We start from the raw sequence: 72,089 nt of genomic DNA, 5'->3' as shown, positions 1-72,089 counted from the left end.
CAGCTGGATTTGAAAAGCTAAATGAATATTTGTGAGTGGGTGTCACTGATTTTTGCAAATGTTCACAATCATTCATTCATTTATTCATCAAAGACCAGGAAATAAGGAATAAAAACAAAGTATTTTTTATGAAATAAATAGTAGTAGAAGAGACAGTAAGTAGACAGATGACTCAAATGCAATGTGATAAGTGATACATTTGAAGCAGTGGTAGCCCTAAGTAAGAATGATCTATTCTGCATGAGTCTGAGGATTTATATGATTGCTCTTGAAGAATGAGATTCAGATGAAGCAGGGAGAGAAGGATATTTAAGTATAAGGGAGCAGTATGTGTAAATGGACAAAGATACAATATACTAAAATCTAAGTGTTATCAGAGTTCTGTATGTAATTCAATATAACAACACCATCACCCAACAGTTATTTCCTGTTTATTTATGATGTCCAAGGAACTTGTCTAAGCATGTTATATATATTAACTAATCTAATCTTCACAGAAATCTGGAGCAGTCTGGCTCCAAAGTCTTTATCTTTACATACTTTCTTGAAGAGATGGCTCCATTAACATGCTAATTGACCTGATCTGATCACTGTACAATGCATGTATTGAAATATCCCTTTGGACCCCATAAATTTGTACAATTATTATGTATCAATTAAAAAATAAGTTTTTTAAAAAAAGATGCTTGTAAGAATTAAAAAAAAAGAAATGACTTCAGAGTTTTGGTAGAATGGGAGATTAAATACCTTTAAACCAAGTGAAAGTGGGACCCTGGGGCGTACCTCAATATTTACATGCTGCTGCTGGAAGGCAAAGTTGTTACAAATACTTTAGAAAGCAGTTTGCTATTACCTTGTAAAACTGAAGAGCTTAAACCTTGGTTTAGACACAGCTGTATTCCTGGATCTAATCCCCAGAGAAGGTCTTGGACATGTGCTCCAGGAGACAAGTAGAGGGGCAGTATGTTTGTAATAGCACACACAAAAAGCAAACATCCAAATGTTCATCATGGCACATCAACAGTAACAGTGAAACAGGTAAAAACATTATACTATATGTGCATAATGGAACACTAAAACAGCACAAATGAATGAGCTACAGTGACAATATAGATCTCAGGAAGGTTATACTGAGTAAAAAAAGTAAATTGCAGAATACCTAAAGAACATATGTAAATAATATGCTAAAATTAGACAACATATTGCTTAGAGATACAAACGTGGCAAATGATAACAATAATGGAATATACTTTTTAAAAATTTCTAATTGTGTTTCTTCCGAAGGGAGGACAGGGGAATGAAATATAGTAGGAATGTATAGGTAGATGTCATAGTAATGTTTGATTCACTGTGCTATTTGTATGTTTTTTTGTATCTACTCATAAATTACCACATTTCATGAATTTTTAAGACCGTATTTTATTTTTAATATTTCTGAAATTGAGATGCATCTTACTAAATTGATAATTATACTATAAAGCATAATAGTGTTTTTCTTCCTTGTTTACAGAAAGTAATGCAGTGCCTCATAATCAAGGGCTTCGTAGATCAGTGAAATACAGTAAGGAAAACTAGTTTAATAAAAGAATATTCTTGGCCGGGCGCGGTGGCCCACGCTTGTAATCCCAGCACTTTGGGAGGCCAAGGCAGGCGGATCACGAGGTCAGGAGATCGAGACCACGGTGAAACCCCGTCTCTACTAAAAATACAAAAAAATTAGCCGGGCGTGGTGGCGGGCGCCTGTAGTCCCAGCTACTCGGAGAGGCTGAGGCAGGAGAATGGCGTGAACCTGGGAGGCGGAGCTTGCAGTGAGCCGAGACTGCGCCACTGCACTCCAGCCTGGGTGACAGAGCGAGACTCCGTCTCAAAAAAAAAAAAAAAAAAAAAAAAAGAATATTCTTGGAGTAATTCTGATAACGCCCTTGAAACTATGTAGAAAATATATACAGAAATGATGGGTTATGAGACCAGTGTGGTGGATGGGGCTAGATCACTGAAGAGGTTGTATGCCACTGTTGAGGTTATGCATCCTATAAGAAATAGGAAGCTATTAAAGAGTTTTATGTAAGAAAATAACATGATAGGTTTATATGACTTTATGAAGAAAAATGATATATTTCTATAACTTTTTAGAACTTACTTATGATATTGTCCTGAATTATTTTCATTCCATGCTTTCATTTTTATTTCTAAGCAATAAATATTATTTTTTAAAAAACAACAGTCAACTTGAGTGACAATGAATGCAACATTGGTTTTTAAAATAATATGCATCCCACATTGGACTCTTATGTCATCTGACAGAAAACAGGCACTCCCAGGACTTTGGGATGCTGAGGCAGGTGGATCACATGAGGTCAGGAGTTTGGACCAGCCTGACCAACATGATGAAACCCCATCTCTACTAAGAATACAAAAGCTAGTTGGGTGTGGTTGTGGGTACCTGTAATCCCAGCTACTCGGGAGGCTGAGGCAGGAGAATTGCTTGAACCTGGGAGGTGAAGGTTGCAGTGAGCCACAATCACACTACTACACTGTAGCCTGGGTGACAGAGTGAAACTCCATCTCAAAAAAAAAAAAGAAAAAGAAAAAAGGTACCCTCTCCCTATGCTCTGAGATGGTATTAGAGGAGGCCTTGTGAAGGGGCTTTACCATCACCCATTAGTAATGAGGCCACCTCCACCACAGTGTCAGGATAGACCATGTGGTCTATACAAAAAGATATACTCACAAACACTATGGATAAGTGAAAATAGAATTCTAAAATAATGTTCAAATCACCAACAGGACACTAGGAAAAAGATAACAGAGAAATGGAAAGCAGAACAGTCAACAAAAAATAACATAGTAGACTTAATGCCTAAGATACCAATAATCATTTTAAATGTAAATGATCTAAATATACAATTAAAGAGTAGAGATTAGTAGAATAAATTAAAAACATGACTAAGCTATATGCTTTCAACAAAAACTCACTTTAAATATAATGATATAGAGAGATTGAAGGTAAAATGATGGAAAAAGATATATCATAAAAACATCAATCAAAGGAAAGCAAGAGTGTCTACATTAAGGTTAGTTAAAGAAAACTTCAGGGCAAAAAACATTACCAAAACCAGTGAGTGACACCATGTTATGATAAAAGGGTTAATCCACCAAAAGACATAGCAATCCTAAATGTAAATGTACCAAAACAACAGAATGGAACAAAACAAAACTAAGTGGAGGAAAAACTGACAGAACTGAAAGGAGAAATAGAAAATTTCATTATTTTAGTTGGCAACTTCAAGATCCCTCTCTCAGTAATTGATAGAGATATCTATACAGAAAGTTATAATTCAACACCATTAACTAATTCAACACTATTAACTAATAGGATCTAATCGATATTCATAAAGCACTGAATTCTACTATAGCAGAATATATATATTTTTTTCAAGTGCCCACAGAACATATACCAAGATAGACCATATTCTGGGTCATAAAACAAACTTTAACAAATTTAAAATAATTGAAGCCATGTAGAATGTGTTACCTAACCTCAATGAAACAAACTATAAATCAGTCACAGAAAGATAATAGAAAAATCTCCAAACACTTGGAAACTTAACAACACACTTCTTGATAATCTATGGGTCAAAGAGGAATCTCAAGGGAATTTAAAAATACATTAAACTAAATGGAAAGGTAAATATATCAAAATTTGTGGGACACAGCTAAAGCAGTGCTGAAAGGGAAATGAATATAAAAGGGGGAAAAGTCTCAAATAAATAGTTTAAGGTTTTATCTCAAGAAAAGATAAAGAAGAGAGAAATAGGCCCAAAGCAAGCAGCAGGAAAAAAAATGAAATAGAAATCCTTAAAATTAAAACCAGAAAACTAGTAGGAAAATCAATGAAAATAAGAGCTAATTCAATAAAATGGATAAATATCCGGGAAGACTGACAAAAAGAGAAAGGCAACACATGTTAGCAATGTCAGGAATCAACAGGAGAGGGAAATCCAGGTTTTGATTATACCTTATAATGAAGTCAAGGACATAAGAGAATATCAAGGCACTGTAGTCCACAGTGTGGGCAGTCAGATATATGAAGACACAGACAGATTGGCCAAAGCTAAGGAAGTGTGACAAGGATAACTTGAATTCCAGGGCAAACTCTAAAGTCCTTAGGTGAACAGGAATGCTATTGAGTGATTTAATATTTGTAAGAATATAGCTCATTTCCATGAATTTGATTTCCATTGCACACAGAGAAGACTTCTAACTTAGTTAGAAGTCTTCTCTGTGTGCAATGGAAATTTAAGATCATTTACTTTGTCTTGATTGTCAAAATATTTTAGTATCTATATAACTACTTTCACATTATCTGTTTTTAGATCTCTACTGTGAAAACTCTGGGCATATGTAGTAATTATGCCATTTTATTTTTTGTATTTCTGATGCTTTGACATCTGAGACCTTGCTGACCCTAATGAGACTGCCTCTCCCAGGACTAGCAAATTCCTAGAAATGATAAACAGCTTGCCTAGGAGTGTGTTTTTCATATGCTGACCAACCAATCCACAGCCCGTACCTCAACCACCACCTTTACTAAGCTCTCATATTCTGGAACACTATCCATGTGCATGGCCTAATTACCCCAAGGCCAGGTACCCAGACAACTAGAGACAGCACTCATGCCCCATAGCCTGCTGAAATTATTCGAACTAGGAAATAGTAAGCCAACGTAAACTGTCTTGTCTGTTTCTTGTTGTGGAAACCACAATAGAGGCTCCTTCCCTGTTTTCCTCTTGCTCCTCTCTGCCTCTTCACTGACCCTGGCGGTTCCCCATATGGCTCCTTCCCCATGATGTGCGCCCTTCGTCTGGGAACTGTGAGTAACAAACTATCTTTTCAATGGCAATTATTTCCTGGTCTACTGGCCTCATCATACCTAAATAATAACAGAACCCTGTATTGTAAAATAATATCCCTACAGGATATTGTAGAGTGGGATATAGGTGTGCTATGGGTCTTGGGACTTGCTTTTATGATGAATGTTGTATTTGGTTTTCTGCATATATAATTTTGTTCAATCAAAGATAGGCAGAATGTTTGCAAGCATTAGCTGTGCTGATCTTCTCAGAGCTGAATTAGAAAGCCTTGATGTGTGGCTTTTATGACATTTAATGGTGACTGCATAAAAATCACTCACATTATGAAGTTTAACAGTAACATTTTTCAATGCCTTATCTTATTTGAACCACACAATGCTATTGTAATTCTTATTTTATAGCTGAGGAAATTGAAGCCCAGGGAGCTTGTGAATTGCTCAAGTTCACGGCTTCCAAGTTTCAGAAATGTGACTATTCCTAAATCAGTGCTTTGTATATTCTAAATTATATCATTGTATTCATAATAGGAGTAATGATTCTCAATAAGAAATAGTGCAAAAAAAGCCTATGGAGGCCCAAAATTCAGAATAAATTTCAGAAACATAATACTATGGCCTCAGTTGTAAGATTCATTTATCTAATTTTCCTTTACCTAAGGTTCTTTCTAACTACTTTGCCGTCTTACTTTTGCCATTTACCCAAAAGATCCATATTATTTTTAATTCAGATTTTTATTTTGATATAATTGTAGAGTCACCTGAATTCTTAAGAAATAATACAGAGAGTCCATGTACCCTTTGTGCAGTTTCCCCCAATGGTAACATCTTGCAAAACTATACTACATTATTGCAAATGTGATATTGACATTCATGCAGTCAAGATACAGAACATTTTCTTTTTTTAAAATTTTATTGCACATTTATTCATTATTGCAAGAAATGGGAAGAAACATAGGTAACTAATAATGAGTGAACAAACAAGCTGTGAAACATCCACATATTAGAATATTGTTCAGGAATAGAAATAAATGAGCTGTCAAGCAATGAAAAGACACTGAGAAACTTTAAATGCATATTGCTACGTGTAAAAAGCCAGTGAAAAGATTAATGGTTGTCTGGGTCTGGAGGAGAGGGGAGGGATAAATAGGTGGATCACAGGGGGAGATACAGAACGTTTTCACTACCACAGGATCCCTCATGTTGCCTTTTTATATCCATACCCACATCCTTCTAGCCCCTACCGTCTCCTTAACCACTAGCAACTACTAATCTGTTCTCCATTATTTCTATAACATATTTTTTTTGCCATTTCAAGAATGTTATATAAATGAAAACCTGTAGCATATAACTTTTTGGAATTTTTTCCCACTCAGCATAATTCTCCGGAGATTCATGCAGGTTCATGGGCTCATTGGTAGTTTGTTTCTTTTTATTGCTGAGTAGTATCCCATAGTACGAATATACCACAGTTTGTTTAACCATTCACTCACGGAAGGACGTAAGAGTTGTCTGGTGTTTGGTTATCACAAATAAAGCTGCTACAAACATTCATATACATGTTTTGTTTAAATATAAATTTTAATTTTTTCTAGAATAAATGCCCAGGAGTGCAATTGCTGTGTTGTATTTTTGTTGCTTGTTTAGTTTATGTAACAGGCTGCCAAACTTGTTTCTAGAGTGGCTGTATCATTTTACATCTCCACCAGCAACACACAAGTGATTCAATTTCTCCATAATCCACCAGTGCTTGGTGTTGTTACTGGTTTTTATCTTAATCCTTTTGAGAGACATATAGTGACATTTACTGTAATTTTAATCTGCATTTTCTTAATGGCTAGTGATGTTGGATGTCTTTTCACATTCTTGCTGGCCATTTGTATATCCTCTAAATTGAAATGTCTTGTCAGGTCTTTTGTGCATTTTCTAGATTTTTGTTTCTGTTGAGTTTTGTGAGTTTTTTAAAGCATATTTTAGATACTAGTCTTTTATCAAATACGTGGCTTGCAATTTTTTCCCTAGTCTATAACTTGTCTCTTCATCTTCACATAGGCTGTCATAGAACAAAAGTTTTTAATTTTGATGAAGACTAATTTATCAATTTTCCCTTTTATGGATCGTGCTTTTGGTGTTTAAAACTCTGCCTGGATGAGATCCAAAGAGTTTGTCCTATGCTTTTTCTAGAAGTTTTATATTTTACATTTACGTTCATGATGCATCTTGAGAGAATTTTTGTATGAGGTGTGAGACTTGGGTAGAGTTTTATTTATTTTCTTTTGTCTAGAGACATCCAAATGCTGTAGAACCATTTGTTAAAATGGCAATCTGTCCTCCATTGAATTGTCTTTGTACCATTATCATAAATCAACTGGGCATCTACTTCTGGGTCTCTGTTTGTTGACCCTCGGACCTCTTCCAATTCTTTCTTATGTTCACAACTCTGTAATTAAATTAACATCTTACAGATAGTCATGGCTATAAAGATAAATACAAACTATTGTTAATGAAAATATCTACATTTGGAAAAATAGGTAATTTATTTCCTATGCATTGTTTAATGCTCCCCTTGCCAAGTCCCAGGTAAAATGCCTTTCAGGGTCAGGGAGATCCTGCAAATCCTTGTATAATACAGAACACCACTTCTGTAATAAGCTCTGAATGTTAATCATGTGGCTGTTAGACTCTTTCTAGAGAGGCCTCTGATGGGTTGGAACAGTTAATTCTCATGAGCTGTATATCAGGTGACCTCTAAGGAAAAGGAGAGGAGATAGTAGAGATATTTCACCTCCCATCTAAAATTAGGAGGCCTGAAATTTCCCTGGCAAACTCAACACACATCTTCAGTGGGAATGATATCTGAAGTATGTTCAGTGGAGGTGAAAAAATAATATTCTATGTGTGAGGGCATTCTGGAGCCCCACCTTCAACTTGGAGCTTCTTCCTCTCATTCCCAAAGAATGACTCTCTTGTCTTCCTAGAATTAAAAAAGAGTTAATATTTTTTGAGCAAGTTTTGTTGAAAAAAGCTCTTTTCAAATGTTTTTCTTTGGAGGGGCTAAGCCATTTTGTAAACAGGCAAGACAGAAAACATGTTTGGACTGGATTGACAAATGACAGTATAAAAATTCCCATGGGAGTAATTTTTATCTTTGAGATCTACCAATTAAATTACCTAAACCTTTTATCCAAAGATTTCATGCCCTGAATTTTAATGTTTGCTAGTGCATTATAGAACACAAGCAGAGATTTCTTTGCTGTTTTCTCTTGTGGTAAATGCTGCACAGAATGACAGGATCATGTGGATTAACTGTCTCTTTCTCTCTCTGTCTCTCTCTTTCCCTCTCTTTTGCTCTCTCTTGATAGACACACAGATGGTGCTGTAATTTGTGCCTAAGTTCCTTTCACTTGTCAACCTTACAAGAAGAAAGGTATGACTGCTGCCTTATTTCAGGAGAAAGAAATCTAACAATATGACCTGTTTTATGTCTTTTAATAAAAAGCAATATATTTGGGTTGCAAAGGAGACCTTCAAAAATAATGTAACATTACCCTTCATATTTTATCAATAACTCATTATCTCATTCTTTCTTTGTAAGTTTAGAAGTCTTAACTTCTTGGTCTTGTTCATCTCAGATATTAGTGTTCTTGCTTTAGCTATTGCAGTTTGAGAGGGTCACTCAAATAGCCACAGGTTCTCTTAGTGCTAAAAGATACTAATAAATAAATCAAATGGTATTGTATTGATTTTATGTCCCCAGTGTGCATAATTAAGATCACTCCTCTTACTTGCTGGTGTTGTAAATACAGAGCGTTGGCTAAAGGTGAGTCCAACTGAGAATGCATGAGTAAGTGCACAGCTTTGTCAGCACTGCCAGAAAAAAAGAAACAACTGAAGGTACATATTTTTGTTGTTGTTGTTATAGTTTTTCGGCTTTTATTTTAGATACAGGGGTACTTGTGTAGATTTGTTATATGGGCGTATTACATCCAGGTAGTGAGCATAATACCCAATAGGTGGTTTTCAACTCATGCCCCCCTCTCTCTTTCCCTTCACAGTGTCTATTGTTTCCATCTTTATGTCTATATATACTCAATGTTTAACTGCCACTTACAAGTGAGAACATGTAGTATGGTAATTGGTTTCCTGTTCCTTCATAAATTCATTTAGGATTATGGCCTCTAGCTGCATTCATGTTGCTGCACAGGATATGAATTCATTCTTTTTTTGTGGCTGTGTAATATTGCATAGGATATATGTACCACACTTTGTCCAATCCACCATTGCTGGGCATCTAGATTGATTCCGTGTCTTTGCTATTGTGAATAGCATGGCAACGACCATATGAATGCATGTATCTTTTTGGTATTATAATCTATTTTCCTTTGGATGTATACCCAGTAATGGGGATTGCTGGGTCTGCTGGGTCAAATGGTAGCGCCATTTTCAATTATTTGAGAAATCCCCAAACTGCTTTCCACAGTGGCCGAACTAGTTTACATTCCCACCAACAGTGTATAAGCATTTGAAGGTGCATATTTAATAGCCATATGGGTTGGTAGTGTCACTTATCTCATTAAACAAATAATTTTCTTCTGTGTTCTCCAAATCAATGTTTAGTTTTTTTCTGTTACCTAGTACAGAAAGAGAAATGTGTCATTGGATAGTGTGAGTATGTATACTCTAACATTTGAGGGTATAAGGATATTTCTAATAAAAGCAAGTGAAAAACCATGAATTCTTACTGATGGAGTTATTTCAGTATTAAGTTTCTTACATTAACCTGGCTGTTTTTTTTTGTTCAGTTTGGATTTGACTGAAGGGTGTTTGAGTTTTTAAGAATTTAACATGAGTAAGTCAATATAATGATTTATTTGACCCTTACACAGCAGTCTTTAATAAAAAAAAAAAAAAACTTTTTTTGAGTGCCTGCCTGGAGTTAAAAACAGAACAGTGCTTATTGGTGTTGGGGGGACAAGGTTGTGTGTTACAGCAGCCCTCTCCTGATAGCTAAATGCAGGAGACGCAAAATTATGGGGGTTTTTGGTTTTGTCTATGACTTCTCTCTTCCAGTGTTACTGCCCAGTTACCTGGATGCTAGGTCACTTGGCATGCCTACACTCTGGGTTGCATCAATCCCTGAACCTGGTGTTATCAAAAGTTATCTGTTGCATGGTCTCTCACCAGGGTGTTTTTCCCATTATCCAAAATGGTAGCCAGCTATTCTGGTCAAAAGAAATGTGTACAAAAGTCTCCCTATCCTTCTCCTGTGTGTGTGTGTGTGTGTGTGTGTGTGTGTGTGTGTATATATATCTTTTTTTTTTCAAGTCACCTTTGGAAAGCAGAACATAAACCCAAGGGGGTGACAGCAGTAAGTATAGATTAGTGATTCTATATGGCTTTCCTGATATCATACTGTGTGCATATCTACCTGCATTTTCATAAGACTCAATCTACATATGGCAAATGAACATATTGGTCCCACTTGACGGTCATTGCAAAAATTAAGATCGCAAACCTGAAATTAAAAAAAAAGTGTTAAATCTATTACATATTTATTTCATTCTTCTTTTTGGCAGTTCTAATACAAGTGAGATAAATCATAGTACAAGTAGAAATGCATGTATGATAGATTATGCTTTATAATTAGACCCTCGTTTTGTGTAATATTCATTAGTACACTGGCAATTTTTATTTTAATTATTTAAAAATGTAGACTAATTCAGTGATTATTGCTACATGTTCCTGACTTTTGAACACTTATTCATTTATTAACTCAGATTTCTTGAGTCCTTTTTGTGTTGCAGGCTCTAAGTTAATATAAGGGGCATGGAGATTTTTATGAAGAGAAAAACAAATGGATCATTTGGGACTTACAAGTGGTTAACTAGTCATTATACAAATCTTACTTTATGTATTAGTGAAATGAAAGAAGAGAAAAATAAAGCACACACACAAGCAATAACAAAACGAACATTAGCAAAAATGTAACCTAGAGTATATCAGCTTTACAAACTCCAAATCACAATGGATCCTTGGGCAGATGCCCACCTTTGCTGTGCTGCTTCCTCATTTACACTATCACCTTATGCATCTTTAATAAAAAGGTTTCCTCAGAGAGCTCACCCCATTGATCACCAGCCCTGCAAGGCAGATGGCAAATTTGCGTTTAACCACACTCTGGAAGGTGCCCCACCCCGCCATTTTTTGGTATCAAGTCAGTGGTTTCATGTTATTAGTGAGACAGCATGGCTTGCCTCTTAACTACAACAAGGCGTTAGCCCAGTTTTAATTATGTTCCTTATTTAGAAAGCAGATTTTGTTGTTTTATCCTGCAACATTGCAAAGGATTTCAACTTAATTAATGCTTGCAACTGCAATATATAACTTCCTTGTTTTCTGTGTAATGTTGTATATAATGTGTCTCCAAGGAGTCCAAGTGTTTATATGAGTCATATTTGCTTTCTTTTCTGATTAACATTAAAATTAAAGGCTATGAAAATATAAATGGCCAGACAAATATATTATCCAAATTAGAATAAAATTAGGCTAAGAAATATAAAAACTATTACTCATCTACCACCTTTTCACCATTATCCTGTAGTTGCCAATAGCTCTTTTTTTTTTCTAAAACTTGTTTTCTTTGTTCTAATAATGCTATTCCAGTGATTCTTTACTTATGGTCAGTTTGGAACTTTCATAGACATAAACAAAGCTATGTTCCAGAGCAAATTGTTTCAGTTCATCTCACCATCAATAAACTGTATTAAGTTATCTAGTCATTTTAATGTTGGCCTGTGTGTTATTGGTTACTGCATAGCATTAGTCATAAATAAGTGCCCCTTGGACTATGAGATGTTTTATTTTGTCAACTCATTGTTTTTGTGTTTATTTTTTACTCAATTTGTGTCCTTTCAAGTGAACATGCACTTTTCAGTTTTGCTATAAACCCCAGCAATCACTTTTACATGTAGCTATTCATTTTTATTTTTATTTATTATTTCAATAGTTTTTGGGGAACAGGCAGTGTTTGGTTACATGGATCAGGTCTTTAGTGGTAACTTCTGAGATTTTGGTGCACCCATCACCTGAGCAGTATACACTGTACCCAATGTGTAATCTTTTATCTTTCACCCCCCTCCCATCCCCTGAGTCCCCAAAGTCCATTATATCATTCTAATGCCTTTGTGTCCTCATAGCTTAGCTCCCACTTATAAGTGAGACAATAACAATGTTTGGTTTTCCATTCTTCAGTTACTTCACTTAGATAATGATTTCTTACTCTATCCAGGCTGCTGTGAATGCCATTATCTTATTCCTTTTTATGTGTAGCCTGTTCATTTTAAATGCCTATACCTGGCTGGCATTCGTCACATTGGCTGGCTAAGTGCTTATAAGAAAAAGGATAAACAGTAAAAATCAAAGGGTCAGAAAAGGTAAACATATGTTAATATAGCTTATGGGATAAATTACTTCACAGTAGAAACAACTGAGAAGACAAAGAAGGGGTCACCTATTGTTTGTGAAAAGTTCTGGGCCTTTGCAATTGATAGTAGGAAAATTGATTGACAAAACTGAAAATATTTGAATGTGAGGCTAGAGGATCAGTATCAAAGTTGAAAGATTGTTATTTTATTGTGCATTCAGACAGCCAGGAGTCTTTTGGAGGAGTTAAAAGCCAAGCATGGTGAAAATGAGATTGATGAGATTATTACTTTAAATTACAGCTAGTTCTATAGGTTCAAGGCCTGTTTGAATCTGCACAACATCAAAGTGAAGACAGAGGCTGCAAGTGCTGATAATGTAATTTCTTAGAAGAAGGATAGTTCACCCAATAAAGATGAAATTAATCTATTTTTGGGAAAGTATGTCACAAGAATATACATTAGGTGACAAATAGTATGCAAGATGTTAAAGCTTTGAAGGACAAATTCAAACTTCCACTGGATAAGGATTGCAAATTTAAACCTCTTTTATGTCAAACAGCTTTTCACCTTCAGATTATTTCACAGGTTGCAGAGTTTATGTGTAGGAGGATAGAAGAATAGAAAATGTATCCATTGCCATAGCCCTGGTGATATTATAAATCATGGCAAAAATAATCATTTATTACTTCAATCCTAACAATACTGCAGTTACATTTTTGATGTGTGTTAAAAATATATTTTTCATTAAAAATTGTGGTTAAATATACATAAACAAAATTTACCGTCTTAACCATGTGAAAGCGTATGGCTCTATAGCATTAAGTACATTCATGTTATTATGCAACCATTATCACCATTCATCTTCAGAACTTTTTCATCTTCCCCAACTGAAACTGTACCTCTATGCACTAAGTTCCTATTGCTTTCTTTCCCTAGGCCCTGGCAACCACCATTCTACTTTCCATCTCTATAAATTTGACTACTTTAGGTGCCTCATATAAGTAGAATAATACAATATTTTTTCTTTTATGAATGGCTTATTTGACTTCACATGATGTTTTCAAAATTCCTCCATGTTATAGCATGTGTCAAAATTTCCTTCATTTTTAACTTTGAATAATATTTCATCATATATATATCCCATATTTTCCTTATCCATTCGTCTGTTGATGGTTGATGGATAGTTAGTTTGTTTCCACCTTTTGGCTATTATAAATACGTAATGCTGCCATGAACATGGGTATACAAATACCTGTTCAAGTCCCTGCTTTGATTCTTTTGAGTATATTCTCAGATGTGGAACTGCAGGGTTATATAGTAATTCTATTTTTAATTCTTTGAGGAACAACCATATCATTGTCCATAGTGGCTGCACCATTTCACATTCCTACCAGCAGTACACAAGGGCTCCAATTTCTGCACATCCTCCCCAAGTTATTGTCTTCTTTTTGATAATAGTTATTCTAATTAATGTGAAGTGAGATCTCATTATGTTTTTGATTTACATTTCCTTAATGATTAGTGATATTGAACATATTTTCATGTGTTTATTGGCCCTTTGTATATCTTCTTTGGATAAACGTCCATTCAAGTCTTTTGCCCATTTTAAAATTAGGGTTTTTTTTTGTTGTTGAGTTGGAGTTCTTTATATATTCTGGATGTTCATCCCTTATCAGATATATAATTTGCAAATATTTTTCTCCCATTCAGTGGACTGTCATTTCACTCTATTGATGGTGTCCCTTGATGCACAAAAGTTTTTTATTGTGATGACGTTTATTCATTTATTGTTTCACTTGTTGCCTATGCTTTTGGTGTCTCTCAAGAAATCATTGCCAAACACAATGATATGAAGATTTTGCTCTGTTTTTCTTCTACTAGTTTTATAGTTTTCATTCTTACATTTAGTTTTTAATTCATTTTGAGTTAATTTTTGTAAATGGTTGAAGGGTCCAGCTTCATTTTTTTGCATGTGGATATCCATTTCCAACATTTGCTGAACGTCTTTCAATTTTAAAGAAAAATTCTCATGTATAGTATGCCTTTTGGTCTATAATTAATGCTTGCTTGTATTTGATAATTTAAGTTTAATGTTAAAAAGATTAGCACATACACTCAAGCAATACTGGATAAACACACACGCACAATAAACATAAAATCACAAGAGTTGTGTTTGCATGAGATACCACTTGGCTTCTTGGGGAAAAATATAGCAAGTAAGACATTACTGGACAGATAGTCATCATCAAATTTTAGAGAAAGACTTTCCTAACATTTTAAGGAGTTGAGAAACCTCTCGGAGTTAGACAAAAGCAAAAATAAGTGTCCTGCTTTAACATTATAATTTAATTTCTACTGTGTATTTTTGTGATTATAAGAATAAATAGTTAATCAGAATATTTTCAAAATAAAATGGTTGTGGGCCACAGATTTCTAGAATTTAATACCATAACTCTATTTACCAACAACTCTGATGTACATATTTTATGATTGGATAATTTATTTGAAATAAATTTATGATAATTTTACCTTTGACAGCTTTTCTTTAATAACTTTACATGTACTTTTAGATACTTTTAATTAAAATTTTATCATGATAATATAACATAAATACATATGTTGATAGATTGGATACTCTATCTATAAATATATGAATATAAACTTCTTTCAGTAAGGAATCTCATAACATCTATGGGTTAGTTTATAATTTTTTTCAGAATATACAAATCATTGTATATTTTTCCCTATCTTTCTTTTCTTGCCTCATAGCTTCTATTTCTATCTTTTACAGATTGCTATGTTCAGTTTTGGGGTGCACATTCCTCCATTGCTTTAGCTGACTCCTTCAAAAAGCTTTATTTCCTTTTGTGGTTTGTAATCTTTGTGAGTTAGCCTTCGGGAGAAGCTGTTTTTCTTGGGAGTCAAGAATATTCTGCACTATGGGTGTCTACCCTTAATTGTTTTGATTTTGTCTCTGCAGAAGCCTCAGCTGCATTGTAAAATTTACCTTGCACCTTATCTCACTAGATGCTTAAAATTTAATTTATCCAAGAAGACTTCATCATCTCCTCTATTCTTGGCTTGTAGATGACCAACTTCTCCTGATGTCTTCAGATGGCCTTCCCTCTGTGTGTGTCTGCATTCTAATTTCCTCTTCTTCTAAGAACACCAATCACATTTGATTAGGGTCTACCCTAATGACTTCATTTTAACTAAACCACCTCTTTCAAGACCCTAACTCCAAACAGAGTCACATTCTGAGCTATGGGGCATTAGGACTTCTGCATACAAATTTTGGGAGGACACAATTCAGCCCATAACGGGTACCAACCAGTTATTCAAGCCAGAACTCTGGGCATTGTGCCTAGAGTTGAGTTTACTTTATTTACTTTATTTGCTTTCTCATTTCAAGTAGTCACCATTGATTCTACTTCCGAAGTATCTCAAATTTATCAATTTCTGTGAATCTTCACTGCTACTTTTCAACTTTGGCCATCATCATTTTTACCTCTAGATAATAGTAATAACCTCCGTACTGGTTTATTTCTCTCCAGTATTGCATTCCTTTACTCTTTCTTCCACATGACAGAGTAATTTTTTAAAATATAATTCTTATGATTATATCTTTATCTATCCCTGCTGAAAACCCCTCAAAAGTCTAAAATCCTTTTCATTGTTTAGAAAGCTTTGATCTGAATGACACCTGCTTTTCTCTTCAGTCCCATTTTTTGTTTTATGCTTTTATTAAACCATTTTCAGTTCTCTGTTGAGGGCATATTTTCTTTCTCCAGCCTCTGGTCATTTGCATCTTGTTCTTTATATTTGGATTGTTCTTCCCCCTCCCTTTCTCCTTACTTTTGATAATTCCTTTTCCTTTAGGTTTTGGCATAAAAGTTATTTCTACCAGTAAAACTTCCATCATTCTTTAAGTTAGTGGCTCCTTCAAGTGTCCAACCACCATATCAACTAATGTACCAAATTGCAATTGCCTGTTTATTGGCTGCATAACCCTTGATTCTGTAAGCTCTGTTAAAGCAAGGATTATTTGTATATAGTTTACAGTTGTGTCACTAGTACCTAACTGTAGTAGGCACTTAACAAATGTTGACACTTGGCATATTCCATATCATTATTTCAAAATAGTGGATCAAATGGTACCTTGTTTTCCTAACCGTGCTATTTAAAATTTCATCCTTACTTTCCCTTCCTTGCTTTACTTTTTATAGAAGTATCACTATCTGCACATATACATATATGTATTTTATTAATTTATTAATTGATTGCTTGATTGTCTCTCTCCCCCTCTCTAAGTGTAGACATTATACTCTAGTGTTGTTCTTTTTGCTTAGGATAGCTTTGGCTATTCTGGGTCTTTTGTGGTTCCATACGAATTTCAGGATTTTTTTTTTTTAAATTCTATGAAGAATGTCATTGGTATTTTTACAGGGATTGAATTGAATCTGTATATTGCTTAGAGAAGTATGGATATTTTAACAATATTATTATTTTTAATCCATGAACATGGAAGATTTTTCTAGCTTTTTGTGTCCTTTTCAATTTCTTTCATCAGTGTTTTATGGTTATAATTATAGAGCTCTTTCACTTTTTTGATTAATCCTAGGCATTTAATTTTATTTGAGGCTTATGTTAATCCATTTTCACACTGCTGTAAAGAAGTACCTGAGACTGGGTAATTTATGAAAAAAATATTTAATTGACTCACAGTTTTGCATGGCTAGGGGGCCTCAGGAAACATACAATCATGGCAGAAGGGGAAGAGAAAGCAAGGCACGTCTTACATGATGGCAGGAGGCGTGGGAACTACCATACACTTTTAAACCATCAGATCTCATGAGAATTCACTCCATACCACCAGAACAGCCTGAAGGAAACTGCCTTCCATAACACAATCACCTCCCACCAGGTCCCTTGACATACGGAGATTAAAATTTGAGATGACATTTGGGTGGGGACACAGAGCCAAACCGTATCAAGGCTCTTATAAATTGGATTATTTTTTAAATTTCTTTTTGAGAATGCTCACTGTTGGCATATAGAAATGCTACTTATATTTGTAGGTTGATTTTTTATCCTGCAAGTTTACAGAATTTGTTTATCAGTTCTAATAGTTTTTCGTGGAATCTTTATGTTTTTCTAATATAATATTATATCTTCTGCAAACAAGGATAATTTGACTTCTTTCATTCCAATTTGTATGCCCTTTAATTACCTTCTCTTGTCTGGCAGCTCTAGCTAGGACTGCCAGTACTATGTTGAATAACAGTGGTTAAAGTTGGCATCCTTTTCATGTTCCAGATGGTTAAAGTGGGCAGCCTTGTGATGTTCCAGATCTTAGGGGAATGACTTTCAGTTTTCCCCATTTAGTATGATACTAGCTGTGGGTCTGTCATATACGGCTTTCATTATGTTGAGCTCTATTCCTTCTAGCCCCAGTTTTTTTTTTTTTTTTTTTTTTATCATGATGGGATGTTGAATTTTATCAAATGCTTTTTCAGCATCAATTTAAATGATCATATGATTTTTATTCTTCATTCCATTGTATTACACTGATTGATATGCCTATGTTGAACCATCCTTGCATCTCTGGGATAAATCCCACTTGGTCATGGTAAATAATGTTACTAATATATTATTAAATTTGGTTTGCTAGTATTTTGTTGAGGATTTTTGCATCAATATTCATCAGAGATTTTTTTTTTAATGTATCTTTGTCTAGTTTGGGTATCAGGGTAAAACTGGCCTCGTGGAATGAGTTTAGAAGAATTCCCTTCTTCTTTGTTTTTTGGAATAGTTTGAGTAGGCTTGGCATTAGTTCTTCAGATGTTTGGTAGAATTCAGCAGTGAAGCCATTGGGTCCCAGGCTTTCCATTGCTGGGAAACTTTTTATTATGGCTTTGATCTGTTATTGTTATTGGTCTGTTCAGGTTTTGGATTTTTTCCTGGTTCAATTTTAGTAGATTGTTTGTGTCTATGAATTTGTCCATTTCTTCTAGATTTTCCAAATTGTTGGTGTATACTTGCTCATGGTAGCCACTAATGTTCCTTTGAATATCTAGAGTATCAGTTGTAATGTCTTTTCTTTCATTTCTGATTGTATTTGGATCTTTTCCCTTTATTTCTTAATGTAGCTAAAGGATTGTCAATTTTATCTTTTCCAAAAGAACCCACCTTTTATTTCAATGGTATTTTGTATTGTTTTCTTCATTTCAACTTCATTTATTCGTGCTCTGATCTTTATTGTTTCTTTTCTAATTTTGGGTCTGGTTTGCTCTTGCTTTTTTAATTCTTTAAGATGCATCATTAGATTGTTTATTTGAAGTTTTTTCTCTTTGTGGTTGTAGGTGCTTATAGTTAAAACTGCTCTCTCAATACTGCTTTTGCTGTATCCCCTAGATTTGGTATGTTGTGTTTCCATTATCATTTGTTTCAAGGAAGTTTTCAATTTCCATCCCAGTTTCTATATTGGCCGAGTGGTCATTCAGGAACATAATGTTTAATTTCCATGTATTTGTATAATTTCCAAAATTCCTCTTTTTATCAATTTCTACTTTTATTCCATTGTGGTCAGAGAAAATGCTTCATATTATTTCAATTTTTTTGAATGTCTTAAGGTTTGTTTTGTGACCTAACATATGGTCTGTCCTGAGACTAAGGCATACTTTGAGGAGAATGTGTATTCTGTAGCAATTGGTTGAAATATTCTGTAAATATTTATTAGATCCATCTCATTTTCAGTGCAGATTATGTGTGATGTTTCTTTGTTAGTTTTCTTTCTGAAAAATTTATCCAGTGCTGAAAGTTGGGGCTGTCGAAGTCTCCAGCTATTATTGTATTGGAACCTATCTCTCTCCTTTAACTCTAATAATATTTGCCCTATATATCTGGGTACTCCAGAGTTGGGTGCATATATATTTAAAATAGTTATATCCACTTGCTGAATTGACTCGTTTATCATTATATAGTGACTTTTTTTGTCTCTTTTTTCTTTATTTTTATTTTTTATTATACTTTAAGTTCCAGGGTACATGTGCACAATGTGCAGGTTTCTTACATAGGTATACACGTGCCATGTTGGTTTGCTGCACCCATTAACTTGTCATTTACACTGGATATTTCTCCTAATGCTATCCCTCCCCCAGCCCCCGACCCCTAGACAAGCCCCGGTGTGTGATGTTCCCCTCCCTGTGTCCAAGTGTTCTCATTGTTCAATTTCCACCTATGAGTGAGAACATACAGTGTATGGTTTTTTGTCCTTGTGATAGTTTGCTGAGAATGATGGTTTCCAGCTTCATCCATGACCCTGCAAAGGACATGAACTAATCCTTGTTTATGGCTGCATAGTATTGCATAGTGGATATGTGCCACATTTTCTTAATCTAGTCTATTATTGATGGACATTTGGGTTGGTTCCAAGTCTTTGCTATTGGGGGGTAGTGCCACAATAAACATACATGTGCATGTGTTTTTATAGTAGCATGATTTACAATCATTTGGGTATAAACCCAGTAATGGGATCACTGGGTCAAATGGTATTTCTAGTTCTAGATCCTTGAGGAATTGCCACACTGTCTTCCACAATGGTCGAACTAATTTACACTCCTACCAACAGTGTAACAGCATTCCTATTTCTCCACATCCTCTCCAGCATCTGTTGTTTCCTGATGTTTTAATGATTGTCATTCTAACTGGTAAGATGGTATCTCATTGCGGTTTTTATTTGCATTTCTCTGATGACCAGTGATGATGAGCATTTTTTCATGTGTCTGTGGGCTGCATATGTCATCTTTTGAGAAGTGTCTGTTTATATCCTTTGCCCAATTTTTGATGGGGTCATTTGTTTTTTTCTTGTAAATTTGTTTGAGTTCTTTGCAGATTCTGGATATTAGCCCTTTGTCAGATGGGTAGATTGCAAAAATTTTCTCCCATTCAGTAGGTTGCCTGTTCGCTCTGATGGTAGTTTCTTTTGCTGTGCAGAAGCTCTTTAGTTTAATTAGATCCCATTTGTCAATTTTGGCTTCTGTTGCCATTGCTTTTGGTGTTTTAGTCATGAAGTCTTTGCCAATGCCTATGCCCTGAATGGTATTACCTAGGTTTTCTTCTAGGGTTTTTATGATTTCAGGTCTAACATTTAAGTCTTTAATCCATCTTGAATTAGTTTTTGTATAAGGTGTAAGGAAGGGATCCAGTTTCAGCTTTCTACATATGGCTAGCCAGTTTTCCCAGCACCGTTTATTAAATAGGGAATCCTTTCCCCATTTCTTGTTTTTGTCTGGTTTGTCAAAGATCAGATGGTCATAGATGTGTGGTGTTATTTCTGAGGTTTCTGTTCTGTTCCATTGGTCTATATATCTGTTTGGCACCAGTACCATGCTGTTTTGGTTACTATAGCCTTGTAATACAGTTTAAAGTCAGGTAGCGTGATGCCTCCAGCTTTCTTCTTTTGGCTTAGAGTTGTCTTGGCAACGTGGGCCCTTTTTTGGTTTCATATGAACTTTAAAGTAGTTTTTTCCAGTTCTGTGAAGAAAGACATTGGTAGCTTGATGGGGATGGCATTGAATTTATGAATTACCTTGGGCAGTATGGCCATTTTCATGATATTGATTCTTTCTATCCATGAGCATGGGATGTTCTTCCATTTGTTTGTGTCCCCTTTTATTTCATTGAGCAGTGGTTTGTAGTTCTCCTTGAAGAGGTCCTTCACATCCCTTGTAAGTTGGATTCCTAGGTATATTATTCTCTTTGTAGAAATTGTGAATGGGAGTTCACTCATGATTTGACTGTCTGTTCTTTGTGTATAGGAATGCTTGTCATTTTTGCACAGTGATTTTGTATCCTGAGACTTTGCTGAAGTTGCATATCAGCTAAAGGAGATTTTGGTCTGAAATGATGGAGTTTTCTAAATATAGAATCATGTCATCTGCAAACGGCGTCAATTTGACTTTGTCTTTTCCTAATTGAATACCCTTTATTTCTTTCTCTTGCCTGATTGCCCTGGCCAGAACGTCCAATACTATGTTGAATAAGAGTGGTGAGAGAGGGCATCCTTGTCTTGTGCCGGTTTTCAAAGGGAATGCTTCCAATTTTGCCCATTCAGTATGATATTGGCTGTGAGTTTGTCATAAATCGCTCTTATTATTTTGAGATACGTTCCATCAATACCGAGTTTACTGAGAGTTTTTAGCATGAAGGGCTGTTGAATTTTGTCAAAGGCCTTTTGTGCATCTATTGAGATAATCATGTGGTTTTTGTGTTTGGTTCTTTTTATGTGATGGATTACATTTTTATTTTTTTATTATTGTACTTTAAGTTTTAGGATACATGTGCACAATGTGCAGGTTTGTTACATATGTATCCATGTGCCATGTTGGTGTGCTGTACCCATGAACTCACCATTTAGCATTAGGTGTATCTCCTAATGCTATCCCTCCCTCCTCCCCCCACCCCACAACAGTCCCCAGAGTGTGATGTTCCCCTTCCTGTGTCCATGTGTTCTCATTGTTCAATTCCCACCTATGAGTGAGAACATGCGGTGTTTGGTTTTTTGACCTTCTGATAGTTTACTGAGAATGATGATTTCCAGTTTCATCCATGTCCCTACAAAGGACATGAACTCATCATTTTTTATGGCTGCATAGTTTTCCATGGTGTATATATGCCACATTTTCTTAATCCAGTCTATCATTGTTGGACATTTGGGTTGGTTCCAAGTCTTTGCTATTGTGAATAGTGCTGCAATAAACATACGTGTGCATGTGTCCTTATAGCGGCATGATTTATAGTCCTTTGGGTATATACCTAGTAATGGGAGGGCTGGGTCAAATGGTATTTCTAGTTCTAGATCCCTGAGGAATCGCCACACTGATTTCCACAATGGTCGAACTAGTTTACAGTCCCACCAACAGTGTAAAAATGTTCCTATTTCTCCACATCCTCTCCAGCACCTGTTGTTTCCTGACTTTTTAATGATGGCCATTCTAAGTGGTGTGAGAGGGTATCTCATTGTGGTTTTGATTTGCATTTCTCTGATGGCCAGTGATGATGAGCATTTTTTCATATGTTTTTTGGCTGCATAAATGTCTTCTTTTGAGAAGTGTCTGTTCATGTCCTTCGCCCACTTTTTGATGTTTTTTTTTCTTGTAAATTTGTTTCAGTTCATCGTAGATTCTGGATATTAGCCCTTTGTCAGATGAGTAGGTTGCAAAAATTTTCTCCCATTTTGTAGGTTGCCTGTTCACTCTGATGGTAGTTTCTTTTGCTGTGCAGAAGCTCTTTAGTTTAATGAGATCCCATTTGTCAATTTTGGCTTTTGTTGCCATTGCTTTTGGTGTTTTAGACATGAAGTCCTTGCCCATGCCTATGTCCTGAATGGTAATGCCTAGGTTTTCTTATAGGGTTTTTATGGTTTTAGGTCTAACATTTAAGTCTTTAATCCATCTTGAATTAATTTTTGTATAAGGTGTAAGGAAGGGATCCAGTTTCAGCTTTCTACATATGGCTAGCCAGTTTTCCCAGCACCATTTATTAAATAGGGAATGCTTTCCTTATTTCTTGTTTTTGTCAGATTTGTCAAAGATCAGATGGTTGTTGATATGTGGTGTTATTTCTGAGGACTCTGTTCTGTTCTATTGATGTATATCTCTGTTTTGGTACCAGTACCATGCTGTTTTGGTTACTGTAGCCTTGTAGTATAGTTTGAAGTCAGGTAGCGTGATGCCTCCAGCTTTGTTCTTTTGGGTTAGGATTGACTTGGCAATGCGGGCTCTTTTTTGGTTCCATATGAACTTTAAAGTAGTTTTTTCCAATTCTGTGAAGAAAGTCATTGGTAGCTTGATGAGGATGGCATTGAATCTATAAATTACCTTGGTGAATATGGCCATTTTCATGATATTGATTCTTCCAACCCATGAGCATGGAATGTTTTTCCATTTGTTTGTATCCTCTTTTATTTCATTGAGCAGTGGTTTGTAGTTCTCCTTGAAGAGGTCCTTCATGTCCCTTGTAAGTTGGATTCCTAGGTATTTTATTCACTTTGAAGCAATTGTGAATGGGAGTTCACTCATGATTTGGCTCTCTGTCTGTTATTGGTGTATAAGAATGCTTGTGATTTTTGTACATTGATTTTGTATCCTGAGACTTTGAAGTTGCTTATTAGCTTAGGAGATTTTGGGCTGAGACAATGGGGTTTTCTAGATATAGAATCATGTCATCTGCAAACAGGGACAATTTGACTTCCTTTTTTCCTGTGTTAGTCTGCTGAAAATAATGGCTTCTCGCTCCATCCAAGTCACTGCAAAGGACATGATTTCATTTCCTTTTATGGCTGCATAGTATTCCATGTTATATATGTAGAACATTTTCTGTATCCTGTCTATCACTGATGGGCATTTGGGTTGATTCCATGTCTCTGCTATTGTGAATAGTGCTGCAGTGAACATATGCATGCATGTATCTTTAAAACAGAGTGATTTATTTTCCTTTGGGTATATACTTAGTAATGGGATTGCTAGGTTAAATGGTATTTCTGGTTTGAAGTCTTTGAGGAATCGCCACACTGTCTTCCACAATCGTTGAACTAATTTACATTCCCACTAACAGTGTAAAAGCATTCTTATTTCTCCATAGCCTCGCCAGCATCTGTTGCTTCTTGACTTTTTGATAATTGCTATTCTGACTGGCATGAGATGGTATCTCATTGTGGTTTTGATTTGCATTTCTCTAATGATCAGTGATGTTGAACTTTTTTTCCTATGTTTCTTGGCCACATAAATGTCTTCTTTTGAGGAGTATCTGTTCATGTTCTTTGCCCACTTTTTGATCAGTTTTTTTGTCTTCTTGTAAATTTGTTTAAGTTCCTTGTAGATTTTGGATATTAGATCTTTGTCAGATGGATAGATTGCAAAAGTTTTCTCTTATTCTGTATGTTGTCCACTCTGATGTTAGTTTTTTTTTTTTCTGTGCAGAAGCTCTTTAATTATGGTTCATGTGTCAATTTTTGCTTTTCTTGTAATTTGATTTTGACATTTTCATCATGAAATTTTTGCCTCTGCCTATGTACTGAATGGTATTGCCTAGATTTTCTTCTAGAGTTTTTATAGTTTTGAATTTTATATTTAAGTCTTTATAGAACCCCAGTGAGATACTTCATGAGAAGATCAATCCCAAGGCAATAATCATCAGATTCTCCAAGGTCGAAACGAAGGAAAAAATGTTAAGGGCAGCCAGAGAGAAAGGCCAGGTCACCTAAAAAGGGAAGCCCCATCGGAATAACAGCAGACCTCTCAGCAGAAACCTTACGAGGCAGAGAGATTGAGGCCCAATCCTCAACATTCTTAAAAAAATTTCCCTCACGCCTGTAATCCCAGCACTTTGGGAGGCCGAGGCAAGTGAATCACGAGGTCAGGAGATCGAGATCATCCTGGCTAACATGATGAAACCCTGTCTCTGCTAAAAATACAAAAAATTAGCTGGGCGTGGTGGTGGGCGCCTGTAGTCCCAGCTACTCAGGAGGCTGAGGCAGGAGAATGGTGTGAACCTGGGAGGCGGAGCTGGCAGTGAGCCAAGATTGCACCACTGCACTCTAGCCTGGGCAACACAGCGAGACTCTGTCTCAAAAAAAAAAAAAAAAAAAATTTCCAACCCAGAATCTCATATCCAGCCACACTAAACTACATAAATGAAGGAGAAATAAAATCCTTTTCAGACAAGCAAATGCTGAGGGAATTTGTTACCACCAGGCCTGCCTTGCAAAGGCTCCTGAAGGAAGCACTAAATATGGAAAGGAAAAACCATTAAAAGCCACTAAAAAACACACTGAAGTAAACAGACGTATCAACAAGTCTGCAAAATAACCAGCTAGCATCATGATGACAGGATCAAATTCACACATAACAATATTAACTTTAAATGTAAATGGGCTAAATTCCCCAATTAAAAGACACACAATTACAAGCTAGATAAAAAGAAAAGACCCACTGATGTACTGTATTCAAGAAATCCATCTCACATGCAACGACACACATAGGCTCAAAATAAAGAGATGGAGGAAAATTTATCCAGCCATTGGAAAGCAGAAAAAAGCAGTGATTTCAATCCTAGTTTCTGACAAAACAGACTTTAAACCAACAAAGATAAAAAAAGACAAAGAAGGGTATTACCTAATGGTAAAGGGTTCAATTCAACAAAAAGGGCTAACTATCCTAAGTATATGTGCACACAATACAGGAGCTTCCAGATTTATAAAACAAGTTCTTAGAAATCTACAAAGAAATGTAGACTTCTACTCAATAATATTGGGAGACTTTAACAACCCACTGTCAACTTTAGACAGATCATCGAGATGGAAAATTAACAAAGATATTCAGAACTTGAACTTGGCTCTGGATCAAGTGGACCTGATAGATATCTACAGAACTCTCTACCCCCAAACAATAGCATATACATTCTTTTCAGCACCACATGGCACTTACTCTAAAATTGATCACATAATTGGAAGTTAAACACTTCTCAGCAAATGCAGAAGAACTGAAATCATAACACAGTCTCTCAGACCACAGCACAATCAAATTAGAACTCAAGACTAAGAAAGAAACTCACTCAAAACCACACAACTACATGAAAATTGAACAAACTGCCCCTAAATGACTCCTTTGTAAGTACTGAAATTAAACCAGAAATCAAGAAGTTCCTTGAAACCAGTAAAAACAAAGAGAAAACATACCAGAATCTCTGGAACACAGCTAAAGCAGTGTTAAGAGGGAAATTTATAGCATTAAATGCCCATATCAAAAAGCTAGAAAGATCTCAAATTGAGATCCTAACATCAAAACTAAAAGAACTAGAAGACCAAGGGCAAACAAACCCCAAAGCTAGCAGAAGACAAGAAATACCCAAGATCAGAATGGAACTGATGGAGATAGAAACACGAAGACCCTACAAAAAATCAATGAATCTGGGAGCTGTTTTTTTAAATATATTAATAAAACACATAAACCACTAGCTAGACTAATAAAGAAGAAAAGAGAGAAGAATCAAATAGACACAATAAAAAATGATAAAGGGGATATCATCACTGACCCACAGAAATACAAACTACCATTAGAGAATACTATAAACACTTCAATGCAAATAAACTGGAAACACTAGAAGAAATGGATAAATCCCTGAACACAGAAAGGCTATTATTAAAAGTCAAAAGATAACAGATGTTTGCTAGGTTGTGGTGAAAAGGGAACACTTATACCCTGCTAATGGGAGTGAAAATTAGTTCAACCATTACGGAAAGCAGTATGTGATTCCTCAAAGAGTTAAAAACAGAAATAGCACTCAACCCAGCAATTTCATTACTGGGTACATACTCAGAGGAATCTAGATTGTTCTATAATAAAGACACATGCCTTGTAGAATTCTGCTGTGAATCTGTCTAGTCCTGGACTTCTTTTTGTTAATTTTTTAATTACCATTTCAATCTTGCTGCTTGTTCTTGGTTTGTTAAGCATATCTAATTATTCCTGATTTAAGCTAAGAGGGTTGTATCTTTTGAGGAATTTATCCATCTCTTCTAGATTTTCTGGTTTATGTGCATAAAGATGTTCATAGTAGCCTTGAAAGATCTTTTGTATTTCTATGGTGTCAGTTGGTAATATCTCCCATTTCATTTCTTGTTGAGTTTATTTGAATTTTCTCTCTTCTTGGTTAATCTTGCTAGTGGTCTATCAATTTTACTTATCTTCTCAAAGAACCAGTTTTTTGTTTCATTTATATTTTGTATTTTTTTATTTCAATTTCATTTAGTTCTGCTCCTATCTTGGTTATTTCCTTTCCTCTGCTGGGTTTGGGGTTGCTTTCTTCTTGTTTCTCTAGCTCCTTGAGGTGTGACCTTAGATTGTCTGTTTGTGCTCTTTCAGGCTTTTTTTTTTTTTTTTAGATGGAGTTTCACTCTTGTTGCCCAGGCTGGAGTGCAATGGCATGATCTCAGCTCACTGCAACCTCTGCCTCCAGGGTTCAAGCAATTCTCCTGCCTCAGCCTCTCAAGTAGCTGGGATTACAGGCATGCGCCACCGTGCTCAGCTAATTTTGTATTTTTAATAGAGACTGGGTTTCACCACGTTGGTCAGGCTGGTCTCAAACTCCTGATCTCAGGTGATGTGCCAGCCTTGGCCTCCCAAAGTGCTGGGTAGCAGGCATGAACCACCGCGCCTGGCCTCAGACTTTTTGATGTAAGTGTTTAGGGCTATGAACTTTCCTCTTAGCACCACCTTTGCTGTATCCCAGAAGTTTTGATAAGTTGTGTCACTATTGTTACTCAGTTTGAAAAGCTTTTTAATTTCCATCTGGATTTCGTTTTTGACCCAATGATCATTCAGGAGTGAGTTATTTAATTTCCATGTATTTGCATGGTTTTGAAGGTTCCTTTTGGAGTTAATTTCCAGTTTTATTCCACTGTGGTCTGAGAGAGTGCTTGATGTAATTTCAATTTTCTTAAATTTATTGAGTCTCATTTTGTGGCCTGTCATATGGTCTATCTTAAAGAAAGTTCCATGCACTGATCTGTGGTTGTTGGGTAGAATGTTCTGTAAATATCTGTTAAGCACATTTATTCCAGGGTATAGTTTAAATCCATTGTTTCTTTGTTGACTTTCTATCTGGATGACCTGTCTAGTGCTGTCAGTGGCATAGTGAAGTCCCCCACTATTATTGTGTTGCTGTCTATCTCATTTCTTAGGTCTATTAGTAATTGTTTTATAAATTTTGGACCTCCAGTGTTAGGTGCATATATGTTTAGTATTGTGATATTTTCCTGTTGGACAAGGCCCTTTATCATAATATAGTGTCCCTCTTTGTCTTTTTTAACTGCTGTTGCTTTAAAGTTTGTTTTGTCTGAGATAAGAATAGCTAGTCCTACTCATTTGGTGTCCATTTGCATTGAATATCTTTTTCCATTCACTTACCTTAAGTTTATGTGAGTCCTCATGTGTTAGGTGAGTCTCTTGAAGGCAATAGATAGTTGGTTGATGAATTCTTATCCGTTCTGTAATTCTGTATCTTTAAAGTGGAGCATTTAGGTCATTTACATTAAACGTTAGTATTGAGATGTGTGGTACCATTCCATACATTGCCCTATTTGTTGCCTGTACACCTTGTCTTTTTAAAAAAGTAGTACTTTTGTGTTATAGGTTCTGTGAGATTTATACTTTAAAAGTGTTCTGTTTTGATGTGTTTCTAGGATTTGTTTCAAGATTTAGAGCTCCTTTTAGCAGTTCTTTTAGTGCTGGCTTGGCAGTGGTGATTTCTGTCAGCATTTGTCTGAAAAAGACTGTATCTTTTCTTCATTTTGCTGAATAAAAAATTCTTGGCTGATAATTGTTTTGTTTAAGGAAGTTGAAGATAGGGCACCAATTCCTTCTAGCTTGTAGGGTTTCTGCTGAGAAATCTGCTGCTGTTGGCATGGATGTGGTGAACAGGGATCACTTCTACACTGCTGTTGGGAATGTAAACTACTATGGAAAACAGTGTGGAGATTTATTAAAGAACTAAAAGTAGAACTACCATTTGGTCCAGCAATCCCACTACTGGGTATCTATCCAGAGGAAAATAAGTCATTATACAAAAAACATACTTGCACATGCATGTTTATAGCAGCACAATTCACAATTGCAAAAACATGGAACCAACCCAATTGCCCGTCTATCAATGAGTGGATAAAGAAATATATATGTATATTTTATATATATATATTATACACACACACACATATATATACATATAATTGAATACTACTCAGCCATGAAAAGGAATGAAATAATGGCATTTGCAGTGACCTGGATGATATTGGAGACTATTATTCTAAGTGAAGTAACTCAGGAATGAAAAACCAAACATTGTATGTTCTCCTTTATAAGTGGGAGCTAAGGTATGAAGATGCAAAGACAAAAGAATGACACAATGGACTTTGGGGACTTAGGGGGAAAGGGTGGGAAGGGTGTGAGAGATAAAAGACTAAAAGCTGGGTGCAGTATATATTGCTCAGGTGATGGGTGCACCAAAATGTCAGAAATCACCACCAAAGAACTTATGTAACCAAACACCACCTGATCCCCAATAACCTATGGAAATAAAAAAAATAAAAAAATAAATAAAGACACATATGTATGTTCCTCACAGCACTATTCATAACAGCAAACACATGAAATCAACCTAAATGCCCATCAGTGGTAGACTGGATAAAGAAATTGTGGTACATATACACCATGGAATACTATACAGCCATAAAAAGAATGAGATCATGTTCTTTGCAACAACATGGATGGAGCTGGAGGCCATTATCCTAAGCAAACTAACTCAGGAACAGAAAAACAAATACACAGAAAAAAAAAACCCAGAAAAACACATGTTCTCATTTGTAATTAGTAGCTAAACATTGAGTACATATGGACACAAAGAAGGGAACAGCAGACACCGGGGCCTACTTGGGGGAGAAGGATTAGTGGAGTATGAGGATTTAAAAACTACCTATAGGATATACTGTTTATATCTTGGGTGACAAGATAATCTGTACAACAAACCCCTGTGACACACAATTTGCCTATAACAAACATGCACATGTACTCCCGCACCTAAAATAAAAATAGAAAAAAAACACACCATATATATATATTTATAATGGACATTTGGTTTGGTAGAAAATTTCCCTTAAATTTAGCAATTTGTGATATTGTATAAAGAAATAATAAGATTTATTTTTCTATAATTTTATTTTATTTCTCGGTTTTCTTACTTTCTGCTTATTTGTCTGTCATTATACCAGAGTATGTAAATTTCTTTCAAAAAATTGTTTACAATAACCCATTTTCTTACTTACTCCGATATACTGAAAAAAATGGAATTGAGTTGCTTTCTTTGGATTGTCTGAACACCATACATGGTGTTGGACATTGTCTTTGAAAAGCCTCTTACATTGCTTCCTTTCTTTTACTAAGCTGTTTTATCTTTCTGAGAACCACTAAAAGGTGATGCACTGAAATTTGGGCCCTTAGTCTATAGTTTTCCACAGGTAGCCTTTTTTACACAATTTCCCAGTATACGAAAGTAGTTCATTAAAACAAACCCAGTTTTCTAGGGTTTATGTGGTGCTGCTAAAACAGCAGTAGCTATGATTCCTTTTTTTTCTCTAAAGAAAGTAAACCTGTTACTTTCATGACAGAAAATATTTTCTTCAGAGACATTCTTATGCAGTTTTCCCATTTTCCTTTCATGATAATTTTCTTTTTAATATTTAATTATTCCCTGTGTTTTAATGCCTACTCTCAAGTTTTAGATTATGTGATTGTGATTTCTCCCATAATACACATCTCAATAGATAATGCCTCCAAAATGTTATGAGTGCTATGTAACAATCTATAATCCTAGGGCAAGATTCTACTTCTGGACATAATTATCAAAGCTATTATCATTTATGGTTTTGCCAGTTTTGCTACTTTCCACTTATTTATCCATCTGGCATTATACCCCAAAGCCTTTACCATTTGTGAATCATTGGCAATTTTCACACCCAATTGTTATGACTCACTAGAAATATTTGCCAGACTTCTCAACATTTAAAAGAGACTTTCCTATTTTATGTTATTTAATTTTAACCAGTACAGTTGGCACAAAGGCCTCTTTTTACTGAAATTTTGAAAATAGATGCCAGATTAGAAGTGATTCCCATATTTAGATCTTTTACACATGCACCCTTTTGTTCTAAAAACTCACAGATTATGACATCTTTCATGACTGCTTTTAAAAGTATGGATGTGAAACTTAGACAATGTGAACTCTCTGGATGAGGCATTGGAATTAATCAAAAGTTATTTCAGTTCTGTAAAACGATTGCAAATGTTCATTCTCTTTAGATAAATTATATTTCTTAGCATATCTTAGACAAGATATTTCATAGCTTTAAACATTATTTTTCTCATTTGTAATTATTTGTATCTATGAGGTTTCTCTTTAGTGCTATTAATAATTCTTTTTAATTCATTGTCATAAGAACACTTAACATGAGATCTGTCCTCTTAACACATTTTTAAATGTACAATGCATTTTTATTGACCATTGGTACAGTGTTCTACAGCTGGTGTCTAGAGCTTATTCATCCTACTTAGCTAAACTTTATGCCTGTTGATTAGTTACCCATTTCTTACTATCCTAGCCTCTGGCAGGCACCATTTCACTCTGATTTGACTATTTTAAATATCTAATGTAAGTAGAATCATGCAGCATTTTTCTTTCCGTGCCTGGGTTATTTCCCTAGCATAATGTCCTAAAGTTCATTCATTTGTTGCATATTGCAAAATTTCCTTCTTTTTCTTAAGGCTGAATAGTATTCCATTGTTTGTATGTAACACATTTTCTTTATCCATTCATATGTTGATGGAAATTTAGGTTGTTTCCGTATCTTAGCTATTGTGAATACTGCTCCAACAAACGTGAGAGTGCTAATATGTTATTAGAATACTGATTTTAATCATTTTGGATGAATATCCAGTTATGGGATCATTCAATCTTGTGGAAATCCCATTGTTAATATTTTGAGGAACTTCCACACTGTTTTCCACAATGGCTGCACCATTTTGTATTCTCACCAACAATATGCAAGAGTGGCAATTTCTCCACCTCCTCATAGATGTCTTTTGTTTGGTTGTTTGTATAATAGCCATAATGACACGTTTGTAGAAAGATTGGGGGTTGTGATCAACTCAGCATATCACTGGAGGCTATATGAGTAAGCAGCAAACTGTTTGTCATAAATGCAGAATGTTGGCAGATCGACAAACTGCATCTGCCACCCAGAAGGAATGCTGAGGGCAGTCTCACCCCAGGCACAAGTGTTTCTTGTGATTAGGCAAATCTGAAGCCTGTTGGTAATAATATGAACCTGTGATCAATCAAGCAGCTGACCACCCATTAGCTCCTCCTCCCTGCCCTTTCTACCCAATAAAAATGAAGGGCTGAAGAAGCTCAGGGTGGTGGCTGCCTTTGCTCACTGGAAGCAGGGAGCTGTTTTCTTCTTCCTAGGTCCCCCTTCCTTTAAAACAGTTTCTTTTTTTTTATTTATTTCTACATTTGTCCCTTCATTCAGTCTTGTAATGATGGTCTCAAGTAGTGACAGTAGTAACTGTCATAGTGTCGGTCTCAAGTAATTGTGGCAGTCAGCCACAGTTTGAGGTGATATCTCATTGTGGCTTTGATTTGTGTTTTTCTGATGATTAGTGATGTTAAGCACCTCTTCATATAACTGTTGACTATTTGTATGTTTTCTTTTGAAAATATCTACTCAGTAATCCCAGCACTTTGGGAGGCCGAGACGGGCAGATCACGAGGTCAGGAGATCCAGACCATCCTGGCTAACATGATGAAACCCTGTCTCTACTAAAAATACAAACATTAGCCGGGCGTGGTGGCGGGCGCCTGTAGTCCCAGCTACTCAGCATGCTGAGGCAGGAGAACTGCATGAACCCGGGAGGCGGAGCTTGCAGTGAGCCGAGATTGCACCACTGCACTCCAGCCTGGGCGACAGAGCGAGACTCCATCTCAAAAAAAAAAAAAAAAAAAAAAAAAAAAAAAGAAAAAAGAAAATACTCAAGATCTTAGCTTATTTTATGATTAGGTATATATAGATGTGTGTGTGTGTGTGTGCGCGTGTGTGTATAACTATTGAGTTGTAGGATTTCCTTATATATTGTGGAGATAAACCTTTATTAGGTATATAGTTTGCAAATATTTTCTCCCATTCCATAGGGAGCCTTGTCACTCTGTTAATTGTTCCTTTCTGTGCAGAAGCTTATTAGCTTGATATAGTTAACATGTCTTTGTTTTTGTTTCTTATACTTTTGGTGTTCTATCCATGAAATAATTGCCAAGACAAAAGTCATGAAGCTTTTTCTCTGTTTCATAATTTTGGGTATTAGATTCATCTTTAATCCATTTTGAGTTGGTTTTTGTATGTGGTGTACGATAAAGGTCCAATTTCATTGTTTTGCATGTGGATATCCAGTTTTCTCAGCACAATTTTTCAAAGATATTCAACTTTTCTCATTATGTGTTCTTGGTACTCTTGTTAAAAATCAGTTGACCATATATATGTGGATTTATTTCTGGGCTTTTTATTCTCTTTTGTTGGTCTGCATGTCTATCTTTATGCCTGTATGATTCTGTTTTAATTACTGGAGCTTTGTCATATATTTTGAAATCAAGAAGTGTAATGCCTCCAGTTTTGTTTTTCTTTGTCAGGGTCTTTTGTGTTTCCATATGAATTGTAGAATTTTTTTTCTATTTATGTAAAAAATACCATTGGAGATTTTGAGAGATATTAACATTTAATCTGTAGATTGCTTTAGGTACTATAAACATCTTTTTAAACTTTTATTTCAGGTTTGGGGTACATGTGAAGGTTTGTTACCTAGGTAAACTCATGTCACAGGGGTTTGTTAAACAGATTATTTTATCATCCAGGAATTAAGTCCAGTCCCAATAATTATCTTTTCTGCTCCTCTCTCTCCTCCCAGCCTGCACCCTCAGGTAGATCCCAGTGTCTGTTGTTTCTTTGTGTTCATAAGTTCTCATCATTTAGCTCTCATGAAAACATACAGTATTTGGTTTTCATTTCCTACATTAGTTTACTGAGGATGATCACCTCCAGCTCCATCCATATTCTCACAAAAGACATGATCTCATTCTTTTTTATGGCTACATAGTATTCTATGGTGTATATGTACCACATTTTCTTTATCCATTCATATGTTGATGGACATTTAGGTTGTTTCTATATGTTAGCTATTGTGAATAGTGCTGCAATGAACATTTGCATGCATGTGTCTTTATGGTAGAATGATTTGTGTTCCTCTGGGTTTATACTCAATAATGGGATTGCTTGGTTGAATGGTGGTTCTGCTTTTAGCTCTTTGAGGAATCATCACACTGTCTTCCACAATGTATGAACTAATTTACACTCCCACCAACAGTGTGTAAGTGTTTCCTTTTCTCCACAACCTTGCCAGCATCTTTTATTTTTTTACTTTTTAGTGATAGCCATTCTGACTGGTGTGAGATGATATATCATTGTGGTTTTGATTTACATTTCTGTAATGATCACTGATATTGAGCTCTTTGTCATATGCTTGTTGGCCACATACAAATCTTCTTTTGAAAAGTGTTCATGTCCTCTTCCCACTTTTTAGTGGGGTTTGTTGCTTGTAAATCTGTTTAAGTTCCTTATAGATGCTGGGTATTAGACCTTTGTCAGATACATAGGTTGCAAATACATTTTCCTGTTCTGTAGGTTGTCTGTTTACTCTGTTGACAGTTTCTTTTGATGTACAAAAGAAGTTGCTTTTGTTGTACAAAGTTCTTTAGTTTAAGCATATACAATTTGTCCATTTTTCCTTTCATTGGGATTGTTTTGGTGTCTTTGTCATGAAATCTTTGCCTATACCTATGTTCATGATGGTATTGCCTAGGTTGCCTTCCATAGTTTTTATACTTTCGGGTTTACATTTAAGTCTAATTCATGTTGCATTGATTTTTGTATAAGGTACAAGGAAGGGCTCCAGTTTCAGTCTTCTGTATGTGGTTAGCCAGCCATCCCAGCACCATTTATTGAATAGGGAGTCTTCTCCCATTGCTTTTTTTTTTTTTTTGGTCAGCTTTGTTAAAAAATCAGATGGTCGTAGGCATGTGGCCTTATTTCTGGGCTCTCTATTGTATTCCATTGGCCTATGCACCTGCTTTGGTACCAGTGAACATTTTAAAAATATTAAGTCTTTCAATTCTTGAACACGTAATGGCTTTTCATTTGTAGTGTCTTCTACAATTTCTTTCATCAACGTTTTGTAGTTTCTAGTATAAAAGTATTTCTAAGTTAGGTTTATTCCTAAGAATTTTATTCTTTTTGTCTCTAAAAATCTTTTAGCTTTTCACTACTGAATATAAGGCTAGCTGTGGGTTTTCATATATGGCCTTTATTACATTACGGTAATTTTCTTCTATTCTTAGTTTGTTGAGAATTTTATCATGAAAAATTATTAAATTTTATCAAATGCTTTTCCTGCATCTATAGAGATGATCATGTGATTTTATCTTTTATTTTCTTAATGTGGTTTATCATATTAATTGTTTTTCATATGTTGAAATGGGCTTGCACTCCAAGAGATTTATCCTGGGATGAGTATATACACTTTGTCATGGTGTATTATCCTTTATATGCTATTGGATTTGGTTTGCTAGTATTTTGCTGAAGCTTTCTTACATCTGTTTTTACCAGGAATATTGGCCTGTAGTTTTCTTTTCTTGTGGTATCCTTGTATGGCTTTGGTATCAGAGTAATGCTGGCTTCGTAAAATGGTTTTGGGAGAGTTTCCTTCCCTTCAGTATTTTAGAAGAGTTTGAAAAGGATACCATTTGTTATTTTTTAAATGTTTGATAGAATTTACTTTTGAAGCCATCTAGTTCTGGGCTGTTATTTGTTGGAATACTTTAATCACTGATTCAATCTTGTTATTGATCTGCTCAGACTTTCTGTTTCTTTATTATCTATTGTGATATGCCATGTGCTTCTAGGGAATTATTCACTACTTTTTGGTTATGTAGCTTGTTGGTGTGTAATGGTTCATAAATGATCCTGGTTTTTATTTCTGTGGTATCAGTTGTAATGTTTTCTTTTTCACTTCTTATTTTATTTAATACTGTCTTCTCTCTTTTTCTTAGTTTGGTTCATGGCTTGTCTTGTGTATCTTCTCAAAAAACCAACCCCAAATTTCCTAAATTTTTATTGTTTTTCTATTTTTTATGTTATTTATTTCTGCTCAAATCGTTTTTAAACTTTCTCCCTTCTGCTAACTTTGGGCTTAGCTTTTCTTTTTTCTAGATCCCTGAAGAGTATATTTAGGTGGTTTACTTGAGATATTTCTTGTTTTTAAAATGTAAGTATTTATTATAATAAACTTCCATCCATATTTTCTATGGCCTGAATGTTTGTGTCCCTCAAAGTTTATACGTTGAAACCTAATTTCTAGCGTGATGGTATTAGGAAGTAGGACATTTGGCAGATAATTAGATCATGAAGGTGGAGACCTCATGAATGGGATTAGTGTTCTTTTAAGGGCTGAAGGAATCAAAATTCCTTCCTTCCTTAACGTAAGGACATAAGGAGAAGGTGCCATCTATGACCTGCGAAAAGGGCCCTCACCAGATACAGATTTTCCCAGTGCCTTGAGCTTGACCTTTCCAGCCTCCAGAATTTGGGTAAATATATTTCTATTGCTTACAAGCAACAAAGTTTATGGAATTTTGTTATAGAAGCCTGAGCAGAATACTGCATTTGCTGTATTCCAAAAATATTGGTGTGTGGTGTTTTTGTTATTGTTTCTCTTCAGGTATTTTTTTGTTTAAAAAATTTGCTTAAATTTCAACTTTTATTTTATGTTAAATTTTAATTGTTGTGGGCACATAGTAGGTGTATATATTCATGGAGTACATATATCTTGATACAGGCATGCAATGTATAAAATCACATCATGGAAAATGGGGTATCCATTCCCTCAAACATTTGTATTTTGTGTTACAAACAATCCAGTTACATTTTTTTTTGTTATTTTAACATGGAATACAAAATTATTGTTTACCATACTTATCTGTTGTGCTATCAAATGCTAGGTCTTATTCATTCTTCTATTTTTTTTGTACTTATGAACCATCCCTACCTCTCCCTTACAACCTTCCCTACCGCCCTTCTTGTCTGCTGGAAACCTTTGTTCTGCACTCTATCTCCATGAGTTTAATTCTTTTAATTTTTAGATCCTACAAATAAATGAGAACATGTGATGTTTGCCTTTCTATGCCTTGCTTATTTCACTTAACATAATGATACCCAGTTCCATCCATTTTGCTATAAATGACAGGATCTCATTCTTCTTTATGGCTAAATAGTATTCAATTGTGTATAAATACCACATTTTCTTTCCCATTCATCTGTTAATGGACACTTCAACACTTCAAGGTCAAGTGGACAGTCCAGCACTTCAAGGTTGCTTCCAAATCTTGGCTACTATAAATAGTGCTACAACAAACACGCAAGTGCAGCTATCTCTTCAGTATACTGATTTCCTCTCTTTTGTGTACATATCCAGCAGTTGGATTGCTGGATCATATAGTAGCTCTGTTTTTAGTTTTGTGAAGAACCTCCAAAATGTTCTACACAGTGGTTGTACAAATTTACATTTCCATCAACAGTATATGAGGCTTGTGTATTCTCCACATCCTCCCTAGCATGTGTTATCATCTGTTTTTTGGATATAAGCCACTTTAACTGGGGTGAGATGTGTTGCGGGAAGTCAGGGACCCTGAACAGAGGGAGCGGCTGGAGCCGCGGCAGAGGAATATAAATTGTGAAGATTTCATGGACATTTATTAGTTCCCCAAATTAATACTTTTATAATTTCTTATGGCTATCTTTACTGCAATTTCTGAACATAAATTGTGAAGATTTCATGGATATTTATCAGTTCCCAAATAATACTTTTATAATTTCTTATGCCTGTCCTTACTTTAATCTCTTAATCCTGTTACCTTCATAAGCTGAGGATGTACCTCACCTCAGGACCCTGTGATGATTGCGTTAACTGTACAAATTGATTGTAAAACATGTGTGTTTGAACAATATGAAATCAGTGCACCTTGAAAATGAACAGAATAACAGTGATTTTAGGGAACAAGGGAAGACAACCATAAGGTCTGACTGCCTGTGGGGTCAGGCAAAAAGAGCCATATTTTTCTTCTTGCAGAGAGCCTATAATCAGTTGCGCAAGTAGGAGAGATATTGCTAAATTCTTTTCCTAGCAAGGAATATAATATTAAGACCCTAGGAAAAGAATTGCATTCCTGAGGGGAGGTCTATAAACAGCCACTCTGGGAGTGTCTGTCCTATGTGGTTGAGATAAGGACTGAGATACGCCCTGGTCTCCTACAGTACCCTCCCTCAGGCTTACTAGGATTGGGAAACCCCAGCCCTGGTAAATTTGAGGTCAGACCAGTTCTCTGCTCTCGAACCCTGTTTTCTGTTAAGATGTTTATCAAGACAATATGTGCACCACTGAACATAGAACCTTATCAGGAGTTTCTGATTTTGCCCTGGTCCTGTTTCCTCAGAAGCATGTGATCTTTGCTCTGCCTTTTGCCCCTTGAAGCCTGTGACCTACTCCCTGTTCATACATCCCCTCCCCTTTTGAAATCCCTAATAAAAACTTGCTGGTTTTGCGGCTCAGGTGGGCATCATGGTCCTACCAATATGTGATGTCACCCCCGGAAGCCCAGCTGTAAAATTCCTCTCTTTGTATCCTTTCTCTTTATTTCTCAGACTGGCCGACACTTAGGGAATATAGAAAGAACCTAAATTGAAATATTGGGGCAGATTCCCCTGATAGAGATGATATCTCATTGTAGTTTCGATTTGCATTTCTCTGATTATCAGTGATGTTGAACACTTTTTCATATGCCTGTTTGCCATTTGTATGTCTTCTTTTGAGAAATGTCTTCAAATATTTTACCCATTTTTAAATTGGTTCAATAGATTTTTTCCTATAGGGTTGTTTGAGCTCCCTATATATTCTGGTTTTAAATCCCTTAGGTAGGTAGTTTGCAAATATTTTCTTCAATTTGGTGGATTGTCTCTTCACTTTGTTGATTGCATCCTTTGCTGTGCAGAAGATTTTTACCTTGATGTGATCCCATTTGTCCATTTTTGCTTTCGTTGTCTGTGTTTATGGGGTATTACTCAATAAATTTTTGCCCAGTCCAATGTCCTGGAGATTTTCCTCAATTTTTTGTTTAAGTAGTTTAATAGTTTGAGGTCTCAGATTTAAGTTTTTAGTCTATTTTTTATTTGATTTTTGTGTATGGAAAAAAGATAGGGGTCTAGCTTCATCCTTCTGCACATGGATATCCAGTTTTCCCAACATTGGTTACTGGAGAGACTCTCTTCATAGATGCTTTGCATCTTTGTCAAAAATGAGTTCACTGTAGGTGTGTGGATTTGTTTTTGGGTTCTCTAACCTGTTAAATTGGTCTATGTATCTGTTTTTATGCCAGTACCATGCTGTTGTGTTTACTATAATTCTGTAGCATAATTTAAAGTCAGGTAATGTGATTTCTCCAGTTTTGTTCTTTTTGCTTAGGGCAGCTTTTGCTATTCTGGGTTTTTCACGGTTCCACAGAATGTTTAGGATTGTTTCTTCTGTTTCTGTGAAGAATGTCATTGGTATTTTGATAGTGATTGCATTGAATCTGTAGATTGCTTCAGATAGTGATATAGTTTTGATGTTTGTCCTTGCCTAAATCATATGCTAAATTATAATTCTCAATGTTAGAGATAAGGCCTAGTAGGAGGTGTTTGGACTATGGAGCCAGATCACTCATGGCTGGGGTGTTATCCTCCTGACAGTGAGTGCGTTCTCTTGAGATCTGGTTGTTGTAGAGTGTGGCACCTCTCTCCCCACTGTCTCTCTTGCTCTTGCTTTCTCTATGTGAAGTGCCTGCTCCTGTTTTATCTTGTTCCATGAGTAAAATCTCCCAGAGGCTTCCTTAGAAGCTGAGAAAATGTTGATATCATGCTTCATGTACAGCCTGCAGAACTGTGAGCCAATTAAACCTCTTTCCTTTATAAATTACCCAGTCTCAGGAATTTATTCATAGCAGTGCAAGAATGTCCTAATAAAGAAAATTGGTACCAAGGGTCAGGGCATTGCTATAAAGATACCTGAAAATGTGGAAGCAACTTTGGAATTGGGTCATGAGAAGAGGCTGGAAGAATTTGGAGGGCCTAGAAGAAGACAGGGAGATGAGGGAAAGTTTGGAATTTCTTAGACACTGGTTAAATGGTTGTGATCAGCATGCTGATTGTGATATGGACAGTGAAAGCCAGGCTGTTAAGGTCTCAGATGGAAGTCAATAACTTATTGCAAACTGGAGCAAAGATTACTTGTGTTATGCCTTAGCAAAGAACTTGGCTGCATTCTATTTATGCCCTAGGGATCCATGAAAGTTTGAGCTTGAGAGTGATGACTTACGGTATCCGGTGGAAGAAATTTTATAGCAGCAAAGAATTCAAGATGTGGCCTGGTTACTTCTAACATTCTGGACTCAGATACAGAAGCAAATAAATTACTTAAAGTTGGAATATACAAAGGAAGCAGAACATAAAAGTTCAGAAAATTTGCAACTTGGCTATGTTTCAAAGAAAGAAAAAGATTTTTCAGGAGAGAAATTAAAGCAGGCTGAGGAGGAACAACTAGCTAGAGATGTTTGCATAATTAAAAGGGAACCAAGTGCTAATATCCAAGACAATGGGGAAAGGGCCTCAAACGCATTTCAGAGACTTTCACAGCAGCCCCTCCCATCACAGGCCCAGAGGCTTAGGAGAAAAGAATGGTTTTCTAGGTCAGGCCCAGGGCCACACTGCACTGTGTAGTCTTGGGACACTGTTCCCTGTATCCCATATGCTACAGCTTCAGCTGTGGCTCCAAGGGTCCTAGTTACACTTGGACTGCCACTCTGGAGGGCCAAAGCCATACACCTTGGCAGTTTCCACATGGTGTTAAGCCTGCAGGTGCCCAGAGTGCAAGAGTGGTGGAGGATTGGCAGCTTGTTCCTAGATTTCAGATGATGTATGGAGAAGCCTGAGTATTCAGGCAAAAGCCTTCTGCAGGGACAGAGCCCTCAAAAATAACCTCTACTAAGGCAGTGCAGAGGAGAAATGTCAGGTTGGAGCCCCTGCACAGAATCTTCATTGGGACATTGCGTAGTGGAGCTGTGAGAAGAGGGCCACTGTCATCCAGACCCCAGAATGGTAGATCCACCACCAGATTGTACCCTCAGTGTGGAAAAGCTGCAGGCACTTGACAACCTGTGAGAGCATCTATTGGGGCTGAACCCTCCAAAGCCACAGGGGCAGAGCTTCCCAAGGTCTTGGGTGCCCATTTCTTGCATTAGCGTGCCCTGGATATGGGATATGTAGTTAAAGGAGATTATTCTGGAGCTTTAAAATTTAATGACAGCCCTGCTGAATTTTGAACTTGCATAAGCCCCTTTGGGCTGACTTCTCCATTTTGGAATGGGAATGCTTATAACCTCATTGTATCTTAGAATAAATAACTTGTTTTGACTTTACAGGATCACAGATAGGAAGTGTGTCTCAGATGAGAGTTTAGACTTGGACCTGGGACTTTTGAGTTAATGCTGGAATGATTTAAGACTTTAGGTGACTGTTGGGAAAGTATAATTGTATTTTGCAATGTGAGAAGAACATAAGATTGGTGGGGTAGCAGGGACAGAGTGATATAGTTTAGATATTTGTCCCTGATCAAATCTCATGTTGAATTATAATTCCCAATGCTGGAGGTGGGGCCTGGTGGGAGATGTTTTGTTCATGAGGGTGGATCCCTGATGGCTTGGTGCTGTCCTTGTGATAGTGAGTGAGTTCTCTTGGAAACTGGTTGTTTTAAAGTGCAGTACCTCCCCCTCTCTTGCTCCTGCTTTTGCCATGTGAAATGCCTGTTCCTGCTTCACCTTCTGCCATAAGTAAAAGTTCCCTGAGGCTCCCCAGAAGCCAAGTAACGTCAGTGCTATGTTTCCTCTAAAGCCTGCATAATCATGAGCCAGTGAAACCTCTTTTCTTTATAAATTACCCAGTCTCAAAGATTTATACCAATACAAGAATGACATATTACAGGTAGTATGGACATTTAAACAGTATGGTTATTGAATCCATGAACATGAAATAGCTTTCCATATTTTTTGTGTTCTCTTAAATTTCTTTCATTAGTGTTTTATAATCTTAATTATAGAGATATTTTACTTCTGTAATTAATTCCTAGGTGTTTAATTTTATTTGTGGCTTTTGTAAAAGAAATTACTTTTAAAATTTCTTTTTCAGAAGTTTACTGTTGGAATATAGAAATGCTACTGATTTTTGTATGTTGATTTTGTATCCTGCACATTTACTGAATTTTTTTCAGTGCTAATAGTGTTTAAATTGAGTCTTTAGCTTTATTCAAATAGAAGATCATATCATCTTCAAACAAGGATAATTTCACTTTTCCAATTTTGATTCCCTTTCTTTCTCTTGTCTAATTGCTCTAGCTTAGACTTCCAATACTATGTTGAATAACAGTGATGAACGCGGGCATACTTGTGTTCTAGATCTTAGGGGAAAGGCTTTCAGTTTTTCCTCATTCTGTATAATATTAATTATGAACCTATCATACATGGCTTTCATTATGTTGTGGTATGTTCCTCCTATACTCAGTTTTTTGAGGGCTTTTGTCATTATAGGATATTGAATTTTATCAAATGCTTTTTCAGCATCAGTTGAAATGATTGTATGGTTTTTGTCCTTAATTCTGTTGATATGACACGTTACATTGATTTGTATATGTTGAAACATTCTTGCATCCCAGGGATATATTCCTCTTGGTCATGATGAATGATCTTCTTAATGCATTGTTAAATTCAGTTTGCTAGTATTTCGTTGAGTATTTTTGCTTCAATATTTATCACAGATATGTATGTTTTTTGATCTTAGGTTACCATAAGGCTTGTAAATACTATCTTATAACCCACTGTTTTAAACTGATGACAACAGTGATTGCATGAACAAAGAAACAAAGAATCACACAAAAAGAAAATAATAACTCTACACTTTATTATCTCATCTTTTAGCTTTTTCTTTCTCTTTATATCTTATTGTACTATGTCTTAAAAAGTTGTTGTAGTTATTATTTTTGATTTGTCATTCTTCAGTCTTTCTACTTAACATGAGTAGTTTACACACCATGATTACGGCACTATAATATTTGTTTTTCTGTGTGCTTACTTTTACCAGTGAGTTTTGTATCTTCACATAATTTCTTCTTCCTCATTAACATCCCTTTCTTTCAGATTGAATAACTCCTTTTAGCATTTCTTATAGGACAGGTCTAGTCCTATAAGAACTAGGTCTAGACTTGTCCTGTTGACAAAATCCTTCAGCTTTTATTTTTCTGAAAAGGTCTTTGTATCTTCTTCATGCTTGAGGAAACTTTTTGTTGGATATACTATTCTAGGGTAGGGTTTCCTTTTCCCAGCACTTCATATATGTCATGCCACTCTCTCCTGGCCTGTAAGGTTTCCACTTAAATGTGTGCTGCCAGTTGTATTGAAGCTTTCCATTGTATGTGCTTTGTTTCTTTTCTTATACTGTTTTTATAATCCTTTCTTCATCCTTGACCTGTGGGAGTTTGATTATTAAATGCCTTGAGGTAGTCTTCTTTGGGTTAAATCTGCTTGGGGTTCTATACCTTTCTTTTATTTGGATTTTGATATCTTTACCTAGGTTTGGGAAGTTCTCTGATATTATCTCTTTGAATAAACTTTCTACCTCTGTCTCTTTCTCTGCCTCCTCTTTAAGGCCAATAACTCTTAGATTTACCCTTTTGAGGCTGTTTTCTAGATTCTGTAGGTGTGCTTCATTTTTTAAATTTTTTCTTTTGTCTCCTCTGATTGTATATTTTCAAATAGCCTGTCTTCAGGCTCACTAATTCTTGCTTTTGCTTCATCAATTCTGCTATTAAGAGACCCTGATGCATTCTTTAGTATGTTAATTGCATTTTTCAACTCTAGAATTTGTTTGATTCTTTTTAAGTATATCAATCTTTGTTAAAATTATCTGATGGGATTCCAAATTTCTTCCCTGTGTTATCTTGAATTTTTTTTTTTATTTTCCTTAACACAACTATTTTGAATTATCTGTCTGAAAGGTCACCTATTTCTGTCTTTCCAGGATTTTTCCCTGGTAATTTATTATTCGATGAAGTCATGTTTTCCTGGGTAACTTTGATGCTTGTAGATGTTCATCCACACCCAGGCATTGAAGAGTTAATTACTTACTGTAGTCTTTGTAGTCTGGGCTTTTTTGTACCTGTCCTTCCTGAGAAGGCTTTCAATTTGTTTGAAGGGACTTCAGCCCCAAGCTCAATAAAGCTGTGGTTTTTGTAGACTTATAGAGATAATGCCATGGTGGTCTTAGATAAGATCCAGAAGGATTCTCTAAATTATCAGGCAAAGACTCTTGTTCTCTTCTCTTACTTTCTCCCACACGAATAGAATCTCTCTATGCTGAGCCACCTGGAACTGGTGATGGTGATGCAGGCATCCCTGGGGCCACCACCACTGGGATTATGCTGGGTCAGACCTGAAGCCAGCATAGCACTGGCTGTCACCCAAGGCCCAATGTAACCACTACCACGTATGTTTACTCAATGCCCTAGGCCTGTATTATCAACTAGTAGCTAAGCCATTCAGATTTCTGATCTTTCATTCAGGAAGATTAGTTCCCGTAGGTCCTGGGAGGATCCAGAGATACAAACAGGATATACCCAGAGATACAAATAAGAGGTATACAGAGTATACCCAGAGATTCAAACAGGAGTCTCTCACCATAGCCACCGTAGCTGGGAAAGTGCTGGGTTCCAACTAAAGTTGGCAAGTTTCAGAGCTCAAGGACACAGCATGCTCCCTGTGTATGCTGATTATTCAGGGTCCATTGCTGGTTATTCAGGGCCCAAGGTCTCTTTAGTCGGCAGATGATGAATTATGCTAGGATTGGGTCCTGCCCTTCAAGACAGTGGGTTCCCTTTTGGTGCAGGGTGTGTCTGTAAACATCATCCATGAGCTAGAGCCTGGAATTGGGGTCTCACAACTCTGCATGGTGCCCTATCATATGGTGGTGGAGCTGGTATCCAAGATACAAGACATTGTCCCCTTGACGCTTGCTTTTCTCTCCTTAAGCAGAAGGAAGAAGTCACATTCATTGTTGTGAGCTGCATGGCCTGGCCCTCCTCTGGCTCTGAGACCAGCTAAGCATGAGGAATTGAAGTCCTTTTGTCCTAGACTGCCTTTGAAATTTACTTAGATCCTGAGAGCACTTTGATTTAGGATCTAAGTAAGGGTGGTGATGCTTTCTGAGAAACTCAAGTTCTGACTGCTGGAATGGATGATTCCCCTCTGCCTAGATCTGATCCAAATGCTCCTTCCATGTGTGCATGCTGGCTGAGCCCAGCACAGCTTTGCTCTACAGCATGACAAAGCAGCACTGAGTTAAAATGTTAAGTCTCCCGGTCACTGCACTCTACCTTTCCCAAGTGCTTAGACTCTTTGCATTGCATGGCTGCTGCTGAGGGATGGCAGAGGGGTGCCTCTGGCAATTTAAGAATATCTCCTACCCTCTTCAATGCCCCTTTCAGCAATATGAAGTTAAAACCAAGTACTGTGATTGCTCACCTGATTTTGAGTTCTTGTGACTATGTTTTTCGGTGTGCAGATACTGTTAAAATTGGGTGTTCCTGTTGGGCAGATGAAAGGTTTAGGCTTTTATTCTAACACCCTGCTCTGCCTTCTCAACTTTTATTTTACATTCAGGGGGAATATTGGCAGGATTGTCACATGGGTACATTGTGTGGTGCTGAGATTTGGGGTACAGATCTCATCACAAAGGTAGTGAGGATAGAGCCCAATATGTAGTTTTTCAACCCACAGCCTCTCCTTACTCCACATGCTTACTGTTACACATTGTTTATTGTTTCCATATCTATGTAGATGTGTGCTTCATATTTAGCTCCAATTTATAAGTAAGAACATTTGGTACTTGGTTTCCTGTTCTGGTGCTAATTTGCTTAGGATAAAGGACTACAGCTGCAAAAGACATTACTTCATTCTATTTTTATGGCTGCCTAGTATTTCTGTATGCATATGTAACACATTTTCTTTTTTCAAATCACTGTTGATGGGCACCTAGGTTGATTTCATGTCTTTGATTATTGTAAATAGTGCTATGATGAACATGCAAGTGATGTGCCTTTTTGGAGAGTGATTCATTTCCTTTTGAGTGTATAACCAGTACTGGGATTGCTGGTTCTAATGGTAGATCTGTTTCATGTTTTAGGAGAAATCTCCAAATTGTTTTCCACAGTGGCTGAACTAATTTACATTGCCACTAATGGTGTATGTGTTCCCTTTTCCCTGCAGCCTCATCAGCTCTGTTATATTTTGACTTTTTAATAGTAGCCAATCTGACTAGTGTGGGATGGCATCTCATTGTGGTTTTGATTTGCATTTCTCTAATAATTAGTGATGTTGAGCATTTTTTCATGTTTATTGCTCACTTATATGTCTTTTGAGAGGTAAAGTCTTTTCACATACTTGATCCATTTTTAATGGGATTACTTTTTTCTTGTTGATTTATTTAAGATCTTTATTGATTTTGGATATGAGACCTTTGTCAGATGTATAGTTTGTGAACGTTTTCTCCCATTCTGTAAGTTATCTGTTTACTCTGTTGATAGTTTCTTTTGTTAGGCAGAAACTTTTTAGTTTAATTACGTCCCACATATCAGTTTTTATTTTTGTTGCAATCACTTTTGAGGAATTGGTCATAAATTCTTTCCCAAGTCCAATGTCTAGAATGGTGTTTGCTAGGTTTCTTTTAGGATTCATATAGTTTGACGTCTTTCATTTAAATCTTTAACCCATCTTGAGTTAATTTTTATGTATAGTAAAAGGCAGAGACCAGTTTCATTCTTCTGCCTACAAATGTCCAGTTGTCCCAACAGCATTTATTAAATACTGAGTCCTTTTCTCTTTGTTTTTATTGACTTTCTTGAAGATCACATGGCTGGAGATGTGCAGCTTTATTTCTAGGTTCTCTGTCTTGTTCCACTGGTCTGTGTGCCTACTTTTTCTTTTCTTCTTTTTTTAAATTTTTTACCCATAACTTGCTGTTTTGATTACTGTAGGCTTATAGTATAGTTTGAAGTTGGGCAATGTGATGCCACCAGCTATATTCTTTTTGCTTATGATTGCTTTTGCTATTTGAGCTCTTTTTTGTTCCATATGAACTTTTGAATAGCTTTTCTAATCTTGTGAAGAATGACATTGTAGTTTGACAGGCACTTATATATAAATTTCTTTTGGCAGTAAGACCATTTAAACAGTATTTATTCTTCCAATCCATGAGCATATAATGTTTGTTATTTGTTTGTGTCACCTCTGATTTCTTTCATCAACAGTTTTTCTCACAGAGGTCTTTCACCTCCTTGTTGACATGTATTCCTAGGCATTTCATTTTACTTGTGGCAATTGTAAATTGGATTATTTTCTTGATTTACTCTCAGTCTGTATATTATTGATATATATATATATAAATGATACTGATTTTTGTACATTGATTTTATATCCTGAAACTTTACTATAGTCATTTATCAGTTCTAGGAGCCTTTCACAGAGTCTTCTGAGCCTTTCACAGAATCATACCATGAGCAAAGAGAAATAAATTTACTTCTTTTCCTATTTGGATGCCTTTTACTTTCCTCTCTTTCTTGATTGCTTTGGCTAGGACTTCCAGTACTATGTTGAATAGGAGTGGTGAGAGAGGGCATCCTTGTCTTGTTCCATTGCTCAAAGTGAATGCTTCCAGTTTTTGCCTATTCAATCTGATGTTGGCTATGGATTTGTCATAGATGTCCTGTTATTATTTTGAGGTATGCTACTTTGGTGTCCAGTTTGTTAAGAGTTTTTTTTATCATAAAGAGATGATGGATTTTATTGAATGCTTCTTCCATGTCTATTGGAATCATATGGTTTTTGCTTTTGATTCCATTTAGGTGGTGAATCACATTTACTGATTTGCATATGTTGAACCAGGCCTGCATCCCAGGAATGCAGCATACTTGATTGTGGTGAATTAATTTTATTAATATATTCCTTGATTTGATTTGCTAGTATTTTGTTGAGGATTTTCGCATCCATGTTCTTCAAGGATATTGATCTAAAGCCTTCTTTTTGCATTGTTTCTCTTCCAGGTTTTGGTAGCAAGCTGACATTGGCTTCATAGAATGGGTTAGGAAGAAGCCCATTCTCTTCAATATTTTGGAATAGTTTCAGTAGGATTGATATCACATTTCCTTTATAGATCTGGTAGAATTTGGCTATGAATCCATATGGTCTAGAGATTTTCTTTTTGGTTGTTGGAATTTTTATTACTGATTCAATTTCAGAACTACATATTTGTCTATTGAGAGTTTCAATCTCTTCCTGATTCGATCTTGGGAGAATGTGTGTTTCAAGGAATTTATCAATTTGCTCTAGATTTTCTAATTTGTGTGCATAGTTCTTTATAGTAGTGTCTGAGAATCTTTTTTTCCCTATAGGATCAGCTGTAATGCCATCTTTGTCATTTCTGCTTGTACTTGTATCTTCTCTTCTTTTTTCTTTGTTAATCTAGCTAGCACTCTACCAATCTTGTTCATTCTTCTGAAAAAAAAATCTTTCATCTTTTGTATGGATTTTTGCATCTCAATTTCACTCAATTTTTCTCTAATTTCAATTATTTTTTTCTTCTGCTAGCTTTGTGGTGGTTTATTTTTGTTTTTCTACTTCCTTTAGGTGCTAAGTTAGACTGTTAATTCGAGATCTTTATAAATTCTTAATGAAGGTGTTTCTTTAATCTCAAGTGAGATTGGAGAAATTTTGTGGACTACGTCATCAAATATATTTTTCAAATTGCTTTTTCTCTCTTCTCACTCAGAATGCCAATGAGTCATAGATTTAGTCTCTTAATATAATCCCATGTTTCTTGGAGATTTTGTTTATTTTTTAAAATTATTTTTTCTTAATTTTTGTTTGACTGAGTTGATTGAAAGACCTGGTCTTCAAGCTCTGAGATTCTTTCCTCAGCTTGGTCTATTCTACTGTTAATACTTCAGATTGTATTATGGAATTCTTATAATGGATTTTTCAACACTAGGAGTTTGGTTTGCTTCTTTCTCAACATGGCTATTTGATCTTTCAACTCTTGGATCATGTTACTGGATTCCTTGGATTTTGTTTCAACTTTCTCTTGTATCTTAATGAGCTTCTTTGTCATTAAGATTATGAACCCTATCTGTCATTTCAGACTGGTGGAGAACCTGTATGAGTCCATTTTTATGCTGCTGATAAAAACATACCTGAGACTGGGTAATTTATAAAGAAAAAGAGGTTTAATGGACTCACAGTTACACGTGGCTGGGGATGCCCTCACAATCATGAAGGAAGGCAAGAAGCACATCTCACATGGTGGCAGACAAGAGAGAATGAGAACAAGGGAAAGTGTTTTCCTTCACAAAACCATCAGATCTCATGAAGCTTATTCAGTACCATGAGAACAGTATGGGGGAAACCACCCCCATGATTCAATTATCTCCCACCCAGTCTCTCCCACAACATGTAGGAATTATGGGAGCTACAATTCAAGATGAGATTTGGGTGGGGACACAGCTAAACCATATCAGAACCATTGCTGGGAGCCAGTGGTATTGCTTGGAGAAGAGGACAGTCTGGATTTTTGAATTGCCAGAGTTCTTGTGCTGATTCTTTCTCATCTGGGAGGGTTGCTGTTCCTTTAACTGTGGTGTAAGTTAAAGGAATGCCAACTTCACTGTAGTGAAGTCAGTTGGATTTTTAAAAATGTTTTTAGAGGGACAAGGCTCTGTGCAGGATTTTTATTTGTGGCTGAATTCTTGCCCTTGGTTTCATAGGAGGATATATTAGCAAAATATTTTTGGTGTTGCAATTTGGGCTGTGATCCAATAGATGATGCTAAAGAGTAACTGCTGGAAGATAGACTTGCTTAGCCTTGTGTTTCCTATGTATTTCCTCAAGTTTGCAGCCATACTATATGGTGTTGGGGGAGGAGAGGTGACCCTCTCACCAGGTCTACTCCTGGGCCTTGGGGAGTCCCCTCCAATCACTGGCACTGTATTTGCTTTTCTTTTATTAGGTGTTTCACGCTATGGGGCTTACTTTTGTAGAAGCCATACAGGAAGACAGTTCACACCATTTCTGGACTGGCCCTGCAGAAAGAGGCATGCCCTACTCCTGTGCCAGCCCACAGAACTACATGTCTCATCCCTCTCAGTGTTCTGAGGGTGTTTTGCTCCTTCCCCAATTAAATGCCAGCCACAAATTTTAGCTTGGCACTCTCAAGCTTCACAGTGCAGCCTGGGATGCTGGGAATGTCTTGTGGCTTCATCCTCTGGACACTGAGGGTTGGGTGTAGATGCACTGGAAAATCTGAAGTGTTCACAGGACAACAGAAATGTACTTGGTGGAGCAAAACACCTAGCTTGTACAGCAGTGACTGTATTGGGCCCATACTCTTCTGGGGTAGCCAGACATGGGCCCTGGGAGAATCTGATAGGCAGGAGGGCCAGAAGAACAGATGTGGCCCAGACCCAAAGGGAAGCTGGCTCTACTTTCAACTGGCCCAGCAGTCAGCTGAGGCTACAGCTTCTCAGAGGGAGATAAGGAGTCCTGGGAAATGAATGCCTATGGCCAAGCTCTGTTGGAGCTGCCCCACACATGGAAGCCCCAAGTTCTGTGCTGGCTGAAGCCCTGTCTCTGTCTGTCTGGGCAGGTTTGCCTACCAGGTCAAATGTCCATGAGGGACCTGGAGTCTCCTGTAGCTAGGATCCCAGAGGTCCATGGTGAAAGTGGGAAGTCCCACAGTCCCTTTACTCACCCCTTCCTCAAGAGCTGTTTGGGGCTGGGAACTAAACCTAGCATTTGGGTACTCCATGCAGGGGTCCCAGTTTCCTCCCTCTTCAGTCTCAGTATCTGTATCACATTTCCATCCATTCTCGTTTTCTCTGAAGATCTGTTCAAATTATGTTGGTTTACTTGAAATTTTGGTCTTTCTCAGTAGAAGTGCCACTTCCTAGCTGCATATAGTTAACCATCTCCATTAGATTCCCCAGGTATTTTCTAATTTCCTTTTAATTTCTTTTAGGCTCAATGCTTTTTCAACAGTGTGTTGTTTTCCCAGTTTCCACATTGTATTGTCCATTCTTGCATTGCTATAAAAAATACCTGAAACTGGACAACTTATAAAGAAGTTTGGGGGGACTTGCTCCGGTAAAAATTTGGAGTTATTCTTACTCCTTCTCCTTTTCTTGTCCTCCACAAATGGAAATCCCAAGTCTATGTCTTGATATCCCAGGCTGAGATCCTTTCTTTTGTAATGTACTTTAGGGAAACTTTGTAGTTTAGTAAAAGAACACTAATTTTTTTGTGATCTGACTTCACTGATTACTAGCTCTCAATACTTGAGCAATCTGCTTGACTACTTTAGACCTCCCTTTTTTCATGTGTAAAATGGAGATGTTATGTCTATCCTACCAACTTTGCAGAGTTGCTTTCCAGCTGAAATAAGGTAATGAACATGAAAGTGCCTTCTATTTTTCTGTAGATGTGTCTTCACTTACTGTTGCCTCTGGCTACACTCACTGAAAGCCAGAACGGGCAGCCATGAGCAGTGCTGGGTGGTCTGTGCCACCGTGAATTGCCTTGAGCCTTCTATATTCTGTCAGGAATAGAGATTCACTTCCATAGTGGAGGAGTTTTACAAGGGAAAGGGGGGAAACGATAAAATATAGAGAATAAACAAAGGATATAATGCATAACCTCATTTAAAACAATAAAATGACTAAAGCCATTAAAGGGGTTAATAGCATCAGAAAAGTTAAAATAAGGAACATATATGACTGTACCTGTGTGCACAAATATGAGAGTCAGACATTGGCTCAGAGAGAGAAAAATACAGAGCAGAGAGCAGAGGCTGGATACAAATAACTTACTTCATTTTTGATGCTCAACTATTATACTATGAAGAGTTCTCTTTTCAGGATTACATGATTTTCCAAATACTAAGTTTGTATTTTGGGTGATAGCCTTATTCCTTGAAAGTAGCATTGGAGAAACTTTTCTAAAAGGAATAAAAACAAGAAAGAGGAAGCTGAGTTTAATACACTTACTGACTTTCTGAAATAGTTAAAATAATGCTCAGATTATTTTCATTACTTACATTTACTTCACTGTTACAATATTTGAATTTGAACACATTTTGAGCCATCAGCTAAGAGCTGCTCTTTAATGGCAATTGCAAGACATGTGGCCCTCTTTCTTTCTACTGGTGTATGCTATCTCGATAAAGCTTCCTTTGAGAAATTTTGGAGTTTTTTATGTTAACGGAATTTTCATTCTCTTGTGAAACATCACATACTATCCTTAACTATCTACATTTTTCAAATTGGAAAGATATGGTTCAATGTGGTCAAGTGAATGAGTTGAGTAAATTTATGTAGCAAGAAAATCAATATATGAAAAAATGAAACTTCAGATATATTGAATATACTGTGGTATTTGTCCAACTGGCTTTCCCTTAAGTCTATATTCCCATTTTCACTAAGCTCAGCTAAAATGGAAGCTAGAAGCAAAACCACAATGTTGTTGTGTAAGTGTAGTTGTCACTATGGCCTAACAAGTTTGATTAGCTCCATTAACAGGAATGCTCTGCAGGGTTCTTTAAATCCAAAACATTAAACAACCTGGATTTTCAGCAAACTCTTAGTCCTAGCTGGGCCTGATAGCCAATTTGGAAATTGATTGTCCCAAGTAATTGGATTTACTCGGGCTACTGTATCAGTATCATATCTGAACTCTGCTTCTTTCTCTTCAGCTACATGTAACAGACTTCTACTGCCTACTTCATCATTCTGTCTCGGTGGAATAATCTGAGTTTCCACTGACGGAACTGTTTGGCAATGTGAAAAGTCATTAAAAGGCACTGAAAATAGCTAGTGGGATTCCTTTTTATTTTTGTTATTAGCTGTATTAATGAAAAGTTCACAAAGAAAAGAGGGAATCAAATACCTCTGCTCATAGTTAGTGCCATATTCTGATTCTTATATTGCTTATATTCTTTAAAAGTCAATGCTTTATGGGTTAATGCTCTTATTATAAAAGTCAAAAAGAACCAGATTGAATTAGTAGAAGTAGCATTGTCTTCTATGTGTTCTTCTGAGGAAAATAGATTCCCGAGATTTTACAGGTCATAATCTCAGATTTACAAGTGATTTTTAAGTATCACCTTATCATAAAACTTTTCTTTGATTCATAAAGTTAATGCAATCCTTTCCAGATTCAGTTAGAGATATTTTCTTGGTCTTCAGCATTTAGATTTCTCATCACGTTATTGGCAATAATAATATAGCTTCCATAGGATTTCTGAATGGACAAAATCAAATGAATACATGTGAATCACGTCAGTATTTTTAAACAGTTTGCCCATTTATCACTGTCCCCTTTCCCCTGACATTGAACCAGTTCCCCATTCATGACAAAGCATCTTTTATACCATAAATCTACATTAATTTAAATTCTCAAAGCAGTTTTTATTGAATAATGCTGTCAAAGACTTCTGAATAGTCCAAATAAATTCTACAGATTCTCCTTTTATGAATGTTTATTTATTAATTCACTTGTTTGTTTCTGTCTTTCTTCTTCCTTCCTTCTTTCCTTCCTTCCTTCCAAGAATAATAGCAGAGTAGTTAGACATGAATATCTGTTCTAAAAGCTTTATATACCTTCCAAGTTAAATTGTTCCTGCTTTAAGTATTCATATTCACTAATATACTTCTTTATGATAAACACCATCAAATTGCCAGATAGGAAAGAGAGACTTGTCTTATTTTAAGGAAAAGGTTATGCAAAATATAGTGAACTTGGCCCTATGCTATTCATGCTGAATGTAGTAATCCAGAGGAGAGAAATAGGGTTGTTTATTGCTTTCCCTCAGTATTTTGTGTATTCTGAATGTATCTGCTATTAAAACGCAGATCTTTACTAATTTCTACCAGCTTGTTAAGTACCACATCTCATCACCAATCTGTGTGGCAGCAGTTTTATGAAGGTTCTTTGGCTTCTGTGACTTAGCTGATGATGTTTCCTTATCATTAATGTCCTCATTCTTTCCCTCTATCTATTGACCTCCTTCCTGATTTTAGAGGTGCAAGACAAATCTCTGTTCCTCCCAAGGACATTTCCGCCCACACAAGACCCACGGAGTCTACCTTTCCTCTGAACCTGTATGGCACGCACTGTAACTATGCCCCTTCTTTACCAACTGTCATTTACAACCTTGCACTGCTCATGTCCTTCTCACAGTTTGAGTTCATCATCTTCCATGCCAAATCATCCTTTTTCAAGGTTCTTATTATGGTGAGTGTCTCCATCATCTAAACAGGTGTTCAATCACAAATAGGGTTATCATCTGTGACTCTCTCTTCATACTTACCAACTGCCTCCTTAACATATAAACACGAAGCCCTATGCCATCTAAATATCTCTTTCTTCTACCTCTTCATGGCATCTTCAATTCCTGAGCTTAGGGGGTGATCATCTTCTTCCTGGATTACTGCTACAGCTTTCTACAACTGGTCAGATTTGAATATTGCTCACACTTAATCCATTCTCCCTCATGCAGTCAGAATACATGCTAAAGTGCAAATGTAACCTTTTCACTTTCCTGCTTAAAACTTTTCAATAGTTCTGAAATGCTTTTAAAATGAGCCAAAATTTTCCAGCATGGCATACAAAATCCTTTAGGATCTAGCCACTACTTAGCTATTCAGCTTTGTATCTGGGAACTCTCCAGTTTATACCGTAAGCTCCTGGCACACTGAGCTGAACATAGATAATGCCCATGCTAGTGAATGTACAATGGGACTTTTCTTGTTGTCTTAGAATTTCTGCTAAAGTTTGAAGGTGGTAGGTGATCAGTATTTACAACTTCTAAAGGGAGCTGCTAAACATTTCTACAGACATTTCTAATAGCAAAATGGGTTTGTAACTATCATTTTCCATAATCTACCTCCAGCCTATACAACAGAAAATTACAAATTTAAAAAACTGTTGATTGGAAATTAGGAGAATTGCTAGTGGTAAATGATGCTATGGTATTTCCCCTCTCTCCGTGAAAATCAGAGGGACCACATCCTCTTCCCCAAGTCATGTGAGGAGTCATCAAGAGTATTTGTCATAGAGATCAGAGGTGTCTGAAAGAGAGAAACCCCAAATCTTACAACCTTGCTAGTTGTTCAGTGTACTATGGAATTGCTGGCTTGGGCTCTGGAATGTACAGAAACAGAGAATTGGATTCCTAGGGAAAATATCCTGTGGGGACTAGAAACATATGTGAACACGGAGCCTGGTAATTTTTATCCCCCTGTTGAATTTGAATGGCAGTAGGCTGAGGGAAGTACCAATATGAAGGCAACAAGGCAATAGTCGATAGAAACAGCATTGTCAGGGCAAGGTTGTGAGAATTTCCTATGGGCCAAGTGGATGGTGTGGAGGAAGTAACTAACTCCTGCAGAGGTGAGGGGGATCCATCTGTATGAGAGTGTACATTCAGGGGCAGGAGCTTGATGGGGTTTGCCAAATATCGGAGGCAGAGGAGGGAGTTGTCTTCTTGAAATAAACACACTGAAGAAGTCTCTAGAGAAATCAGGGAGATCTCTAAAGGATTCCCTAGTATTTCATGAAACAACCAGCATTTGAACATTCTCCATAAAGAGCATGCTATCCAGCTGGAGTCAGCCAAGAGAGAAACACAAACACACTGGCCAAATAAGACCTCTGTCCCCTGTCTTCTGAATCCTCTTCTCTTTATTCCCTACACTCGGGAAGCTTGGAAGGATAGGGAAAAGATAGAGTAGGAGAAATGAGAAAACAGACCAAGCTCCCTATCTACTGCAGGTCTGGGAGTCATGAGCTGGGGAGAAGAGAGAGATTGCAAATGTGGTGTGATTAACTCAGTTCTTCAATGAACATTTATTGAGCATTTCTTTTATGCCTGAAACAGTTCTAGACTAGATTAGACTAAATTTTGATTAGACTAAGATTTTGATTTATGTGGCCTATAATTTTTAATATCTGAAATTGAAACTATTTTTATAGCTGACAGTGACTGAAAAGTGATCGGTTTTGCCCATGATGGCAATAAAGGGCTAGGGGCAGAGAAGATCCAGAGATGCATGTTAAACTCCATGATGGGAGAAAAATGATGTTGCCTGTGTATATCCCATCAAATGCCACTCATTCAACAAACTGGTTATACTCTAAATGTACCTTGTCCTCTCTAATCTTCCTGCTTTTATGCATGACTTTCCCTGCCTGGGTATTCCCCACACTACCTGTACCTAGAGTTTCTTGGTGAGCTAAATGAATTTTTACAATGTGTCATTGTATGGGAGCATTTCCTTACTCTCGTGTGACCAATCAGTTCCTTTCCTATGAATTCTAAGGCCCTTCCCTTTCATAATACTGTTTATTTCTTTCTAAATTGTTGGTTCTTTGAGTGCAGAGAATTCCTCTTATAAACCTTTCTGTCTCTAGTGTCTAGTATGTATCCATGCATCGTAGATGCCCAGCACATAATTAAATGTAAGTAAGCAGATTAAGGGATGAGACCATGCCTTATACTTTGCATTGTTTTCTATGGTGACTGAGAAACACGTCATACTTAGGAATAAGTCTTTAAATGTCAGTGTTGCAGATCTAGCCACTAGTTAGTGGTCCAGCTTTATATATTTATATAGACTGTGCTGCTGATGTGTGTTTTAGCTCACTAGAGGCACCAGATAGCTCACTATAGGCACCAGATACTTGAACATATGAGACAGAGTTCCAGTCCCTATAACTACTGGTGAGTTTCTTTATCTCTAAACTTTATGAAGATGACAAAAAGACTTGTTGAGAATGACAGAACTTATATTCTGGAATAAAAACGATATGATTTTCTATAAACATATTTTATGTGTAAATGTACACAGGCTTTGAATCCTATACTTAGATATTTCTCAGTAACAACAGTATATACCCAAGTTAACAGTTCCTTTCTGGTCTGTACACTTCCTTGACTTGCGCTGATGTTCACTTGTGTGTCTTCTAGGCATTACTGTCCTACAGATTCTATGCTGTAGGACAGTCATGCCAGAAGTTATTATATCACTTAGGATTAGGTGTAGCCAAATTACAGAAAACTTAAAATAATAGTTACTTAAATATAATAACAGATGTTTATTTTTCTCTATTGCAAAAGAAATCCAGAGATAGAATAGTGCAAAGTGAATTTGGTAGCTCCATAGTCATCAGAGTCAGGCTTTTTCTCAGTTTTAGCTCCTGCATCCCAGCATGTGCTGCCATCTTGAAGGTCACCTCATAGTCTTAGGAGGTTATTGATCTTCCAGCTGTCATGTCCAAGTTACAGAACACAGGAAGAAAAAAGGAAGGATAACAGTGACTTACAAAGAGGCATATAGCTTCAATCAGCCTTCCCAAGAGTCCCACTGAGTGCTTCTGCTTGCATTTCATTGGCCAGAACTTACCCACTTAGCAACTGTCTGCTCTAACAGAGGCTAGGAACTGCTGTCTTTTGGTTATAATTGGAGCTTATTGTTTACAAAAAAGATCGGTGACAACTAGAGAATATAATCTCTGCCATGGCTGCATTCTTGTATAAGGGTTTACTATTTATCACTCTGTCTCTTATTTTACTCCATGTTTCCCTTCAACACAATATCTTCACCTATTGATTTTCACGAAATGCCACACTTCACTCCAATCTGCTCTGAAAATCCTGGCTGCCTGCTATGTTTGTTCCAGAGAAATCACTTTTGTGTGTTTGCATGGCCTTGCTGCTCTCCATCTAACTTAAATGGTCAGTCCTGCATCTGCACTCTCACAGCCAGGAGCATTCTCCTTGGAGGGCTGAGACCATGGGCAGGATTTTATTTTGTTCCTTTCCAGTTAAAGTAGTCATTTCTTGGGGGTCAGAATATAAGCTGAAAATCAGGTCTGGCTCTGCAGCATTTTGATACTTCCTGGACAAATGATAGGTGGGTAGAGGGTCTCATTTGTGGTCTGAGGTGTTCTGCAGCTGGTACTCATTGGTATCAAGTGCTTTCCCTTGCTGCTTCTGTTTCCTAGGTGGGCCACCTTTTTCTCTGCTGATCTCTTCCTGGGACTTCCAGACACAGAGCCCTCAGTAGGAGTTGCTGCTTCCAAGAAGGTACATTGAGAAAGGCAAGTGCTTCATGTTCTACATGAATATCATATAATGCTCTATGAGGCCTTGTGCAAAGATTTGGGTAACTCTATGGAATTGCAGTTTAGATGGTGGAAGATGTAAACGATATGAACAACAATACTTTTCCATGACCAAGAGAGAACCATTTGCAATGCTCAGTCTTTCAGAGGGTGTCCTCTGTTGGTCCTGCGCATTAGGTTCTTTCTGTGTGAGAGCTACTTTTCTTCTGTAGCCATAGGAACTAGTTTTACACCAAAAACTATTTCCATCCTGATTCTGCCAGTAGTTTAGTTCTCCATGTTTGAGTTACTAGGAGGATAACACTCAAGAGAGTTAGTTCATAGTCACTTATAACATTCCAATTTCCACAGAAGGATCCAGAGTAGATACTCCACATTTCTCTTATTTTTCCCTTAGGTTACTGGAGTACAGATGGTATTTGGTTACATGAGTAAGTTCTTTAGTGGTGGTTTCTGAGATTTTGGTGCACCCTCACTTAAGCAGTGTACACTGTACCCAGTATATAGTCTTTTAATTGTCACCCCACTCCCACCCTTCTCCCCAAGTCCCCAAAGTCCACTGCATCATTCTTATGCCTTTGCGTCCTCATAGCTTAGCTCCCATGTTATCAGTGAGAACATATGATGTTTGGTTTTCAATTCCTGAGTTACTTCACTTAGAGTAATAGTCTCCAATCTCATTCAGGTTGCTTCAAATGCCATTAATTCATTCCTCTCTATGGCTGAGTAGTATTCCATTGTATACATATACCCCACAGTTTCTTTATCCACTTGTTGATTGATGGGTATTTGGGTTGGTTCCACGATTTTGCAGTTGTGAACTGTGCTGCTATAAGTATGTGTGTGGAAGTATCTTTTTTGTATAATGACTTATTTTCCTTTGGGTAGATATCTAGTAGTGGGATTGCTGACTCAAATTGTAGTTTTACTTTTAGTTCTTTAAAAACCATTTTCCATAGTAGCTGTACTAGTTTACATTCCCATCAGCAGTGTAAAAATGTTCCCTTATCATTGCATCCATGCCAACATCTGCTTTTTGATTTTTTGATTATGGCCATTCTTGCAGGAGTAAGGTGGTATTGCATTGTGGTTTTGATTTGCATTTTCCTGATCATTAGTGATGTAGAACATTTTTCATGGGTTTGTTGGCCATTTGTATATCTTTTTCTGATAATTGTCGATTAATGTCCTTAGCCCACTTTTTGATGGGACTGTTTGTTTTTTTCTTATTAATTTGTTTGAGTACATTGTAGATTCTGGATACTAGTCCTTTGTCAGATGTATAGATTGTGAAGATTTTTTCTCACTCTGTGGGTTGTCTGTTTACTCTGCTGACTGTTGCTTTTGCCATGCAAAAGCTCTTTGGTTTAATTAAGTTCAGCTATTTAGCTTGTTTTTATTGCATTTGCTTTTGGGTTCTTGGTCATGAAATCCTTGCCTAAGCCAATGTCTAGAAGGGTTTTTCCAATGCTATCTTCTAAAATTTTTATAGTTTTAGGTTTTAGATTTAAGTCCTTAATCCACCTCGAGTTGATTTTTGTATAAGGTGAGAGATGAGGATGCAGTTTTATTCTCCTACATATGGATAGCCAATTATCCCAGCATCATTTGTTGAAAGGGGTGTCCTTTCCCCACTTTATTTTTGTTTGCCTTGTCAAAGATCAGTTGGCTGCATTTGGGTTTATTTCTGGGTTCTCTATTCTGTCCTATTCATCTATGTGCCTATTTTTATACCAGTACCATGCTGTTTTGGTGACTATGGCCTTATATTATAGTTTGAAATCAGGTAGTGTGATGCCTCCAGATATTTTCTTTTTGCTTAGTCTTGCTTTGGCTATGCAGTGTCTTTTTTGGTTCCATATGAATTTTATAATTTTTTTTCTAATTCTGTGAAGAATGATGGTGGTATTTTGATGGGGATTACATTGAAATTGTAGATTGCTTTTGGCAGTATGGTCATTTTCACAGTATTGATTCTACCCATCCATGAGCATGGGATGTGTTTCCATTTACTTGTGTCATCTATAATTTATTTCAGCAGTATTTTGTAGTTTTCCTTGTAGAGGTCTTTCTCCTCCTTGGTTAGGCATAAGTGTGTGTGTTTGTGTTTTATGCTATTGTAAAAGGGGTTGATTTTTTTATTTGATTCTCTGCTTGTTTGCTGTTGGTGTATAGAAGACCTACTGATTTGTGTACATTAATCTTGTATCAGGAAACTTTGCTGAATTCTGTTATCAGTTCTAGGAGCTTTCTGGAGGAGTCTTTAAGGTTTTTGAGGTAAACAATTATATCGCCAGCAAACAGTGACAGTTTGTTCTTTGAAACCAATGAGAACAAAGACACAATGTACCAGAATCTCTGGGACACAGCTAAAGAAGTGTTTAAAGGAAAATTTATAGCACTAAATGCCCACAGGAGAAAGCAGGAAAGATCTAAAATTGGCACCCTAACATCAAAATTAAAAGAACTAGAGAAGAAAGAGCAAACAAATTCAAAAGCTAGCAGAAGACAATAACTAACTAAGATCAGAGCAGAACTGAAGGAGATAGAGACACGAAAAACCCTTCAAAAGAATCAATGAATCCCGGAGCTCTGGTTTTTTGAAAAGATTAACAAAATAGACCACTAGCCAGACTAATGAAGAAGAAAAGAGAGAAGAATCAAATAGACCCAATAAAAAATGATAAAGGGGATATCCCCACTGATCCCACAGAAATACAAACTACCATCAGAGAATACTATAAACACCTCTGCACAAATACAATAGAAAATCTAGAAGAAATGAATAAATTCCTGGACACATACACCCTTCCAAGACTAAACCAGGAAGAAGTTTAATCTCTGAATAGACCAAAAACAAGTTCTTAAATTGAGGCAGTAATTAATAGCCTACACCCAAAAAAAGCCCAGGACCAGATGGATTCACAGCCAAATTCTACCAGAGGTACAAAGAGGAGCTGGTACCATTTCTTCTGAAACTATTCCAAACAATAGAAAAAGAGGGACTCCCCCCAACTCATTTTATGAGGCCAGCATCAGCCTGATACCAAAACCTGGCAGAGACACAACAAAAAAAGAAAATTTCAGGCCAATATCCCTAATGAACATTGATGCAAAAATCCTCAATAAATAATGGCAAACTGAATCCAGCAGCACATCATAAAGCTTATCCACCATGATCAAGTCAACTTCATACCTGGGATGCAAGGCTGGTTCAATATACACAAATCAATAAACATAATCCATCACATAAACAGAACCAATGACAAAAACTACACGATTATCTCTCAATAGATGCAGAAAAGCCCTTCAATAAAATTCAACACCCCTTCATGCTAAAAACTCTCAAACTAGGTATTGATGCAATGTATCTCAAAATAATAAGAGCTTTTTATGACGAACCCACAGCCAGTATCATACTGAATGGGCAAAACCTGGAAGTGTTCCCTTTCAAAACTGCACAAGACAAGGATGTCCTCTCTCACCACTCCTATTCAAAATAGTATTGACTTCCTCTTTTCCAATTTGGATGCCCTTTTTTTTCTTTCTCTTGTCTGATTACTCTGGCTAGGATTTCCAGTACTATGTTGAAGAGGAGTGGTGAGAGTAGGCATCCTTGTCTTGTTCTAGTTCTCAGAGGGAATGCTTTCAACTTTTCCTCTTTCAGTATTATGTTGGCTGTGGGTTTATCATAGTTGACTTTTATTACATTGAAGTATGTCCCTTGTATGCTGATTTTGCTGAGAGTTTTAAACATAAAGTGACACTAGATTTTGTCGAATGCTTTTTCTGCATCTGTTGAGATGATCATGTGATTTTTGTTTTTAATTCTGTTTATATGGTGTATCACATTTATTGACTTGCATATGTTAAACCATCCCTGCATCCCTGATATGAAACTTGCTTGATCTTGGTGGATTATCTTTTTGATATGTTGTTGGATTCAGTTAGCTAGTTATTTTGTTAAGAATTTTAGCGTCTGTGTTCATCAGGGATGTCGGACCGTGGTTTTCTTTTTTGGTAATGTCCTTTCCTGGTTTTGGTATTAGGGTGATGCTGGCTTCATAGAATGAATTAAGAGGGTTCCCTCTTTATCTTATGAAATAGTGTCAAAAGGATTGGTACCAATTCTTCTTTGAATGTCTGGTAGAATTCTGCTGTGAATCCATCTGGTCCTGGACTTCTTTTTTGTTGGTAATTTTATGACCATTTCAATCACACTGCTTGTTATTGGTCTGTTCAGGGTATCTAATTCTTCCTGATTTAAGCTAGGGCAGTTGTATTTTTCCAGGAATTTATCCATCTCTTTTAGGATTTCTAGTTTATGTGCATAAAGATTTTCATAGTAGCCTTGAATGATCTTTTTTATTTCAGTGATGTCAGTTGTAGTATCTTCCATTTCATTTCTTTTTTTTTATTATTATACTTTAAGTTTTAGGGTACATGTGCACAATGTGCAGGTTTGTTACATATGTATCCATGTGCCACGTTGGTGTGCTGCACCCATTAACTCGTCATTTAGCATTCGGTATATCTCCTAATGCCGTTTCATTTCTTAATGAGGTTATTTGGAATTTCTCTCTTCTTGGTTAATTTTGCTAATGGTGGCTCATGCCTGTAATCCCAGCACTTTGGGAGGCCAAGGCAGGTAGATCATGAGGTCAGGAGCTTGAGACAATCCTGGCCAACATGGTGAAACTCCGTCTCTACTAAAAATACAAAAATTAACTGGGCGTGTGTGCTACTCAGGAGTCTGAGGCAGGAGAATCGCTTGAACCTGGGAGGCAGAGACCGCAGTGACCTGAGATCGCATCACTGCATTCCAGCCTGGGTGACAGGGCGAGACTCTGTCTCAAAAAAAAAAAAAATGTGTATTCTACGGTTGTTGGATGAAATGTGCTGTGTATATCTGGTAAGTCATACACTGTTGGTAGGAATGTAAATTAGTACAACACTCTATATATGGAAACTGAAGCTGTTGGTGCCAATAGGAAACAAGACCTTTAGGAAATCTTGACATTTATGAGATGTATGGAAGATAAACTCATGTAAGTCATTGAAAACCAATGGTCTTTAGCACATATTTTTGTCATTTACACTATCTTTGAACACTTATGGCATAGGTGGCAAGCTCTTAATAGTTTGTTCCAATTTTTAAATTATGGCAAAATACACGTGACATGAAATTTACCATCCTAGCCACTTTTAGCTGTACAGTTTAATGGTATTAAATACATTCATAGTGTTTTGCAACCATCACCATCATCCATCTCCATAATTCTTTTTATCTTGTCAAACTGAAATCCTATGCCCATTAAACAAAAAGTTCCTGTTTCACCTCCCCTGAAGCCTGTGGCAACCACCATTTTACTTTTTGTTTCTCTGATTTTGTCTATTCTAAGTACCTAATATAAGCAGAGACATACAGTTTGTCTTTTTGTGATTGGCTTACTTAACTTAGCATAATATCCTCAAGTTTCATCCATGTTGTAGCATATTACAGAATTTCCTTCCTTTTAAAAGCAGAATAATATTCCACTGTGTGTGTGTGTATGTGTGTCTATCTATATATCACATTTTTCTTATCCATCATCTGTTAATGGACACTTTGGGGTTGCTTTTACATTTTAGGTATTGTGAATACTGCTATGAACATGGTCAAGACTCTGCTTTTAATTCTTTAGGATATATACATAGAAGTGGAATTGCTGTATCATATGGTAATTCTGTTTTTAATTTTTTGAGGGACCATCATATTGTTTTCCATACTGTTTTTCCATGGCTGTACCATTTTACACACAATGATTCCAATTTCTGCACATCCTCACCAACACTTGTTATTTTCTATCTTTTTGATAGTAATTATGCCAACGAGTATGAGGCAATTACCTCATTGTGGTTTTGATTTGCATTTCCTAAATGATTAGTAATGTTGAACACTTTTTCAAGTACTCATTGGCTATTCATGTATCTTCTTTGAATAAATGCCTATTTAACGCCTTTGACTATTTGTAAATTGTTTTTATGTTGAGTTTTAGGAGTTCTTTATATACTCTGGAGACCAACCCTTCGTCGGGTGTGATTTGCAAGTATTTTCTCTCATTCTGTGGGTTTTTTACTCTTTTGGTAATAAATTTTGATGCATAAATTTAAAACATTTTGAATGAAGTTTAATTTATCTAGTTTTGTTTCTTTTGTTGCCTGTGTCTTTTTTGTTATATCTAAGAAATATTTGCGAAATCCAGTGTTGTGAAGCTTTTGCCCTATGTTTTTTTCCTAAGAGTTTTATTGTTTTAAGTCTTGCATTTAGGTGTTTAATCCATTTGGGGTTAATTTTTGTGCATGGTGTTTGGTAAGTGTTCAACTTATACTCTTCCATATTAAAAGAGTATACTTTCAATCTCACATATTTTTGTCGTTCTTGTTCTTCAATGGACAAGAGAAGCTATCTTCTTGGTAAAGAAAAAATATAAATTTATGAGTTTAGCTCAAATAGCCCATTCTTTCTGCCTTTCCCCAGCTCCTTTTACTTTACGTATCTATCCTCAGCTCTCAGCCAACCCTCTGTTACTTGGCTTGTAGATCCCTCTTATGATTATTCTTTATGTCCTTAAAGATGTGCAATCTGCTTGCAATTTTCACTTTCTTATAAGTGGGAAATTTTTATAATCTTTACAAATGGAGTCATATTGGGCATAATCTAGATCCCTTCCAAATATTGTGTAGATCTAGCTATTAACTTTATGTTTCATGTTTTTTGGTTGTTGTTGCTAACATTGATAAATAAGCTTGTAAAAATTACTAGTTATTTCTCTTAGCAAAACTACAGGAAGGAATCATTACTTCTGCTAAAATAGATTGTCTTAATAAGAAATATCCAAGAAAGGAGTTAATTAAAGTAATAATCATGTCTTTGGACAAGACAATTGAGAGAAGATATACAGGAGGTGGAAATGGTTCAGTGCCAGAAAAAGCTCAAGGCTAGTAACTAGAAAGTGGCACTTACTTTTGCTCCTAAATTTAATCCCATCAGATACTCTCCTGTGCAGAACTACAGTAAACTGTCAGCCACGAACTTCATACCTTCTCTCTCACTGTGTTGTTTGCCTTTTTTTATGATTAGCAGATGGAATGTTCAACTAACTGTAGAGCTAATATTACAGAAAACAATTGTCCAAAAAGTAGAGGACTCCCTTGAGCCCTAATAAGAATAAGCAAAGATGAATAGCCAAGCTGCACATACATCCCAAGTTCTTTGGAATTGGGTTTATTAACAGAAACTGAAATATACAGAAGCAGTACCAACAGTGTGTACCTCTGTTCTTCTTACACTTTAGGGCAACACATAGAGATCTAGCAGCACCAGACATCCACTTCCATTAGAGGGAGCCAGGTTGTGTGGTTGGGAAGTTGCCTGCTTGGGGAAAATCAGATCCTGTGCTGGCTTAATCAAGGGCACAGTAAAGGATCCAGAGGTAGATCTTTGGTCCTGGTACTGTTTCACCACCTCAGCACCAGGTTAGGGGAGCACCAGCCATTCCATAGGCCTGGTTGCGGGTGGCAGCACTGTGCATTGAAGATTCATTGGTCTGATCTACCACCTCAGCATTCTATTGGGATTGATTGTCTTTAGCACTCAGTTCCAGTTATTTCTTTGTTGCTCTACAGTTTTCTCTCTGAGCAGCCAACCTGTAAAATCAGACTATATATATATATATATATATATATATATATATTAGCAAATTTTTGGAGGGGGACAAATTAACTCTTCTCTTTATGACCCCTCTTACAATTTCTGTAGGTACTCAAGCAACTGTACACCAGGGACTGAGAGAAAAGAATTCTTGGAACATCACTGTCCCTTCCATGGGGTACTGAAGGTCATAGTGGGACTACTTTACAACACAAGAGAGACTTGATTTTCAAGGAAATTTCAAGCTGGTTTAAAGGATGCTTCTTTTTTTATTTTTTTTATTATAATCATGCTGCTATAAAGACACATGCACACATATGTTTATTGCGGCACTACTCACAATAGCAAAGGATGCGTCTTTAATAAAGTGTTTGCATTTTTCACTTTGTAGCAGTAGCTCTTCAAGAGTCCCAGCTCTTAGCAAACCCATTTGCCAAGCACTTTAAAGTTTACACAGCTAAAATTAATAGGTGCTTATTGAGCTCTAGGCACACAATGGGGGCACTGCCATTATGTTTATCTTACAGATAAGAAATGAAGTCTCTGAAAAATTAGCTTACTCAAGGTAATATTGCTAATAAAGTGGTTGAACTGCAGTTCAAGCCCTAGTAGATACACCTGGACCTCAAGCTTGCTAAAACCATAGCTTGTGAAAATACAAAACCTTGCACCTAGAATTATGCTAATTTTCAGGAGTCTTACATTGCAATGGCTTTTTAGCTCCTTCTGAATTCTTATCATATGTTATCATATGTTGACCCAGATATGAAATTCACATCTCTTTAGTTTTACTCCATATCGTCCATAGAAAGCATTGATTTATTGAGGGCTGCACAGTGGAGTCTGAGGAGAAATTTACAATACTGTGAAACAGATTACTTAATTCTCGACGTAGGTGTTACCCATTTGAAAATATCTGCCCTTTGCTTTGCCACTGCGAAGAACCTCTACCCGTCTCGGCCTTTCTTGCCTTATTGGCCTCTCCTTTCTTCTCTTCCTTTCTCTCCTTTCTGTAACTTCCTTTAAGGAGCAGGCAAGAAAGCAAGAAAAACAACAAAACAACTTACCTTCTTTTTATATTTTTTAAATCGAGCAACTTTTCCTTCTCTGAAGCTTTAGTGTCAGTCAAAGCCAAGGCCCTCAATATCTCACCTTCTATCTCAAGTACTTATAAGCATATTCACCCCCTTCCTTTCTTCCTCAAAAAGCAGTCATATGACGAGATGAATTCAAACATTCTTATGTGCATGATCAGTAGATGGAATACTCAATTAACCATAGAGTTTGAGGACTCATGCCCTACACCAAACTTCTTCTCTGCATGGACAGCGACCTTGTTCTGTCCCATCTAAAAGCCTTTCAGGATGGAAAATTCAGGAAGGAAATGAAGAAGCTGGGAAAAAGAAGAGAAGGGGAATGTATGTAGAAGGGGTCTGTTTTTTATTCTTCATGTTTTAGGGACTTGCTTTGCTTGTGGTCTTCTGAAATGCAAATTAAAAGGTTTATTTTTCTTGAAAATACCTGTCTTCTTTTACTACCTGTTAAACTCCTTCTCTCCACTTGTTTTTCTTTTACCTTAATTCAGATAATGACCTCAAAAACACAAAGAGCAAAAATATTTGTGAAAGGAGTGGATTTGGGGATAGGAGAGCAGGAAATCCTTTCCTTTAACCATCCTGTGTGCTACAACTGATAGGAATATAAAATAAAAGTTTTCTTACATCTTTTTTGAGAGTAGAGGAGAATGAGTTGAAATGTCCAGTGGGCCCCTCGCTCGGCCTGGCCATGGCAGCGGTGCTCTGCAGACAGTGCCTCCCTAGGGCGTGGGTCTCCAGGAGAGCAGGACAGGGCAGCGGCCGGCACTACCGTGCCGAGATTTGCGCAGAGCTGAAGTAGTCCCTGACTATCGAAGAGGTGGCCCCCGCCCCGTTGGGCCTCACGAGGACCTGTGGCAGATTCCAGAAAAGGTCTCCCTACAAGAAGCTGCTGTCCTCCGTATAACTTATGGCACTGCGATTTTTGCTCTTGAGCATCGGGCCCGTACCCAGCCTGGAGAAATTGTTTTAGTGACGGCAGCAGCTGGAGCCACGGGCCTTGCGGTGATGTGGCAACAAATTTCTTCAGGCCAAGGTGATATAGCTGCTGCTGGAATGACGAGAAGTGCAGGCTGGCGATGCAGAGGGGTGCGCAGTCCAGCGTGAACTACAGTCAGGGCAGCCTGAAGGATGCAGTGAGGAAGCTGCCTGGCATGTGAGGGCAGGATTGTGGTAGTGGGATTTGCTGGAGGAAACATTCCTTCTGTACCAGCCAACCTTCTGCGCCTGAAGAATATCTCTGCTAGGGGCCTGTACTTTGGTCAATACAAAGAAATGAACTTTCCCGTCTTCTCCAAGAGCCTATCTTCAGTGCTTCAGTACTGCCAGCAAGGGTGCATCCAACCATATGTAGGAATGGTTTTCAAGCTAGATGAGGTCAATGATGCCTTCCTTCATGTGATACAGGGGAAATCCGTGGGCAAGGTTCTTCTCGCTCTTAAATAAATCCTCGCCTGAGCAGCAAAGTCAACATGTCCAGATCAAAACTCCACATCTTTCCCCAAAACCTGATTTCCCCTCTGTGTTTCCAAAGGTGTTACCACTTTCCTTACTAATCCAGGTTTAAAATCTTGGAGTCACCTTTGATTCTGTCTACTAATTGCTCCTAATTAATATGATTATATAGTTTATTGTCCAAACCTTTTTGAGGGTAAAAGGATGCCATTAGTAATTACATCAGGAAAACATATCCCAGGCAAACCAGGATGTATGGTCAGCCTACTCGATGAATTATGAAATGCAGTGATTGCCGAGTTCTGTCATTCCCACCTCTAAGATATCTCTTACGTCCATATCCGCATTTCCATTCTGACTAATTAAGCCTCAACTACTGTCACCAGTGACCTTCTAACTGCTTTTCCTACCTTTAAATTACCTTCACCCCCTCCATTCTTGTGATGCATTATTGCCATGGTGATCTTCCCGAAGCATAGCTCTGACTATGGCCCATCTCAGAAAACTTACAGTGGCTCACCATTGCCTGATGGTGGAGTTCAGACCCCTTCAGCTAGCATTTCATTATGACCCTGATTTTTCCCCACATCACTTTCCAGCCTTGTGGTCCACAATTCCACTGGGCCCTAAGTATGTACTGAACTTTCCTGCCTCCCTCATTTTGCTCTGCTTGTGCAATTTTTTCCACCCTCCACCTCTGTCAAACATAAGCCTTCCTGACCTCTAAGACCTACCTTTGTCATGTGCCTTTACCCTCAGGCAAGGGGCAATCTCTTCTCTTCCTCTTCTACCTTCCTGTAGCTTTTCCCAGGATTTATCACATTCTGCCTTGAATCATAGGGAACAACATGTGTAGTGGAATGAACACAGGCCTCTGAATCTAAGATATGAGTTTAAATCCCAGCTTTGGAGGTGATTACTTAAGGTCTCAGTGCCTTCATTCTTCTTCCTATATAAAGTAGATATTACAATATCTAACTTACAGAGTCATTGGAAGCTATACATGCAGTGATTGGGTAAAGCATCTGGCACATGGCAAGCAATTAGCAAATGCTGGTTACTTCTACTTCTTTCTCTTCTCTTTTCCCAGTGTATCATAAGTTCCTTGAGAGCAGGCACCATGTCTGATTTACCCTTGTATTTCCCACAGTACTTCCCATAGTGAGTTACCCTTAGTAAATACTCAGTGAGTTGAATTGAATTTAAATTACCTATAAGTCTTAAAATGTGGGATTAAATTAAGAATATGTTGCCCTGGAAATACCCAAATGTCTATCGATGGATGAATGGATAAACAAAATGTGGTATACACATAATGGAATATTATTCAGCCTTAAAAAGGAATGAAATTCTGACGTGTTACAATATGATGAACGTGGAAGACATTATATTTGAAATAAGCCAGACAGAAAAGGACAAATACTATATGATGCCACTTATATGAAGTACCTAGAGTAGTGAAATTTATAGAAATAGAAAGTATAGGTTGACATCCAAAATCTGAAATGGGAAACCTTCCAAAATCTGAAACTTTTTGAATGCCGACATGATGCTCAAAGAAAATGCACATTGAAGCATTTCAGATTTTGGATTTTTGGATTTGGGATGCTCAACTGGAATAATGTGAATATTCCAAATTCTGAAAAAATCTGAAGTCTAAAACACTTCTGGTCTCAAGAATTTTGGATAAAGGATACTCAGTGTGCAACATGTAGAATGGTGGTTGCAAGGTGGGAGGAGAGAATGGAGAGTTACTGTTTAATGGTACAATGTTTCCGTTTGGGAAGATGGAAAGTTTTGGAGGTGTGTGATGGTTATGGTTGTGCAACAATGGGAAGGTACTTAGTACTGCTTAACTGTGCACACTTAAAAATGGTAAAAACGATAAATTTTGTGTATGTCTTACAACAATGAAAGTTTTTTTTAAAAAAAGGAAATGTCTAGTGCTCATATGTTGCCAATCTTTCTCTAAAGAAAAATAATTTTTTAAGTACTAGAAAAAAAGAGTTCAGATTATTCTGTAAATCAAGGGCATTGTTTTGTAGGGCTGTACAGTCCCTTTCTTACTACTCATGAACTATTGTGGACCATGATCTGAGACTGTTATTGTCTGCAGATAAATTGGGTGTTAATTATAAGTTTATCCATGTTCACTTTTCACATTCAATTTATTTGTCAGTTTAGAAATGAGCTAATTTTGGTTTGATTTGGGCCCATTTCCTATAGAATGTGTTATTGTGGATATGCTAAAAATCTTTTTGAATGCCCTGTTATCAGCAAACTGTTATTAAGCCTAATCAGGTAATGAAGAATTTGTAATTCATCAGATATGTTAAGTAATCATTACCACACATAAAATACAGATAACTGATAATCCCAGAAATATAGTTTTTGAAAACTAAATTTCAACTAACTTAGTTTCTTTTCTTTTCTTTTTTCCCCTCGAGATGGAGTCTTGCTCTGTCACCAGTATGGAGTGCAGTGGCGTGATCTCAGCTCACTGCAACCTCCACCTCCCAGGTTCAAGCGATTCTCCTGCCTCAGCCTCCCGAGTAGCTGGGACTACAGGCATGCACCACCACACCCAGCTAATTTTTGTATATTTAGTAGAAATGGGGTTTCACCATGCTGGCAAGATGGTCTGAATCTCTTGACCTCATGATCCGTCTGCCTTGCCTCCCAAAGTGCTGGGATTACAGGTGTGAGCCACCGCACCCAGCCCTTAGTTTCCATAATAAGAAATTGAGTGCTTATTATAGCATCTTCTATAGATTCTTAAGTGATAGAAAAATGTGTCGACATTTCTCTTGACCCCAAGTCACTTACAGTGATGAGGAAAGCACAGAGTTTATCTCACCTGTATGCACACTGTTGCACAAAGATGCTCTTACAGCATTGAGTCTTAAGACTTGAATGGTTTTGAGGGAAGATGATTATGATCTGGGAAGATGAGTAGGGCTTGTTAGCAGAGATAACAAAATAGGTATAGTAGGTAGCATGGTATAGTATAGAGGTGAGCAATTGAGAAGTATGCTTCAAAAATGGCTAGTAGTCAAGTATGGCGGGAGTATAATTATGCTGGGCTGATAGAGGAAGATAAGGCAGGAAAGGTAAAGCAAGGCCTAATTGCAAGGTAATGAGGCTTTGAATACAATGTAAATAGCTGGCACTTTATTTGGAAGGCCAGTTTTTCACTGAATGCTGCTATTTGATAGACCTTGAAGATTTTCTCCAAAATATTATGGACAAACAAGTTTGGGAAATGTTGCATATTTCCTCCTCCCAGGCATTCATAGGACATAGTGGTACATTAAAGGGTAAAAAAACCCTGCAGTAAAGACCTATTTTATCATGTTTAACATGATGTTTCTCAAATGTACTTAACCACAGAATCTTTGCTTCCAGAACTCTTATCAACATGTCAAGGGAAACCTGTGCTTCATAGAACATAGTTTGGGAAAAACTTCAGCCATTGCTGTAGGCAA

General features: G+C 36.8%; 1 pseudogene; it reads left to right on the top strand.

Annotated features, from left to right (window-relative positions):
* Nucleotides 1–41,188: 41,188 nt before the first annotated feature.
* Nucleotides 41,189–68,595, top strand: LOC116476486 (quinone oxidoreductase-like protein 2; annotated as a pseudogene).
* The last annotated feature ends 3,494 nt before the right edge of the window (nucleotides 68,596–72,089 follow it).

Source organism: Hylobates moloch, unplaced genomic scaffold (genome assembly GCF_009828535.3).
Source record: "Hylobates moloch isolate HMO894 unplaced genomic scaffold, HMol_V3 SCAFFOLD_2, whole genome shotgun sequence".
NCBI classification, from domain to species: domain Eukaryota; kingdom Metazoa; phylum Chordata; class Mammalia; order Primates; family Hylobatidae; genus Hylobates; species Hylobates moloch.
This window is presented reverse-complemented; position numbering and strand designations above follow the sequence as displayed.